The sequence below is a fragment of the Triplophysa dalaica genome, chromosome 19, assembly GCF_015846415.1.
Source record: "Triplophysa dalaica isolate WHDGS20190420 chromosome 19, ASM1584641v1, whole genome shotgun sequence".
NCBI classification, from domain to species: Eukaryota; Metazoa; Chordata; class Actinopteri; order Cypriniformes; family Nemacheilidae; genus Triplophysa; species Triplophysa dalaica.
The window spans coordinates 4,635,579-4,707,667 of record NC_079560.1 but is presented as its reverse complement, the minus strand read 5'-3'; the positions used below and the strand labels follow the sequence as shown (position 1 = coordinate 4,707,667).

Here is a 72,089-nt window from a genome sequence, read left to right as displayed (position 1 = left end):
TCCCTCCTGAAGTCTGAAGTCCCATTGAGAGCTTCTTACTTTAATGCTGACTTTCCTTAAGGTGATAGCGGCATTAAATCTGCGGTGGCTTGTTAGCTGTGAGGGAAAATGCAGACCCTTTCCACCACCGCTGTGTTTCAAAGAGCCCTCTAAACCTGGGCTTTTCTCAAAACGATTCTCCTCCCGGGGCAGCTTTTTGAAGCCCTGATACACATCGCCTTGGCATCCTATAAACCTTTTTTTACGCAGCAAGTCATGTTACAAGGTCACCTCCAGAGGGGGTCGGAAAGGATGTGTGGCCTGTCCTCGCCTGGGGCCACCTGTGGGCCGCACTCGGCAAGCAGGAAGCTGCGGCTCCTCCCAGGCCCCCGCTACCCATCAAGGTCTTTGAGCTAAATTTCAAACCTGGCAGGTGGCACGCTGCTTTTCCGTTAAGGTACCCAGTATTGCTTAGAGCGTTTGGAGAAAGTGCCCAGAGCGAAAATATAATTCATGAAATTTCCGACTTTGTTCTCACACCCCGGGGCAAGGGATGCTGGTTTGGCGAATGAGTAAAGAGTGTAAACAGCGAATTATGGCTCGCAAACAATTGGTGAACTAAACACACATCCTTATCGCCCAAAAAACGACTTATTTGGAAGCTGTGTATGTACCGTGTCCTTAGTCTGAGATCACTAATGCACAAATTTGCATTGCACATTTTCATTCCAAATTGTGTTATTAGTATAAAAGTTTGTGGTGTTGGTGTTGTGGGCAAGGGCTTCCGTTGAACCTGGAGGTCTGATCTTAAACCATGATGTAAGATTATAATTTGTGGGCTTTAAGGAAACCTGTCATTTTGTACTAAAAAGTTTTTGAGGTCTGGATGAAAAAAATGACCGTAAAAAAGTCTGAAATCAGACATTTATCACAAGCCGGTTTCTTATGGATGTGTTTTAAAATGACAAAATACTAAGCATTTTGTGAAATAGTCTAATGGAACTTTGAGCTCAGAGACTTCATTTCACTTTTGAAAAGCCTGCCTTTCTGAAAGCTGCCATTTTTTTTCTTACCACATTTGTTGACCTCGCTCCCAGCTTCAGAACTCCAGTCTTGAAACCCGTGCTGCATCTAAATTAATTCACACAAATTTAGTCCATTTCTTTCCCTGGCATCAGTAAAAGTGAGCCAGAAGGCACAGATTAGAGCATTAGGCCCAGGCTTGGCCCGGGAGCTGTGGATGGTTTTATAAGTTTAGATAAACTGAGGGCTGGATCTACCGGTTTCAGAAGGAGGAGATCAGCCAGATGCACAAGAGTGTCTGTCCATCAAAGTGCAGACCTTTCCCGCACAGCGACAGGCTCTAGTGAACCAGACAATTGCAATGTAGCCATGTGAGAACAGGGCAAGATGGAGTCACGTTCAGCCACTGAAGTTGTTCCAAAAAAGCATCGGGGCAGATGCCTCGGCTTGGAGTGTGGAAGATCTCTAACAGCCAGCCAGTCAGAAAGAAACAACTTTACATTACAGCATAAACCCACTCAAGGTCAGAAAGGGATGGGAGTCAGGGTTAAAATAACCATCTTATGGTGGATAAGGCTGTGCACATCAAAGTGCAAATGATTATTGTAGAGCTGCTGTAAGAATACGCCAGCTCAGATCCTCCCCATCATATCCATATACAGTCTGCAAATGTATGTAGATTTATGTGTTTTTTAATCTTGTTCTTTTATTTCAATGTTATGGACAAACTTGTTTTTATATCATGTAATATATAATATATCAACAGAAAGTTACACAAAAATACAAATTCTGTCATCATTTATTCACCCTAATGTTGTTGAAAACATGCATTTTTTTTCTTCTGTGGAATTTTCAGAAATGTCTCAGTGGTTTTGCAATGGAAATCAATGGTGACAATGTTGTTAAGTGACCAACATTCTTCAAAATAACTTTTTGTTTTCCGCAAAAGAAAAATATTCATACAGTTTCAGAAATACATGAGGATGAGTAAGTAATAAAATCTTTTCCATTATGGACCACTGCACACTGGCACCAGTTGACTCACTGCAGGCCGCTCTGGTGTTTTACTCCTGTTTCTCCCAGATTACAAAAGTGCTCAAGAAGCGTTTTTTAATTCCCCTGTCATCTTGTCTTCACGTATAGATAAGGTTACTTATCTCCTGAGCTCTTTGGTCTGTCAGCATCTTTAAGTTCGTGTACTGTAATCTGGGCCACTGTGTAGTGGTTCAACCCTTCAGCTGTGTTATTAAACCCGAGTCCTTCAGGCTAGAGAGAATGAAGTGCACCGCCGGTTTGATCGAGAGCTGAAGAGTCAGACCACCCACCATTTCAGATAGCGCTAGATGTTCGAGGGCCAAAAGGTTAGCTGACACAGACCTGTGCGCGAGATGCATCTCCCGGAGCCCTTGCTGGGTCAGCACATCGCTAAAACTGCCAAGACGACTAGCGGCAGAATTGCACTGCTTGGTAGCTACGGCACACAAACCATCGAGCTTCAGAACGTCTAGCCTGTTCTGCTAATAGCGACAGACACCATCAACCAACAGATTGTGCTGTCTGTAATAACCAACCAAAACTATCATTCAGTCCAGGGACTAAACTGTCTCGCTGAAATATTTAACCCCCTTCCTACCTTGAAGCTTGTGTTGAGTTTCAGGTTTGTCTTGTAGGCATCACACGGGGTGTATTATGAAAGATTAACATGGTGAACTGGACCAGAGTTTTAAAGAATTCTGAATGTTATTTCAGTGCAGCTGTGCAAGTTGCGAGTGTTGTGGTGTGGTGATTTAAACTCAGTGCTGACAACCGGAAGTTAATGATGTAGTACATGTACACAATAGTTAATAAATAATTATGTGAATCCGCCTTATTGTTTTTCATTGCATTTATGGAATAAACTGTAGGACTCACTCTAAAAAATATAGAACTGTCTTGCTTTAAATGCCATGTTTAGATTGGCTTTGTATGTAAAGTGACTATGTGCTTAAGATATGTGCACTATAAATAAAAAATATTATATATGTTTTATACATGTATAATAATAATCTATATTATCATCATCTGTAATTTATTATTATAATTATTAATATATTGTGGCTTTGTTGGTTGTCAGGTACAGTAAAGCAATAAGCCTCAAGAAGCAGTGGGTTACCGGTGTATTTTATAATGGCTTAGAACTTGGCTCAGCCAATCAGAATTGACCCAAAATATAACATTTATATAATCCGCCTTATTGAATCCGCCTTATTGTTTTTCAGTGCATTTATGGAATAAACTGTAGGACTCACTCTAAAAAAGATAGAACTGTCTTGCTTTAAATGCCATGTTTAGATTGGCTTTGTATGTAAAGTGACTATGTGCTTAAGATATGTGCACTATAAATAAAAAATATTATATATGTTTTATACATATATAATAATAATCTATATTATCATCATCTGTAATTTATTATTATAATTATTAATATATTGTGGCTTTGTTGGTTGTCAGGTACAGTAAAGCAATAAGCCTCAAGAAGCAGTGGGTTACCGGTGTATTTTATAATGGCTTAGAACTTGGCTCAGCCAATCAGAATTGACCCAAAATATAACATTATATACGTTTTTTTTCAGCTGAACACGAATGAGATCTGAAGTTCCTTGCCATGATGCCATGTTTGAATTTAACGCTCATATGTGTTTGTTTTGGTTTCAGTTTCAATAATTTGTATAGGTTAATGTAATGTGAGTCGCTTTGGATAACTGCCAAATGCATAAATGTAAATGTAAGTTAAACATAATGTATTTTGTAATGTATTTTCACACACTGTCATTGCACTTCAATAGTGCTTTATGATAAATGTCATTTTTTTAGCTTCAACGTTTTGAATTTCATATAAGAAGATTTATTCCATTATATTTAGCTGAAAAAAGAAGGCAATCATTGGGATTGCACGAGGGTGGGTAAACTGTCTATTTTTTATATCAGTTGGAGGAACTTTTCCTTTAAAATTGATGCGGTGTAGAGACTGATATTTTTTGGCTGTGAATTTGGTTATGTAATGTGGTCGTCACAGTTATAAATGGCTGAACTCACAGAACAGGATTAGGCTCTGGAAAGAGCGACGAGCGTATTTATCCGCATGATGTTCGGTTGTATTTGACAGCCTCTGTGATTGAGCGTAACCTTACCTGGACTTTTCTCCTCGCAGTAAGGTCACCAAACTCTTTTACCTGCAAAGACCGCTGGGACACGGCAAACTCATAGTTTCGCAGCGAGGTGATGCATCATGGTACATTTGATGACTGAGTTCACTAGCTCTGACAAGCCTGAAACAGAGAAAAGGCTTCTCTCCATAGCAGGCCAAGCCCTGCCCTTTAAAGGTCTTGATCGGTTTTTAAAATTTATAAGAGCACTGGGGCATGTGCCTCAGTTTCAGATTTTTGACTGCGACACCGTGCCTTCTCAATGTTCCCCTCTTTCGCTTGGTAAAGCTTATTAGTGACTCTGGTTTAATGCCCACTGGTTCAACCCCTGCGTACCCGAGTATAAATCCCTTGAGGTCTAACACTATCTCTACTGCAAACAATCCCTCACAGATGAGTTCAGAACCATAAATTGGAAATGACAGATAAAATAGTTTTAGCCACAACTGTAGTGAGAGCGAGAGATGCTGAGAGAGTAATATTTATTATTCCATATTCATTTTGTTACATACCCTTTTTTCCAGAATTAGTGGAGAACTTGAAACAAAATTGACAATTACTCTGGTAAATTATCCAAAGATACGAAGTATGGTGGTTCACATATTACTAATATAGAACTAATATAGAAAATATAGTCTACACTTTAAAAGCAAAAATTAGTGCTATATATGGTCCTTGGGTCATAATCATAGGGGAAACACTTTATTGCCATATAAAACACTTTAATTGCCATGTTTTTTTGGGAGGACTGATGTTCTACGGTATAAAGAACCACTGAAGAACCATATGGGGGCTTAACAGGTTCTTTATAAGGAAATAGCACCTTGGTCACCCCTAAGAACCTCCGAAGAACCACTGAAGCACCAAGATATGGTTTTATATATCACTAAAAGTGGTTCCCCTATGATTACGAGCAAAGAACCACTCTTAGTGCTATATAGCACAAAATTGTCTTGCAGTGTAAGTTTGTTGTGGAAGGTTTGAAAATTAGGTATGTCGAACATTTTTTAAGAGTTTTGCAGGAGCTTGAAATAATCCCAGTTGTGAAACTTGTGTTGTGTTTGATCATGAGTTGGCCTATGCTGCAATCACAGTACATTATACACGTAAGACACTCTGTTTGTACGATGCACATATGAGTCGTTGCCTATGTAGAGCATTCCAAATCGATCACCTATGCTCTTCCATTTCATTTAGTATGCTCCCTTAGAAAACAGCTGCTTGTGTACAGAGCCACATTTTAACCAAAAACCTGACTTTACAAATAACAAACAAACTGATTGGCCGTCCTATCGGTCTAATGTTTGCAAATCAGACGGTGTTGGAATCATTAGCTGTTTTGAATTCGCCAGCACCTCTACTTCAGCGCTCGGCCTAATATTTTCACGCTTTTGTGACTTTTTTCACTGAATGCTCTTCTTCCTCTGCCTCCGTATCTCTCTCCATTTCCCCCCTCCAGCAGATAAACGTACTCCTCAGGCTTGCTCCTGCCACAAAGCATTCTGTAATAGTCTAATTGTAGCTAATGGTTTGTGCAGCTAATTAAAGTGTATGAATTACAGTAATCAGTCAGACACGTTGAAGCTCGCATCTCACTGCTCCTCCAGGCGTGGAGGGGCAGAGAATAGAGAGAGAGAGAGAGAGAGAGAGGGAGAGAGATGACCAGGCAGAGGAAAGAAGGAAAGCTTTGTTGGAACATAATTAAGAAGTTCTTCCACATTAAATCAGTGCAACAGGAACAATATTTACCTTTTGGTTTGCCGCTCTGTGGCCTGGCGAACGGATCAGTGGTCTGGCGCCATTTACGCCGGCAGCGTTCAAAGCAAACGGACACAAGTTAAACAAACTCGCATGTCACAAATATAAACAGCTAATAGGCATAAAAGAATTGAATAATGTACAATGATGGGAAGGCAAAATGCATGATATAGACCACTTCATAAAATGTTGTTATTTTTTAATCTTAGATATATAGTTAAATCTTAAAAAATAATAAAAATCGGTAATAATATTCTAGTTGAATGTTGTTCAAATGTTTGTGTTGTGTTAAAAACAACGAAATGGGAAGTTTAAGCAATGGACCGGAGTAGTCTACATGCCTAAAAATCTTTTGGATAGTAATTTTTTTTTTATATTTGAATATTAATATTTTGCCTTTTTTATTAATAGCAGAGTTTTTATTTTAAACAAATAGTTATGCTGCTATTTCACTGCTGTTAATTCGATTTTTTCTTGCAGATTTGCAACAAGGTTTAGCAATGTACAACATTTGGCATGAGCCAGTCCCCATCTTTTGGTGAAATTGCACTTGTCACAAAATCGTAAAGAGGTAAGTTATGAGACGATGCTCTTCATGTTCATATTTCAATCCCCATTACATGATTAGATAAATAGGGTTATGTTGCAGTTTTTTAAACCAAAGGTGTACGTTGACGTCACTCTTTATTTTGGGGGAACTGTTGATTTTGAACCCTGGTTTTCCTAATATGCCGCTCAAAACACTTTCAATGAAACGCCATACTGCTTTCTAAAATATCTCTGGAAAGTTCAAATGATGGAAAGGTCATCAGAGATGAAACACATTGAAATGTAAGGGGTTCAAATCTCATTAAAACAGGAGCGAAACGTGAGGAAATGAGTTGATTGATGTGATTACATTGCCATTATGTCGCTCCTTTTGCCTAAAAGGCCACGTAGGATCTGTTTCTGTGAGACAAGACGCTGAGACACTGATTAATTAGATATGTTAAGCTTTTCACCATTACAAATGCTAAGCCCGTCGTGCAGAGGACATAGACTAAGTCTGTGTCTTAAGCGCTCATTTACAGGGCTATCATAGAGACGTTATTGGCATGTCATCTCCCGATAACACTATTAAATATCTCTGTAAATCCTCATATAGCTAATAGCATGTAAAGGTGATGGGGGAAGGTACAAGCATATGTATGCTATAATTTCCTAACATACGAATGATCTCTGAATAAATTATTTGTAAGACTCGTCTCATTTTCTTTTCTTTTTTCAGATCGGATGAATTTATACTGATCTAATATGGAACGGGATCGTCAACCCATCACACGCTTCATGGAAGAAGTCATGGGTAAATGACAATGTGCAGTTTAGAGGACAATGAGGAAAGGGAGTCTGTCCTGTGCGAATGCCTGCATAATTATTTGTCACAATAATTATGAATAATTGCAGGCGAAGCAGAATGCCGCTTATATACACACCTGCGCACAGTTTTCTAAAAACAGAGCTATGGGTGTAAAGCGCCACCTTCGGGGACGTTCTGAACCTTCTGAGAAGAACTCGGGGAAGTGCACGTCTATATTAGTCAAACATGTGAATCACCATACCATGTAATTGGCAAGTGGAGGTAACTGACATTAGTCGTGCTAGACATTGTTCGGGTAGATATGCAATGACAAGAACATCATCGCTCTAACTGCGTAATGCAGTGGCATGTGACAACGTAATGACCACTTCGTGGTTGATGGTGTGGCACCTCCTCTCCAGAGATTCGATTCAGCAGTTCCAAGAAAGAAGAAGCAATAACCGAATATAGAAATACGTGCAATTTTAACATTTAGCCGTTGAATAGCTTTCCGGACACACCCGCAGTCCATCTATCAACTGTTGTGGAAGTCTGAATTGTTTTTCCTTACCAATCGTAAGATTGTTTTAGTTTTCGCTAGTAAAAGGGGGTTGGTGGCTAGCCCATACATCAACAGACAAACTTGAAGCTTTTACGCTAACATTAAGACCACTGTGCCGAACGCCATCCTACCCTCGCTGAAAGGCATGTTATGGGGATAGTAAAGTTTTACTAGTCCATGATGGAGATCATTACCGCGTTGGAGGCCCGTCCTGTCAAGTTCAACAGCACAGTTAACAAATCAGCGAAGACGTGTGACATGTAAATACAAACGGGGCATGCTAATGCATCGCATGAAGTACAGGCTAATACCCTTCCTGTAAAATGCACAGCACCGTTTATTATTGAAGTGAATTATGATCACATTGTTTTGAGGGATCCCAGTCACAGAAGAATAAAAAAATCACTATAAATTTCACTATCTACAATCCGGCACATGATGTGCCATCACGCCTGCGATGTCACTCAAAACGACGCTCTGAACATTGCACTCGTGTTCAGACATTCTCTTTGGCTCTGAAGCTCTCCTGGCTATCAAATTATATAACCTAAGAAAAAAGAGACGGAGCGAATGAAAGAGACGCACGCCCACGACTCGTTTCGTCAAGTCGAATCGCAGCGAGAGCTCGGCCTGCCCATTCACAAAAGAGAAGAGAGAAGGGCTCATAAATCAACGTGGAAAAGCAGCACTTTCTGTCTAACAGATTGGCTCACCCACTCCAATGCATTACTCCCCATTCTTTAAATGGCCGAATGAATTAGTAACAAGCACATTTCTAGCCTTTTAATTTGGCTAGCATACAAAAGACTGCTGCCAATAAACGAGCTATGAAGTTTGTTGGTGACAGTGATATCCATTATGTGTTTAATTATCTTCAAAGTTAAAATGAAGGACTCACCCCCCCCCCAAAACTCTCGCTAATGGGAAGATGAGACGGAGCGCTTTTCAAACATGAATAGAAAGCTGACGAGTTAGCCGACGCGCATTTCACTTTCAGCGATGCAAATTGGAGCAATCAGAAAAAGCGAGTAAGAAATATCACTCCTGTTGTTATTTATTTCTTTGCCTTTCATTTCCAAGTCAAATTCCACTGGGCTAATTTGATATCTTCCATGAAATGGCAGTCCAAACAAGTCAAGATGATTTGCGCATTCAGGGTAAAAACTGGCGGCGAAAAGGTTGGGCTTGTCTCAAATGTCATCAGAAGGAAGGCTGATTGCATTGTGCCCAATTGTGGTGCTGTGATTTGGAGGCGGGAATAATCACCCATTAATATGCCGTGAAGATGCTGCGACAGACCCTCTCTCGTCCCTTACAAGATAAGGTTTTTACTTTGATTCTCACGGTTCAATTCAATTTTATTTTTATTGCGATTTTCACCATTTTCATTGTTGCAAGACAGCTTCACTGTACAAACATTATAATTAAAAACGGTATGTGGTATTAAGATACATGGTATTATCGCACGTTTTTCTACATGCAAAGCCAGTGATTAGCATGCTTTGTGGTTGTTGATAATCCAATCGACTGTGTTTGACCGTTGTGTCTCTGTTTACGAAGTTTTGTTCTGCTCGAATTGTTGAGTATCATTTAGTTGTAGGCCTAAATGCCATTTCTCAATTTTTTTATAGTTTTTTTTTCCAGTGGAACATCTTAGTTCTCAAAGCTGGCTCTTTTATAAAAATGATATTTGATAGAGCTCTCAGCTATGTGTCATTTAAAGGGATAGTTTACCCCAAAACGAAAATAATGTCATCATTAACTCACCATATTGTTATATCAAACCATTATGACCTTTCTTTCTTCCTGCAGCACATAAGAAGATATTTTGTTAACCAAACAACAATCCATTCACTTCGATTGCATGGACACAAGCCATTGCAAGTAGAAGGGCACCGCCGTTGTTCGGTTGCTAACATTCTCTTAAACAAATGTTTACAGAAGAAAGAAAGCCATACTGGTTTGAAGTGACAAGAGGGTGAGTAAATGATAACAGAATTTCATTTTTGGGTGAACTATCTCTTTAAGCATTAACTTTGTGTTGCATCATGTCAATCAAAAAGATTGTTCGTTGCTTGATGGAAATGGTCACAATCAACTGATTGTTTATACAAATTTTCAAGAACTTTTTATATATTGCATACAATTGCATCTTGCCATAAACATCTATTCTTAAGTAATATCGAGAAATATATTTTTTGGACAGTGATAATAGCTATCAAGTGCTCTTCTATGTTACTGGAGATCCAGCATAGTGTTTATCACAACGACTGCACTTGTTAGATTTTGATTAATGAATTTAAGATTATTATTTCAGAAGAGCATTTTCATGTTTAATGTTCTTTTGCTGAGGCACTGTAGAAATGAAAATGTGCTGTTGTTCAATAAAGGAGTTATTTCGGTCCCTTCTGATTTGGTTGATTTTATTAAAATCTTTTTTGACATGCATAGAGACAGTTTATTTAGATGTGGCTTTATGAAGCATATAGTAACCTTATTCAAACAGTCTTTGCAAAAGCTACAAGTTAAGCATACTAAAGGCAAGTAATTGGATGTTTATCCTACACTGTTAATCCCTTTTATTCTTATATAACCTAAAATTCAGTGTTTCTTATGACCATTCTTTTATCCCCACCCTCATATTTTTCACACCTTTGATACCTTTTTATAAAATAAGTGAGATGTTATTTTTATGCATCCACACGTAGGGCTATCTCTCTTTTCTTTCTCTCTATCTAACTCCCCCTTGCTCCTTCCCACCACACCAGCATTAAATAATTTTGCTGTTGGCTTTTTCTATTTGCCTGGAATTACCAGCGAACAGTGTGGTTCTCTCCTGGAGGTCCATCAGCGCGCTGCTGTAATAGCTTCTCTCTCTAATAGGTGTGTGAGTGAGCGGCTATATGGACTTTAAAATATAACACAAATCTTTATCTAAAGCCACTCAGGCACCTGTCTCGTGCCGCCTGCCCGGCTAGCCGCTAACCTCTCCCGCTCCATCATGCTAACACTCGTCTCTATATCCAGTAATCTCTTTTCTTCATCTCGGGGTATGAAGGGGGTGTGGTTAGTCAGGCACCCGGCATCCATCTTTTATTGACTCGGAGGCCACTCTGAATCAATTTCTCTCTCTCAGCTCGATCTGGCTTAATCACCTGGAAGAGCCGAGGCCCGTGTAAATATGAGAGAGGGGCCGCTCCGTACGATACGAACGACCGCTACGCGCAATTCCCAGCACAATAACCATGCAAACTACATTATTAAAGGATAATGCGCCCCAGGTCACATCTGGTTCTCTTGTGTAAAAATATTGTTCAAAATTCTGATGGAACCAGCGCAGACGTGGCGTGTTGGGAAATGCAGTGTGACCTCCGTAAGATCTACTGCCGTGTCCTTCTCCACACGATTCCAAATTTACAGACGTGTTGGGGAAGTGAGATGCGCGATGTGTAAATTACTATGTAAATCTGTCAAAGGCTGCAAGGCTACGCTGGTCTCGAGAGTGAAGCTAAGCTGACTAAGGTGTAGATCAACCTCAGCGTCAGATCCGCGGGCCTGAATAGTTACATTGTTAACAAAACTTCAGTTTCCTATAGAGATGAGAGGTATCCAAAACACTTACTCCTTCCTTTCTCTCTATCAATAACTCTCTTTTATTCAACTGCTTGGGTTAAGCAAATTCACGGTCATTTTTAACCAGCTCCTTTCCAGTTTGGCAAATAGACTCAATAGGAGTTTTTTTTAAAGGGACAGTTCACCCAAAAATGAACGGCGGCACCCATTGACTTGCATTGGTTTAGTGTCTATTAAATAGAAGTGAATGGGCACCGCCATTGTTTGGTTACCAATATTCTTAACAATAATCTATCAATATTTATCTAACAATAAAATATCTTCTTTTGTGATCTGCAGAAGAAAGAAAGTCAATCAAGTTTGAAATGACGAGAGGGTAAGTATATAATGACAGAATTTCCATTTTGGGTGAACTATCATTCTAAACTTGGCATCCAGACCACACCAACCTCTTTGGCACGGTCAGCATTTGTTTGGTTTTCAAGTATTCCTAGTTATATTGTGAAAGCCGACCCTTTCAGCACGCCCGCAATTCCGTGTGGGCCGTATTGTGGTGTCACATATGCGCTCCATGCATGTCTGCTTTGTTTATGTCATTGATTTATTTATCCTGTCCATTGAACGTGTAGCCAGCAGCAAACGCGTGCTTCTCTTACTCTAAAATCACCACCTCCTAATTATCTGTCACAATTTCTGCCGTCCCCTGCCGAACATACAGAATGACCAATAATTACCCTCCAGCTCGCATCTTTCAGTGCGCTGCCATTGATTTCCCAACACCCCTACCACTTCAGCCTCTCTCTCTACCTTACTCTCTCTCCTTCGTTTCCTCTTAATCTTTCTTCTCGATCACCCTGGAGACAGTGAGAATATCCCTCGCCACCTAACTCCTGCCGTTAAATGTGAAGACAATGCCACGGTTGATCGTCAACTCACTAATAAAAATTAGACACTATTATTCCTGTGTTGTCAGTCACCGTGTGTTTGTTTGTTTGTGTGTGTGCATGCACCATGCTGCTATGTCTCCGCTCATGCTGTGACATGCATGACGTGCACGTCCGCGCCTGTGCGCGCGTAACAATTGAAAGGGATGAGCAGCTGTCAGTGGTGTAAATGAAGATAAATCAAACATCGTTGAGAGTGTGTGTTGTTTACTCAGCGCCGTTCCCAAAAGACGCTGGAGGGACTGAGGAAAAGTGATCACAAATGTCAAGCATTGATCACTCACAATTTGAAAGACAGTGATTAATCTGTGCTAACCTTAACATCTGTGCAAATATACTTTTGTGCACAGAAATGTGACATATACAAAATATGATAACAGAAAGTGTTTTAGGTGTTAAATCCCACCCTTTGCTTTATAGCAGGGGTCCTTCAACTTGTTTTCATTAATGTGTTTGATTCCTAAAGGAAACGCACAGATATAGCTTTGAATGAACAAAATTGCTTTGGATAAAGCGTCAACCAAATGCATAGAATGTAGATTGATCTGGTTTTATATGACTTCAACATTTTAAAAAAGTTTTTGGCCTCCTGACACCACAAAGAAAACGCGAGCTACATCAAACCAATTACTACAGTTTTTAACAGTATACAAACTATGCTTAATACTTTCCTATTATCAATTCATTTAACCTGTTTTGTTTTTTATTTGTTTGATTGAAAATAACTAGACTGCTATTATTATCTAATGAAGCTAAAAGAGCTGAACGTTCCCTAGCTAAGAAGTTGAACCGAACAATTACACACTCGTATATCCGTGAGCTTTGCTGTTAAATTGAGATATCAGAAAAACTTCATGACAAATTGTTACGACAATTAATTCATTGTTATCCGCTGATTAATTAGTATATTTGTTCAGCGTTGTTGCTTTTCGTCAATTATCATATCTGTTTTTCTTCAATCAAATCGCAGGCGGGATCCTTCCACACTCCAAGAAGTAGCGCTTCAGACGCAGTTCGGTCACGTGGCAAACATCTCTGCCGCCCCTCCTCCAGATGCCCCTTCAACCTGATGGATGTCATCAATAATGGACCCCCGTTGTTCACTTCCACCCCGGGACAAAGAGACGGCAGCCCGGGCCCAGCAGAGGTGTGATAATTCACATCCACATTTATACTTTTAAATTTCATCAAGTAGTTTACCTTGCCAAACACGCCACAGGCTGAGAGGCGAGAGCTGACAAAGAAATGTGGCTTTGATAGAAGCTGGCGAAATCCGGCATGACTGTCTTCGCTCAAGGTAAAAGCCGGCGAATGAGGTAAATGCATCAGTGGCGGGACTTGTCTCAACGCGGAGGGGCAGAAGTGGAAAATGCTGGATTTAGGCGCTACGACGTAATAAAGCACAACGGTTAGGGCGAGTATTAAGGACTGTCACTTGTATTGGCAGTCCCCCTCCCTTCTCGGCACCCCCTACTACACAGTAAAGCAAGTTAGGTGAGGACTGATGTGTAGTTGGACAGAGAGATTACCAAAGATGTTACCTTGGTTTACACACTCAGTGTCTGTAATGTACATCTAAATAAATAAGATGAAAGGAGAGAAAGAGAAGAGACCAGGCTACCATGGTATTACCTTCTTGTTGCCATGGCGAGTAATACCACACGGTATTTTGTCACAGACATTTTCTGATTTAGGGGACGTTTACATTTCACACCTTTTTGCCACTCTACCGTCCCTTTATTCGTTGCCCTTAAGAATAATACCAAGATGATCTTCAGAATAACATTATGTTGGAGACCACCATGTGGCGATCACAGATGATTTCGTCCCCGCCGCTCACCGCAGGGATGTTTCTAATACTTTGAAAACATCTGCATTTCTTAAGCAGTTGTCGTCGTCTCATTATAATGAAAGATGATCTTACCATGAATTGTGTGGCTTGTGATTATTTGTCGAGTGATCAATGTGATTGTCATTAGTGGTGGCGAGAGACAGCTGACCTACAAATTCATTTCAGCTCTCGAAGCGGTCAGCAATGGTGGAGGAGTGAGGAAAAGAGGGTGAAATGAAGATGGAAAGGGAGGCAGTCAAGAAAAGAGAGAAACATGAGTTGAGAGGCATCGGTTGGGCCAGTATGACTGAGATAAGGTAATGACAGGGTGCCGGAGTGGACTAATGCTGTCATTGGACCCGGTCTGTGCCAGTTGAGCCGGTCATCACAGACCCGCCATCTGGAAAAGTCGCTTTACACAGAGCTCCTCGCCACCCCCGCATCCGACCGCACCACGCCAGCGGACTGGCATTGCTCAGCCCTCCATTAAATCCAGCCTTGCCGTGGAGACACAACTGCAGAACAACAGATCACCCAGAGCACAAGAGCTCATGTAAAAGGTGATGTGAAGGTGGGTGGTAAACAAATCTGAATCAGACTGAATTGTGACAGATTACAATGAATGTACAACTATTTCTTTGTTCGGATGAAAACAGAGAAAGATATTTAGAAAAATGCTTGTAACCAATCTGTTTGTGGCCAACATTGATTACAATAGTAGGAAAAATAGCATTATAAATCTCTTGTGTTGAACACAAAAGAAGATATTTTGAAGAATGTAGGAAAGCAAACAGTTCTCGGGCACGTTTGACTTCCATTGTATTTGTTCCTACTATGGTTTGGTACTGTTTGGTCCAAGCATTCTTCCAAATATCTTTCCTTGTGTTCATCAGAACCAAGAAACATTTGAAACAACTCGCGAGTGAGTAAATGATGAAAGAATTTTTATTTTTAAAGTAATATCACAACAACTGCGTTATTGACTTGTACCCTGCACTATGGCAAAATTCTAAACTAATCCAAGAACTAGACCAAAATATATTCTTGAACACAAAGTTATTCAACACCGAACCGCAAAAGAAGCACACACACAGGTTGACACATATTTTCAGGTTTAGTCGCTGAACCACTATATCGCCCGCCTCTATTGATATATATGCAAACAAACCTGCCGTGAAAAGGGTGGTGTTCGAAAATTCTTTATGTTGTGGACACTGTGGACGTTAAGCAGAGCAATTTCCCCCCTGTGGAAATAGGCAAAGAAATTAAATTGATTTAGCAAAGCTGACAGATTAGAGAACTCGGCAGCGCCGGGCTGAAATTGAACGTTTGTTCCCAGAAGAATTCGCCCTGTATTATTAAACCTCTCTCCAAAAACTGACCCTCAGATATATGCTTTATTCCTTCTTCTCAAGCTGTTTCAGGATGTTAAGTGTTCTTAAAATTCTATTAAATGTCCTTTCTTTTGTTATTTTGCACAGATAAATGATTGACACCTGCCGACGGAGCGGCGATGCGTTTCCACGCTTTGTTGCCTCATTCTGACTGCCATCGATATCTAAATCTATAGAGGAAAGCTGGATAACTCGTTATCATCTTTCTCTTATCATGTGGAAGACGAACACATCACAATTATTGTCTCAACATTATAGATTCTGTCTTTTCAGTCTAGCACATCTTTTGTTCTACGGTAAGAATTGATCATTATATTACAGTAATTACATTACGGCAGCGCTAGCAGAGAGGGGTCGTTGGAAGAAAAAGACATTGATATCGTCCAAAGAACCTCCCATTCCATGTTGTTTCTTTTTCGGAAATCCAATTTCTGGCCTAACCAAGTTGAGTTTTCTGCTTCAGTGGAGTGTTCAGGTGTAGTCAGTCACCTACAGTGTAATTAAACCCAAACAAACTCCATCAATCAAATGACATTAGTCCTGGAAACACGCACGTACACAAACACACACACATACGGAGACTTGAAATCAAGTTTCGCAGGCGGCAAGCGTGATGATTACAGCGGTCGAGTGAGTCACGGGTAAGCCCTCGGGGAAAAGAGACGTTAGTGGAACAGAAGACTGACCAAACGCTCACGCACATACACACACGCACCGAGTAGGGTCGCATGCAAACAAGCATGTCAAAATATTACACACGGTGCCATTAAATCTCAGCAAACGGGAGAACAGATTCAATTCTGTTAAATATTATTGCTCCAACATCATTGACAAAACACTTATATATAATGAAATATTTACGTTGGATATATGTTTGCCGGGGAAAGTATTGATCAGAGGAAATGGTAACAGCAAGATTTTTTAAATCTCCAGATGATTTAAAGATTGTTTCTAGGGTGCAGACAAATACACGTCTTCATCTTTGTTGTTTTCTAGATTTGCAGCTTAGTATAGCATCTGTGTGTTTCTTGCCTTCCTCTCTACACATGGTAAACAGGTTAGCGTAGTGTGTATCTTTTCTCAGGCTATGACAGCTTGTTTGTGGGTGGGTGTGCGTATGTGAGCTTCTCTTTGAAGTGTCACAGCTTTTCAGACTCGGTCGCCATCTCACTGTGCTCTGTGTGTGTCTCCGCCCCCAGGTCAGCCCTCCGCGTTTGAAGCGACAAATCGGCCGTCAGCACGCATGTCACAAACCAGGCACCATAGTGTTCTCGCTCACTCTTTCTCTCTCTCTGGCTGCAGATGTTCTCTCAAACTATTCTGCAGGTACTGTATATCTTCATCTGCACACATACACACAAGGTTGCAAATTTAATTCTCAGTTTAATTGGTGAATTTGGATTTGCTAAATTGTCATTTGAATTAGGGAACAGGAGATATTGTTTTTGAATATGATTTAGCCTCAAACCTATAGACTGTTTCTGGAGGATCACATACACAAACACAAACGTTATGTGGTCCAAACTAAGAATCTATAAGATTTAAGTCAATTCAATACAGTCAATATACGATAAAATATTAATATAAATTAAATATAAAGAAAACTGGCCCAGGTGCGTGTCCTATAGACACACAAATGTGTATTTTCAGAAATGGTTATAGATGTTGAAAACTGTTTAAAAAGTATTACAACTTTTTTATTAAATCAGCTAACTTTTTGGTAACCAACACACACAAAATACACAAAAATAGACAAAACTCTCAAATTTAGATGTCAGTGTATATTTATCTTATTGTGAGTGATTTATTGTGAAATAAAAAAGATACATTTATTGATAGCGTTTTGTCAGTATTGAAATATGTGTAATCTGTTGACAAAAACTATTTAAAATATCATGTAAAATTAATGATGTTATGTTTGGTTAATAAATGAGTGAACTATTCCTTTAAACCTTTGTTGGACTAATGAAATGTGACTCTTATATAAACACAAGCTGATGGTCCTTCTCGTTCAATTGAAATTCATTTAAAACCAATTTCAAGTTCAACTTCCTGTGGGCGTGGCTAGTCCAATTTCAATGAATTGAATGGGAACAGCTTCTTAAATTCAAAATCTTGCACAGTCGTGTGCTTGGGCAGCACTGAAAAGAATTTGTGTTTGTGTAGCAAAGACCCCACACGACACAAACTCTACATCTACTGCTTTTCTACTCCTCTGCACAGGACGCTCAGATCAGCCTAACCTAAGTCTCAATGTATACATTATCTATCTGTTTTGATCTGGGTAGGTGAAGCAAAACTTGCAACAGTTTGCCTGTTTCATGGCAGGTCTGTGTTGGTACTCAGTTTGTTTCCATTACAAGTAGATGAGGTGAAGGTGTCTAACAAGTGCTGTTCTCTCTCCTTCTCTACGCAGAGACAGGGTGACAGTGGGCTTTGACAGCTTTCCCTAATGACCCGTGAGTGCCCGATTCTGTCTGCTGACATTTTGGGTAGCAGCACAGATGCCAGGCATGAGAAGGGGGCGTTACTGCCGCTGGCAGATCTCGCTCCAAATAAATTACTGTCAGAGGTGTTGCTCTCCCCCGTCTCTCTTTTTCTCGCTCATGTACACAAAACGCACCGTGTCCTAAGCAGGCGTGATACGACATGTTTTCAGTGACACTGAATGTGAAACTGCTGCACGACCTGACACAATCGCAGCCAATCAGAAGATATTAAATGTACAGTTACGTGGAGCAGATTTTAGTGTGCGTGGGGCAACACAACATTTACAAAAACAGCAATTCTCTCAGAGGTATCTGCATTTGTCCTTATTTTTTCTTGCTCTCTTAGTGGCACAGATTCTAATTAAGGATCCAATTTTATGGATGCACACATACGAGAATTACGATTAACGCTTGTAAACAGCGCCTGTATTGATCGGGCACGGCTTGCATAATTCAGTTGTTTCTCATTGGAAAAACACGGATTTAACATGGGGTTTTACATGGTAGTTCATCTCATTTCTACTGATTTGTAGGCGCCGATACCCTCAGGTTAGTGGCGAGGGATGTGCCGATGCCTAGCCGCCATCCCTTCCGCGCTTCCATTCACGTTTATTTAAACAAATGAAGAAGATGATCAATGAAGCTAAAGATTCTACAGTGAGGGAATTAATGGCCATTGCCTGGCGTATGCAATTAGTCTGTGGTATTATTGAGTTGTCTTTTTCAATGGCTAATTTGTTATTTCACAGAACATCTCTCCCCAGGGCCACTACTGATGGTGTCGCTTTTGCAAACGGAAACCCAATTTACCATCCAGTGGCTAACTTGCGTGAAAATGCGTCTTTTTTTTAGCAATGTGGCTTTATCACAAATGACAGTGTAAGAAGCAGCGGTTACAAAGAGACCCGTGATTAATAAAAACAGATTACTGGTCGCAAAGAAGGCGGTCTGGTTTGACAAGCAGAAACAGAGCTGCATTCAACATGCTGTGATCGCGCCGTCACGTCTCGGGGTACTTTACGAGAGCAGGTAGCCTCCCAGATGTCCTGTTTATTTTTTGTCTCACCAGGAATTAATTAAAGCCTTTGTGTTTTGTTTTATTACGGAATGAAAAAGTTTCGCCGTAAGCTTGAACGGGTTCATTGAAGCTACCTGGCTGGAACGTTCTGTAATGTTAGACATTTCCACGTCTGACTTCACTTTGGTTAGACTTTTTGTTTTCTAAGCACCCCGAAAGATGTTTGGGAGCGAACGGCAGTGATTTCCCCCTGGTGTGACAGTTTGTTAATCTCCTTAAATGAAACTTTAAAATGATTGTAAAAATTACAAGCACATTCTCAGCAAATGCTATTTGATATCAATAGGGATGGATTTTTTATTTTCATAGACCCCCTTAGAAAGCATGTACTAATAAGTACTCCAGTTTTTCCAGAGGGCTCTTAAAGTATTAATGGACTTCATCTATATCGTGTGAGATTGTAGTTATGACTGAGGTAAAAAACTGCCCATGAAGCAAAAAAGCCAAGGTCGTGTAGTTCTACGTGCCAAACAAGCTATTGCCATTGAGATTACACCGAATGCTAACGCTAGCACTCTTCGAAAGCTCAAACAAACACAGCGATATTTTGATAGCGCGACCGCATTGTTTATATTTAACTAAGTTGTCTCTCCATATTAATCTCCAACTATGTTTTTGTTTTACGCGTATGTGACTAAATAATGAGCTTCCCAGAGCTCCGTGTCCCAATATTGTCAGTCAGTCTCACAAATAGAGTTTGCCAAAGCAAATATGAAGAGCATTTACAATCCCCCGATCCTTCAGCTAAGTGCGCGGATGACCCGGTGGTCACATCATCAACAGCCATTTCGAGGGGCTTTATTACACGCGCGCACACGACAGCAACTGAATAAACACTCCTGATTTGTTGCCTCCGTCTCTTGATGCCCTCAGCCTCCCTCCTCTCGGCCCCGCACATCTCTATTGATTACAGAGAGAGGAGCAGTAAACGCTGTGTGAGAGCTAAAGTGCTGTTCCTGGTGTTGTCATCAGCCTGTAATGGGTGTAACGCGCTACTAAACAGGGAGCCACGCTAAAGTATTCACTCTTTGTTAAATGCACCAGCGGCTGGACAGTCGGAAAGAAACACATTTTACAAGATGGCTGTGAACCCTTAAAATTGCTTCATTTGGCAGTTGCACTACTCAGTCTTTTGTGCTCGGTTGTAGTTTTTGCCTTTAAGTCACGCTTGGTCAATAACATCAAATGGGAATGTTTCTCTGTGTGTTTTGTAACTCATTGTGATGTAGGGTGGTTGGTTATACACATGCACAAATGAGATTTTAGAGCCGTGGGAGAGGGGAAGGTTTTTTTTGTGAGGTTTGTGTCTTGCGTTGAACTAGTGTGTGCCTTAAGATAGCTTTAGAATATAGTAGGGAAGTTATAATGTTATCGTGGTATCGCAAAAGCAAAATTATCTCAATGTTATCATGGTCACATGACTGTATGAATTGATAGGTTTTCCGGGCCTAACATAGAGAATGTTCTAAAAAATTAAGATGTTACCTTTGACAAGGTCCGTAAACAGTTATGATAAGAGGATAAAGAAAAGAGGATGCTTATGGTATAATTTGTCATTTATTGCAATAAACGTCGTACTGTGAACGTCATACGGAGGTATTATCGTACAGAGAGATTTTAATATTGTTACATCCCCGGAATACAGAAGCGCTACTTTAATAGTGGTTGGGCAATTTCATGCAAATGTCAATCTTAAGATTAAAAAGTCAAGATTTAGCCAAAAGTGTTTACCATATTGATAGGTCAGATGTTTTGCCTCTTTCAAATGTTTTTGTATTCTTAAGAGCCATCCCTTTTCCATTTGTTGGGTATTATTGCTTCAGGTTGGTACATTTTAGTTATTCAAAGTATGTTGACTCTCGCGTGTCATTTTTGTCACATCTATAGCGCATACATTTTTTCTCTTTTAAAATAGAAAACTTGTGCTTAGACTTTTATGATGTCCGGACTCGGGTGTTTAGTAAAACATAAACAGATGTTTTAATATATTTGTTGCAAATACATTCTCTGAGAATTTATGTTTGGGCAATTCCATTGTTATGGATGTGACATTTTACATTATGGATGTGACATATAAATGCTCAGAGAATGTATTTGTAACCAATATACTGAACCACATGCTGTTTATTTTGTACTAAACCTTTGTTGATAGAGTCTGAACATCAGACAAATATCAGTCTATGCATTTTATAATATAAAAAGGGGAAATAAACAAGTGTTGTGCATGTGACAAAAAAGGACACGGTTTTTGGAGAGACGACATGTGTCCATATAATTTTCATGTGCCCATCCACTGGTACTTACCTGTCTATGGAAACCATTCACTAAAAAAGGCTTTAAAAACTTTGAGACTTCACATGATAATAACCACCAAATGTTGACATCTGTGCTAAAAACCTTACATAAAACCGTTCATGGTAGGGTTGACATTTGCATGAAATTGCCCATTTCACTGAAAATGTCATAACACTGGAATAGATTTGTTTACCGCAATTTTTTTTAGCTTGACACCGTCTGTATGTCACTGCAAGTTTTTGTATATAAAACACAACTGTAAACAAATTCTGCTTTTGTGTTTTACAGACGTCACATGGATATGGAACAACACATTGGTGAGGAAATACTTAAAAAATCCTCTTAATCTTTATTCAGGTTCTGAATATGGGTTAGAAAAGGCCACAAATTTTATAAGAGTCTGTAATCATCGATTTGATTCACGAATAGCACTGACAGTAATCCCTCAGTTTTGACTACTCTCCCATCACTACATGGGTCTTCAGAAAAGCAAACGAAAGACGATGCCACCGCGGTGCATGCAACAGTTGGCCCAGGTGTTTCGGGGTAAAGCTCAGCCCAGCAGGCTCTACAGGAAGCCAACATCCCCCACCAAGACGAATCAAGTGTTTTATCTTCAGACAGTCTCCAGAATGAATAATAAACAGCAGATAAAGAATCAGGAATTGGTGATGCTGTTTGAATATCTGCACTTCGTTCCTGTTTTCCCCGCACTTAAATTCCACCGTGCGATTACTCTATGAACCGCACGCAACAGAGTGCGCGCAATGTCAATTAAAATTATGCAGATTTTTTTTCTTCATTCAGGGCATTTATGATGCATTTACATACGCATAGAAAGTCATGAATATGCATTAGCGGGGAAAGGGAAAGAAAATCACCACTAACATTAAAAAGGTATGTAAAATGAATAGGAACCAGCCTGAAACGTTTGTCATGGTTAACGCGCATTAGTATATTTCTTTACCCGGTTTAATAGCGGCGAGATCATTTAGCTCGCAGGCTATTGTTTTCAAGGCTGAAAACAGCTTTAATTCTGATGGTGGTAAGTAATTTTCATTAAATGTCAATTTGGTATTAATTCAGAGCAAAGCTTAAATAAAATTGTGTTCATTAATCACTCCACCGTCCAGTAGGCTGCTAATTAAAACGTTGTGGGGCTCGCTCGTTAGTCACCCGCAGACCTGATTGTTAATGTCGACTCTGTCCTCTTTTTCACGGCTATCATTTATTTTCTTTGCTGTTCTTGTATACGCTTGTTAATTATTAAATGTCGTCTTTTTTTGTCCTCCGTGACACTTCGCGGATAACCATCAGAGGGGTTTCACGGGCGAGGACGTGGAGCGGTGGTCCTCAGGGCTGTGAATACCAAGCAGTGCATTGATCTCTATATTGCACTGAACACGACTGAAATTAAAGCCGAGGAGCGAGCAAAGATGTAAATGACGTCCATTAATCCGTTCTGTCAATCATATTGACGTTGTTTTGATATTTAAACGTCTTTCAATTTTCAATGGAGGAGATTAATAAAAAATAAATTCATTAATTAAATGGGAAACGCGGAGCTTGTGTAAAAACAGTAAAGCTTTAGATTAAGGTATTGTGTTCAAAGTCGGATAGAATTCTAAAGAAAAGTTTCTTTAAAGTTTAAGTAAGGTCTGTAGTCAAGCTATAGCTTGAGAGGTTGCTTTGTTGTTTCTATGAGTCTGTCTCTATGACAGGTGGTTGGAGAAGTAGTCAGGGCCTTAGCTGGAGAATTCTGGGCCCCTAGAAAAAATATTTATGTGAGCCCCCACAACCTTCCAACTAATAGAGGGACATTTTATGTCAAGTTTTATATCATATCATTTTTTACATAGTATTTACATCTAACAGATATTGTTCTTGTAAACCCTATTTTAAAAGTTAAATGTTAAAAAATGGAATGAGTGAGTGTGTGTGCCCTGCGATGGGTTGGCACTCCATCCAGGGTGTATCCTGCCTTGATGCCCGATGACTCCTGAGATAGGCGCAGGCTCCCCGTGACCCGAGGTAGTTCGGATAAGCGGTAGAAAATCGAATGGAATGGAATGGAATGTTAAAAAATGTTATAGGAACTTTTGAAACATTGTGTAAAATAAATGCACTATTAAAATAATAATAATAGACAATACATTATTAAATAATAGTAAATAAAACAGATGTAACAATGACCAGCATACTGTATAATAGTCTTTTCAATCAGTCTGTTATCAAATAAAAGAAGTTAACATTAAAAAAATTAGAAGAATACAGTCATGGAAATAAATAAATAGACCACTTAAATGTTACAAAAGTCTTAATGTTTTATGAAAATATGGTCATTATAAAGCCAATAAATGTATCTATACAAAAGCCCCACAAAATAGATTGTGCAGAGCCCTGCAATAAATTAATTTTAATTTTTCTAAAAGTCTATTTTTTTCTATTTTAATTCTTCTAGATGTTTTCTAGAATACGATTGTACATATTTGTTCTTATACAATACTATACCCTCACTATGACATACTACAATATACCAAAAGTAATTATACAGATTATGCTACAAGTGTACTATTGTGTTTTTTTATGTGTGGGTCATAATTTGTTCAAATTAACCAGACTTTTATTTTAGCAGGCCGCTGCAAAGACCTTTGAGTTTCAGTGCGAGTAGCTTTTCTCAACGGGAACTGTGAAATGCGTGTGAAATAAACCATGAGAGCAGCTCGGAGATGTTCATATGTTCACGTCTTTATAGTTAGAATGTGGATTTCAATAAAATCTCATGTTTGCAATTCATGTATTAAAATTATATACAAAACACTACTTTATAGTTAAACTGTTGGATTTTTTGAGGCCCCTGGGCAGTGAGGTCCCCTAGAACTGTCACCACCTTTCACCGCACTAGTGATGGCCCTTGTCGGGGTTGCCAGATTTTTGTAACAAAACCTGCCCAATGGACAGAAAAACATGGCCCAATGGCCAATCATACTGTTTCCGAGCTTGACATAAACTGGAAAGTGTTTTTCCATAATATAAACGGATACATAATCAGAAATATCTTGCTTTTTAGTTTTTCAATTTTTTTCACTAATCACTAGTCATCTTGAGCCCCCATTGGAAGTCAGGTGGTGACCCCCATGAACAACCACTGTTAAAAACCACTGACCTTTAGTCCTCTGTACAATACAGTATACCTTATATCTCTTCTTATTTCTTTCTTCATTTCAGCCAGACCACAACCAGCAAAGGGGATAACGAAAAGTCTTGCTATCGGTCACGTATATCTGGTTTGTTTTTCACAACCCCACTCCGATATTACAGCACTCCCCTTTTCAACAGCATGACATGCTGAGAAATAAAGTTTTCTTGGATCAAACCCCAAAATCGACACGTTACAATCAATGGGAATGTTTGTGCATTCAGCTTCCGGACGCGGTTGCTGGCGATGACATCAGCCACTTGTTTTAGCGTGAGTTTCACAGTGAGGAGCCGGCCGGACTGTGATCTAGCCGGTTATCTCAGCGAGCTCACGTGGCTGTTGGGAGGCAGAAGTTTCTAAGGAAAGCTCTGGAATTACCGAGCGTGAGGAGGCAGTTTTGAGTCGCAGCGTTTTCCTTCTGTTGCATCAGCCAGCAGTCTGGATTTGTTTTAATGCGTATTAGATAAACAATTATATTTGTGTGGTGGGGTTTTACTCTCTCAATCTGTTAGTTTTAAGTGAGGTGGAGATTTGCATTCAGAATTTTTTTTTTTTAATGTGAAGGTTAGATCTTAAAATGTGGGTTGTTATATGTATTTAGATATTTTTGTATTCCTGCTTCAAAGGCAATTTTCAAGCACATTTAGGGCACATATAATATATACATGTATGTAAAACAATACTTTTTACTAAAAAAAAAATTAGTTTAGGTCGAAATGTGGCAGAACTTTCAAGGACTTTGCATTTTGAACTGCCTGCCTTGAATTATATTCCTTCTATAACTCTGTCTATAGCACTGAAGAAGTGCACCTTTTCATCAAATATAAGACAGCTTAGATCTGTTTCACATTTTTGGTCATTATATATCCCCCAAACTGTCCTGCTACAGACTCCAGGGGTCTTTTGAATCTCTTTCCTCACCTCTGTACTTCTGTTGAATGGAACCATCTCAGCATCCTAATTTGATAACAACTGATCTTCAAAATGCATTCTCCTTTTAGGTCCTTTAGGACAAAGAATGGCGACAAAACCTTAAGTACGCTAAAAATTGAAGGCGGGGTTTGGTCTGTGATGCCACAGGCCGAGAGCTGCTTCTGCCTCCCATTTTTGAGGTTCTCAATTATGTACGGTGGCCAAACGCCGCCATATGTCACTGTCAATTCCATTTGCCAGCGTCGTGCGCCGGTGTGCCGGTTTCGTGTGTGTTAAATAATGCAGCGCAGAAAGGTCAGAGGAGATGCGGAGAGGGTGGATGCTCGGCTAGATTGTGAAGGTTCGCGCCGGGCTTGCAATACCAGCGTTAATTCACAGATCAGTTCCAATAATAAAATGCATATTGTAAATGTCAAACAGAGGCAAGCCAGGAGTAATCTACCTCTACTGGGAAATAATGGATAGTCTCCAGGCTTATTTCAGTGTATTCCACTGGAGAATGAGACAAAAGCCAACTTTATATTGCTTCGGCAGTAATGTTAGATCAATCTTAGAGTCAGAGATTACACTATAAATCTTCCTTAGCATTTGCATACTTCCTTCCGGTGCACCTCTCTCTCGAGCGAGCAGGAACGTCTACCGAAGAGCTGTCCGACGAGATAGATGAAGTGTCATCTTCACACGGGCATAAAACACAGTGAATGGGAATGTCACAGGGCGCGTGGGTAACTAAAAGGGCACGGATAGGTGCTCGCAAGACAATAAAGATCGTTTTCCCTTAGCTGTTAAAAGTTATTGAAATTATCGAGAGCAAGGTGACGCCGAGTGTACGTCACCTCCCGTCGTCCATGTCTGAGACACTGAAGGTTAACAGGAGTCGTTCGCTGCGTTATCGGGGGTTGTTTGGTTTGAAAGACGCATCCTCCTGTAATCCGCAGGGCCTCTTCATCACGGCGCGTGGCGGGGGAGGCAACGGAGAGGGACTGGGATATGACGAACAGCCTATTGTGTAATTAATGAGGACCGTGTTGATTTCCGCAGATAATTTAGCACGCTTGTGAGCGTTTGACTCCTGATCTTCATTTACCCTCCTTCACGGGCGTGGAATTGCAGGAGCGAGCGTTAACCTTGGCTGAGTGTTCTTGCAGATGCTCACTTCTTGACACTGGTTTTGGCAAAGGGCCGAATTCGTTTGAATTGTAATGATAGGATTTCACCTCAATATAGATCAATGGATGAGTTAGCGTGCCGGGAAGTAAAGTGTTTTGCTAGGAGATAGTTCACCCCAAAAATGAAAACCTTTTTATTCACTTTCACATTCTAAACTTTTCTTTCTTCTGCAGAACACAAAAGAAGATATTTTGAAGAATGTCGGCGACCAAACAACTATGGTCCCCATTGACTTTCATTGTATGAACACAAAACCACTGAACTCTTTCTCAAAATATCTTCCTTTGTGATCAACAGAAATGAGAGTCATATACAGTTTTTCAGTGACAAAATGATAAATAAATGATGACAGAAATTTTCCTTTTGAGTGGAAAACCCAAAATGGATCATCTAGTAAAAGTGAATGTATTAAAAAAGTGTATATTCTGTTTGGTACCTCAATTTAGATTCAGCAATTGAATTGGAATTAAAAAACATTTCTCGTTTTGTTCTTTGCACACTGTTATGGCACGGTCAGACTGCAGGGCTGTTGGATATATCGTCTTTGTCAAAAGCCTTTGCGCTCTTCATTTGATATGAGTGTTGAAGGTACCTTACAAAATACAAATATTGCGTGATGAAGTTAATATTTATGTTACATCATAACATTTTCAGCGTGTACAGATAGACTTAAACACATACTGTCTCTTAGCTGAGAACAATTGTTCTTTCTTAATTTCTACTAGTCCTTATTTGTGAAGCTAATGCATTGACTTAAGACAGTGTAGGGATGAAAAACAAGTCTTCCCGCTTCTTCAAGGCTGAGCATCGCGGATGTTTGCCAATTACCGTGAGAATAAATATTTAAACATTTGTTGCTGCTTTTACATTTATTCATATAGTTATCTCCAACCATCGGTTGCTCTTTTGCTTCTAATGACAGAATGCTCTGCTTTGAATGAAGTGACTATTCATTGGCAATTATTAAGACACCTAACAAATGGATAACTTGCATTTAGATATTTAAATATTTAGCTCGGCCCCAATTAACTTGATGATACTTGATGGGATCTGCAGGAATATATTTGGAGGTTTAGGATAGAACATTGACTGGTGAAGGTAGTAGTTGAGTGCCACTGGCTGTACACAACTTGACGCCTAAAAAGCAGCCCAATTTTAATATTCCATTTATGCATCTGTAATACAAATGCATTGACACACTTGTTAAAATGGGTCAAACAGGAATATCTCACCTTTTTACACTTTCATACTTCAATGACTGTAAGTTAAAAGAATGCTTTGCTTTTGAAGTTTTCGACAGAAATGCGACTGTGCTGCACTGTGACTTGAAAATGCAATAATGTAAACAGACAGCGATGTTCCAGACGCATATTTGGGCTGACAGGAGAAGTTTTAAGATTGGCTTCAGCAACTGTGTTTGAGTTTTGAATGTTTTTGTTTCAGTTGAAAATGTTTTTTGATTAGATTGCAAAACTTCTTAATGTAACTCCATTTTTGCATTTAAGATGCTGTTTTTCTAAAGATCAACAAAAGGGCAAGTCAAGAATATTACCATGAATTGGTGAAAGTCAAAATATTGTGTTATGTGAATATCGCCCACCGTTCTTAAGATTGAGCTCAGAGATCTTTCAGAATGCTCAATGCTGGACGTATGTATGAAGGTGTTTTAGATTCGATCAGAGGTGCTACATGTCCTGAAAAGTTTGAGAACTCCTGTACTATTGCATTTACATCAAAACGCCCATATGCTGTACACTATCCTCACTCAAGCTTGTCTGGGATGCCACGCACGCCCTGAGCCAGCGGTATTTCTCTGTTGTCAGCTGTGCCCCGAATATGTGTGTAGCATTTGAGTACCTCGCCCCTGTAAGCCTGCCCGTTCTAGTAGCCGTCTAAGGGTGACTGGCTCCGTTTAATTAAAACCAACACATACACAGCGAAGCACGTCCATGCAACAGCCCGCATAAATAATTCACAGACAGAGGTATGGTTTTGGGCTTTCTATAATGAGCTGAAAGTTAGCCGCGGGGATCTAAACAAACTCGCCCGAGCGCTTCATCAAAGAGGACCAGCCTTGGCACGGATGGTCCAGGATTGCAAATGTTTGTCCCATCGTGTAAGCCATACGAAAGTCGTTTACCTGCAGCGCATCTGTCGATAAAGCCCTAATTCTTATGTAAAAATCTGACTCGGTTCAACGGCGGCAAAGGTCCGACAACTGCGTTTCCAACCTCACCACCAGGAGCTCATTAAAGACCCTGCCGTACAATATCCCTTATGGTGGCAATTTGGTCTGGTCTGAAATCCTAGCCAGAGGTGAAACGGCTCTTTAATGAATGAAACATTTTACCCGGCGTTAACACTTTTACTCGCTAGCCTTCTGTTGCCAAGTTGTCAGGCTTCAATACCATGCCAACATGTTTCTACATCGCCGACCGTACTGGTAATGACCGTTTGATCGGTGTTAAACCACAAAACCATTCTCAGCGCATATTATTGGGCAACGAAACATCTAACAAGATGTGTTGAATTTTCCAAGTGCAAGATCGATGCGCATTTCGCCCGCTATCCGAAACTGACTCTTTATCAAAACGACAATTATCCATCATAATGCCATTATAAAATTTCTAGATTTAAAGGGAAGCGAAAGGGAAGAAAAGAAGACGGATCATCGTAAAAAAAGAAGAAAAATCTGTCAGGGGTATTATGGAATCGGCTCAAAATGGGAGTCGTACATCAAAGCGGCAGACAGCCATTTGTTAGAAAGGAATAATAGGTGTGATACATGTCAGCCCCTGTGACCCGGGGAAACAATAAAGCAGATTCTGAGCTGCCTAAGAGCAGTGACCTTACGCTGTTGAATCCAGCCCAAAAAGAAAAAAAGAGTGATGGAAGGTGGAGAAACAATTACAATCTATATAAAGTCTGATCCTGTCCTCTACTGCTCGTCGGGGACGAAGAAGATTACTGTCTGGTCCTCTTTAGAAATCCTCTTTTCCTGTAAGCGTGGAGGTGGTAATGTCAGACGTGTAACCTCAGAACCGTCACCGCCTAAAATTGGGTTAGGAATAACGGCGAGTCAACTGGAATTAAAGCCGTGTTATGTTTGAGTTCAACGCTGGGATTGGAAGACCGAATTTCAAGAGGCAGAATCGCTTCAGAAGGCCGGAGATGTAGATCCTAATGTACCCTGTCACGTAAGCGTTTGTGTGTAGAACAGAAAGCAAGTAGTAAAACAGCCCCATGGACATAGTAAGATTGCTTGTGAATTTTAAGTGCCGCTCACCGAAGATCAGGGAATGGACCGTGTTACTATACGTCTGTCTCTGCATTATAAGAGCTTTCATATGGAAATGCAGACGGTAATGTGGAGATAAAAGTCTGGGATTAGAATCCTTTTGGAAGGAGTTTGGCAGGAGATCCCAGTTTTTTTTTAGTGGAGCGGTTCACCCTAAAATTAAACTTCTGTCACCTTTTTCTTTTCACGAAACACAACAGGAAATGCAGAGTGTTCATAGTGTTTCTTCCACACACAATAAAGACAAACCGTGACCGTACAGGAGCTTGAAAAATAAATAAAAGCTTAAAAAATACACCATAAAGCTCACGTGATTTGAAGTCTGTATTCCATCTTCTAAAGCCATATTATAGCTTTGTTTAAATAAATATGAGAACGCATTATATTCTGTTTGTTTTGTCCCTATGTGCTTTCAAAGAGCTCTGGGTATTTTTCAAAAAAGATTTTGGTTTGTTCTACTGACGAAAGAGCCTCATGTTTGGATAAACTAATCCAAAAAAATGTCCTTTATAAAAAATTCAAGCACTGTAAAAAAATCGGACCTCAAAGCTCTTACTGAAGTCAAGTAATGCAACAAGTGATAATATTCAATATAATACATTCAAATCCAAAATACATGTCTGATGTAATTGAGAAGCAACAAATTTTAGTTTTGAAGTCCAACCCCTTTTCAGTGCATTGCATGTGGTTGGTCTTTGGAATTTTTTCTCTGGAAGTCTCTATGAATGCTGTGTTTTTCATTTACAGTTCGGCCTTTAGGACATTTGAGCTCCGGGGACCTTTGATTGTAGGTGTTGTGAGGGCGCTGGACACTGCAACTGGTGCAGAAAAGCCATCTCTTATGCCAGAGATTGTAAGGGCGAATCAAAAAGAGCCATTCACTCCACTCACAGGCGGAGGACAAAAGACGCCCACGCCGTGGACTTTGTGCCATCCAGATAAAGGTCTGTGGAAATGGCAGAGCCCGACTGGCATTCACACGGTGACAAGAGGGTGAAAGGTGTGTAAGAAGCCATTGAGAAGCATCTCCCGCAGCTGAATGGAGGGATAAGGGTCTTCAGCCAGAGTGATAGTACGGGGCTCCGACGTGTCATTGGAAAGGAAGAAAACAACAACCGCTTTCTCTGTGGCCCGATCTATGTGTGTGTGAGTGTCATCGCTTCGTGTAAAATCACAATGCTGTGCAATTCATCTGCAACAACACAAAGCTGTGGAGCTCATCTTTTGAAGTTACGGCAGAGCCGAAGGTAGATTTATTTGTTTAGATGCTCCAGTGAGCATCGAGATAGACTTTACTTAATGGTCCGACGCTTGTCGAAAAGTCATGACCCCGTACAAACCGACCGACTCAGTTTATTGTTCTCTCCCTCAAAGCCCGGCTCCAGTTTTTAATAGCATGCTATGCTCATTTTATTAAATCATAGAAGCAAGCTTAGTGATTAAATGACTTAATTACAAGATAATCAAGCCTACAGCCACTTTTCTTGGGCCAATTTTGGCACGCTGCGGACTCCTCAGGGGATTCTGGGAAGTCTTGGAGATTAAACACATGTAAGAAAATGTACCGCTGCTGTTACAAGAAAGGCACGTCCTCGTGAACTTACTGAAGGTGAAAACTATTACCGCGGCCAGCATGGCAATAAATATCTATTGATTCTTCATAGAAGAACTTCTCTCAGATAAGCCCAGAGCAAGTAAGATAATGATTTTTGCATGTGTGAGTCCATTCTCAGGACACGGTAGGAATTAAAAACATCTCAGACGGACTAAGCAGTGTGCAAAGGGAGCTGTGGAAAGTGAGACAGAGTTTGTGTGGTTGTCCGGTGCTTGACACGAGAGATGGTCTTTTAATCATTAATGAAGCAACAGCAATGGGGTAAAAGGAGTAAAACAAAATCAATCGTTCGGAATAGAAACCACATCTGAAAACCTAAGAAACAACATATCTACTATTTTAAATACGTACTTTATTATTTCAGATATACTATAAAAGTTAGAGTTAACGTTGTGGAAATGTTAAGGTTCTGAAGTGGAAACAGCACTTATTTCTTTCCAGAAATCACAGCTCAAAGCTGTGGTTTAAGTACAGAGATAATCCTATTTGTTAATGCTTTGTTGCCATGTTTTAATATCCTAAAAACACAAAATCATAATGGACTCTACTTACTTTCTTTAAGAGACTGTTTACCCAAAAATGAAAAATTCTTTCTTCATTTACTCACCCTCGAGTGCAAATCAGTGTTAATTTCCACCATTGACATCCGTAGCAGGATAATAAACAATTGTAGTCAAAAGTGCCCCAGAACCATTTGCTTTCCTACATTCTTCAAACTATCTTTTTTTGTGTTCAACAGAACAAAGAAATGTACAAAGATTGTTTCCTATGCTGGTCAGTGGTGGACAAGAACTGTTTGGTTACAATCATTCTTATAAATATCTTTCTCTGTGTTCATTACAACAAAGTAATGTATAAAGATTTGGAACAACGTGAGGGTGAGTAAATGAAGACAGAATTTTGGGTGAACTGTTCCTTTAAAGTCCCCATAAAATCAAAATTGACTCTATTTGCTTATACCGCACAATGCTAGTTTTGTAATAAGTAGTTCATCTGTGCACATCTGTTTACAAAAAAGTGTGATATTTTAACTTTAACACCTCCAATTCAACTGTCAGTCCTAGTTTTCTAGAACAATTTGCAGCTTAAAAGAACAAGCCCCTACCCTTATTTCTCATTCAGTGCTTTGTTATACTCTTCAAAATACACAAGTATCTTAATTGAAGTTGATCTTGATTTTACACATTTCTGACCAACTGTGAATGATTTAGGTTTTCTTTTGTGTACCATTTTTTTTGCCATTACTGCTTATTTCACCAAGCCAGCGTTCTTTTGTATGTCTCAGTGGGCATGGCCCAGATGCATGCTGGGATAGTGTTATTAGTGTAGCTGCTGGGTATATGATGACGTTTTGGGTATTAGACATTGTGCCCAGAGTAGGGAGGTGTGGCGTCTGCCTTCATGAGAATGCCGTGACTGAATTTAATGGAGACATTTACTGGGGGACAATATGAAAGCCTGTCACAGATTGTATACAAGGACATGTTTAAATGAAGTGGTGTCTGTTTGTCGGAGTCTATTTGGGCTTGTCTCTGATTTTATGATGCAGGTCTGACCTTTGGCCTGATCTGATCTTTTGTCCCCTTAAACTAGCAGACAGAATCACTGTAAAGATCAAATGTTTGCGATGCCCGGAGACTGAGATGTCAGAAAAATTACGTATGAGTGATATTGCTATATTTTATTTTTATTTTGATCACTCGAATGGTGTCTTGATGTAATCGACCAATGGCCATAATACCACTTATTACAGCTTACAACTGTAACTTATAACCACTTATAACTTTTTTCTGCTTTACAATAGAATGTGAAAAAATACTAGGGTACAGTTTTTTATGCTTTTATTTTTATTTAATATTGAGTTATCAAAGATCTATAATTTCTAGTAGACTCCAGTTGTCCTTGCGTGTTCTTTTTTCTGTTCTAAAGTTTGTCAAATATTTACTGAGGTCTCTAAGTGCATCAGGATCTTCCACATCAATCTCTACGATCTCAAAATGAGTTTTTTTATTTTGTGTTTACTAGACTTTGGCACAGAGAAGAGGAGAGGCAGAACGGGTCGGTACCCCGCGCTGGATATTCCTCCTTGGATTATGAGATGAAACACCTTGATATAGAGAGCAAAATAAGCGCACCATCTGGTGGGTGGTGTCCTTTGCTGGATGGTTGGGGCTTTGCTGTCGGGCTCGTTGACTAATATTTCTAGGAAGAAAAATATAGAGCAGAGGCGTAGAGATGTGAAGGACATGTAGAAGGTGGAGGGGAAGAGGAGGGGTTGGGCAAAGGAGGTATCCAAAATGCACGTGCGGCAAATAAATTCATCACCCAGTGAGGATGTCTTGTTCTGACACTAATTTTAGGTCCAGAGCGGCAGGTAATGAACATATTCTGTGACAAATGGAGAACGCTCGCACCCGGCACATTCGTCGGGTCTATTTGCATTCTCTGGATTGTCTCGACAACACCTGGTGTCTGGGGTTCGAGCGTGCGGCGCAGTGCACGTCTGCGAGTATAATGGTGTTGGGATGTTTGGTTGACAGTGGAATTGTTTGGTTGCTTTAGTTTTGACTGAGTGCTTTGTTTTAATGTGAGATCCGAAAGACAAGGGCAAATGGTGTGTGGCTTTGTATGAAATCTGTAGAAAACTCAAGAACCGTAAACGTATTGCTTTTATGCTGCATGTCCTTGAGGGTTGCTATAATTGTTGTGCAGTACCTTATAAACTTTGAAAACTTTTTAAAATAACGTTTGGGAAGTAAGGAGGTGTTTGTTTAAATGAGTATTCCAGACGTTAAGAAATATGTTGTGGTTAAGCTCAGGTATTCAAACTTTATTAATATAAGCTTGAGAGTGACAAGAAAATTAACAAGATGTGTAACAGAATGGAACTCAATAGGATGGAAATGGAAAGCTTAAGTTTAATGAAGCTTAGTGAAATATTGAAGTTGATATATACGAGGATGAAAACGTAATATTTTAATATCATCATTTTTGGATAAAAACATGAAATAATTAGGTAGAACTGTGTAGATTGTGTACATTATACCAGTCAAAAAATTGACTCTTAAAAAAGATGTATATTTCCAAATTAAAATGACTTTTGTTGACAAAAAGGATGCCAAACAAATTCATTTCTCTCATTAGAAAACTAAAATTAGTTTTTTTAATGATTCCAGCCAAAAAGAGTCATAAATAGAAAATTCCTTCTAAACGGTTTAAAAAGCTTTCTAGGTTAAAGGTCCAGTGTATGTGATATAGCGGCATCCAGCTGTCAGGTCGCGAATTGCAGCCAACGGCTCACCCCATCCCTACCCCCTCCCTTTTCAAAACACTACAGTGGCTGACACTGGACTAAGATTTCGTCAGGTTTTGCTTCTTTGGCGAAGGAGATAACATATTTACGTGGTAAACGTGGTCTGTTGAGCGGTTTGTATGTTTAGGGCACCAGCGGTGTATGTAGATAGAAATAGCTCAATCTAAGGTGTTAAAAACATCTCTGAAAGCATAGTGTATTATATAGTATTTCTCTCATCCCCCCAAAATTACACACAGCACCTTTAAGATCTCAAGAAGGTGAAAGTGTAGGATTTGGTAAATTCTAGGCAACTTTAAAAATCTTAAAGTATAGCATTGTGTTTGTTTATATTGGATGCTTTTAGTCACAACATAATTCCCAAAGTTACAATTGTATTATTTCATAGTTTTTATGAGTTTACTGCTATTCTAAAATGTAAAAAAAGGCCAAATAAAGGAGAATAAACAGTAAGTGTTTCCAAAAAAATTGCATCAGCGGTATTATTATTATTCTTTACCCAATCAATATTCTTCTCCTTCAGGGTGAGCCGAACAGAAACTTTTGAAAATCGGAGCGGTTCGGTCCCAAATAAAAGAAGTTTTTCTCCCAGGCAGGTGTTTCGATCGCATGTTGGCGTTTTATCACGGGTGCCATCTTGACAGTCTCCCACGGCAACACTCTGATAATGGTTATTAACACAAAAACACACAAAAAATCCATATTCGGCAACTTGCTGTTTGTCAGTTTGACAGCTCTCCACATTAACGATGGCGTCAGCCCCCAGGATGTAAAGCAATTACTTTGAGATTCTCAATTAATGAGCTCCCCAAAACTGTTGTCATTGTTATTATAGAACCTTATCAAACATTGCCAGGGCTCTTATTCTGTACTCTGAAACAGAAACTGTGTGCGGAGCATTATCGTTATTTTCAGCCTGTCCAGAGAAAATGGTTTCGGCACTTTGTGTCTGAGATCCAGGTGAGCCTAGCAAAATTTTCAGGTTTGTAGACACGGTCCAACAATCTCGCAATACTTTCTTTCTGACATTACCACGTTTATTGGATTGTGGAAAACATTTTCTGGGCAGTGAAACAGTGGTTCTTAACTGCAGGGCTGTTACAGTGAAATGTAGTTGTTCTGATAAGTCTGCGGACAGCAGGGAATAAACGTTGCTAAATGCAAATAATACAAAAGTGTTTTCATGCATAGTAAGAATTGCAGATAGGCTTGTCAGTTTATAAATGCATTGAGAAAATGCTTTTTTATCTTTTGTTGCTGACTCACAGGTTGTGTGGCCTGTCTTCATTCGCGGAGACTATTAACAATGCTCTGTGAGAAAAATTCAGATATGACCCTGTTTACATTAGTTATGGTTTTTTAGGTAAATCACGCTTCACATTTAGGATTACCATTATGTGGTGTTAGTAGTGATACTCTCTGAAGTTTAATATATATTTAGGTTTGCATATTAACTTTTATTTTTGTCGTTGAGTCCTACAGCAAAACTAGTTAATTAAACTTCACCAACTGTTAACACAACTACAGATGCATTGATTTGTTTCCTCATCAAAAGCCATGCCATCAATTTTGTGTTTAGCAAAGTTTGCTGCTTCTGTATTTGTAGATATTTTTGTATTCGTATGTTTTTAGTTTCAATGGTATACTGGATATCTTAAATTAGCATATCATACGTTTTAAAGGCATTTATTGGCAAAAACATAATGTCAATATTTACAGTGTTAGGCCTTGTTTTTCACAACCTCTGCAATTCGCTTTGACATGCTGGATATTAGCTTCTGGGTCAAATCCTAACTGATGGTGATCCGCTTGTCCACTCACTTTTTGAGGATTGACCAAAGGTTCTCTATTTGGGATTGACATCTGGGGAGTTGCATTTTTTTGCAATTGTTTTAAATGCATCTGATCCCTCTGCATAAAAATGTTTAAAAAATGTAAATGGCCACAACAGAAACTTTGCAAAACACAGTAGGTCTATTTATGTCACTCCCAATACTTTTGGCCACGACTGTAATGTTTTACAATCTGTAGCAATGTGACATTTTTTTTATATACCAGCGGTTTCTTACCCTTTTCTACAGTACTCAGGATTTGTAGACGGGGTTTTGAGATTTTTTTGTTCTTATATAACCCTCCAAGGCTTTAAAGACAAATATTTTCGCAGAGAGACATGCCTCTCCTCACTCACTTTACCTTCTTATGTTTTCAATGGTAGATTTGAATAAAATGCATGTTTTTCAAAACATATATTAAAGTAAGTTTTATGTCTCTTTAAGAATTCTATATTCTAATGTGTAAGATAGAGCATTGGTCATTAACAAGGGCAGGGTTGTGTCTATGTTTCAGTGAATCTTTTATTCCACTAGAGATCTGCAAGATACCCACATTAATATACTCAAAATCTATATGTTTAGAAGTGTGAACACTGTTATTCTGTGGATGATTGCTGTGTTTGTTTGGGATCCAAACACAGATATATTTGCTCAACAAATGGCGTGAGTTTTAGGCGGGACTACTTATTTTTATTACAAAAAATTCCCTTTGGTGTCACTATTGGTGCTGATTTGACAGACTACATTCAGGGGCACGTGCCCAGGGCAATAGACCCTTGCAAATGTAAAATGTGTATATTTTAAATTTATTTTATTTTATAAATAAAATAGCGCTGAATAGTGTGGAATAAAGGCATTATTTTGCGGTTGTGAAGTATTAACCGTAGCGGATAAATCAAATAACGTTCCTAATGCCTTGCCGCGCTGTTGAGAGGGACATCTAGAGGCAAGTAAAAAAACTCTGTGTAATATAAGCATGCGGAAGTCACGTGTAGAAGACAGTAAGTAGAAGGCAAAATAACAAAATGAGTTTAAAACCACAGAAATGTGTCAAAGACATATCAATTCGCTGTCTTTAATGGCCATTGAATACAGTCTTGTGAGACAGCTGGATTTGGATTATGTTGTGGAGGAGTTTTCTCTTGGGAAATCACGGAAGATACCTCTCAGCTAAGTTAAAACCAACTTTTTTATTAAGCTTACGTTAAATGCTTTTGGTGATTGATATTGCTTAAGTTGTAATGCATGGAGTGTTCATTTCTCATCTTCTTAATGCAGAAATGTAAATTATCTAAGGAATAGGTTAGGCCTATTCTAACGTATGTGAGCTGGAGAGGTCAGAAGCTTTTCTCAGGTGTCGAGTATACTGGGAAATATAAATAAACCAATTTGTGCTGTTTTCTGTGCATTTTGTACATTTTACACAGAAGACATGTTTCTATTGAACTATTCAAGTTGATTTTTTTTATTTTTAAAACACAGCCCAGCTCATCAATGCCAGTTGAACAGCAGTGGACCAATCAGAAGAACCCGAAGGCGGGACAAGTGTCGACAGCTGTTATATACAATACAAGATGACATATGCCAATTTCTATGATCAAAAGAGTGCCATGAGACCATCGCGGGTGCGCTGGGCTTTTTCAAACCATTCCTGAGTGCTGTGACATGCGATTTTAGATACAAAGATGCGTTCTGTGTTCAAACCGCTCCTGTGTATTTGGGCAGGTGCAACACTGCAACACTGCTCCTTTGAAACGTCTGTGCCCAGGCCACATTAAAGTCATAATCCGTCCGTGACTATACATTATTTAAAATAAGCAACAAGTGCGCTCTTTTATTAGCTTCCTGACTTAATGTGACAAAGCAACGGGTTAAATGTAACTCAATATATAGATATAATTTAAGGTGTACAGTAATGCCGTTTCTTTTTGTGTGTACCAGGACCGGAGATAAAACTGCTATCATCTGATTCATGTGTTGTGTAAAGCGATGCTATTTGTACTAAAGCTTTCCTCTCACTCTTAACTCGCCCTGTCAGAGCGTTTGTGGGATGTTCTTCCAGCCCCCAGTTAAGGGTCTTATTTTTTGACAGTCATCGCCTTCGGTCATAAGCCTGCACAATCTGTCTTTTATTTTTTTCCAGTTCAGCCCTTTTTCTTTCTCTTTTATCTTGTTGCCTGGCATCACATCACGCTTTCTTTAATTCATCAACTGATCACTTCTCACCCCTTTTCTTAAAATGGTTTTCGACCTCTTGAGATTTTTCCCTCAAGCATTTTGTTGGTGGTAGAGGTGCACCTAGATTGTCTTGATGGCACCGATGCAGTATTAATATTAATATGCAGTATTAATGTGCTCATAATGTCTTTCAGAGGCTAAATGAAGAGGTTACATGAGCGTTGGGTCGCCTGCTCATACTTTTTGGTAACACATCCTGCTTGGTGTGGCTCTGCATTACTCTGTGCTATGTTGTAGTATAGGACGTTTCAGTGTAAACTTACTACGGATGTGTCGTTTGGACACCATTTGAAGTAACCATGTGGACCAATTTAAGTTTTAGCTTGTTTTATTCTTTGTAGCGTTTCCAAAGTGGATGAAGAGGAGAAACAACATATCCCATGCATCATTACTTTGAACCCTGAATTCTGTATAGGAATGTTAGTGCTTTAATTTAACCTACAGAACATGGAAAGGATAGCATGTAGTACAAGTACACACTATATAGTACATCACATCATACAAAGTTAATGACTCCACACATCAAAGGAACTGATCAGTTCTGCCCTACACACCACCACCTACCTGCTAATAATATACCATCTGAGCGCAAACTTACTTAGTGAGTCCCGAGAGCCACCGCACAGCTTCCTGTAATTCTGTCCACCCCGTGACCCGTTTCAGCACAGGTAATTCATATTCAAATCAGGTCAGGGAACTCGGATGCAATATCACACACATTAGCGGGTCGTGTGTCTGTCAGTCAGCGAGTGTACACACTTTGACTGAATACCTTATTAGTAGAGTTGTCCTGTGGTTCATGCACTGAAAAATCAGAACGGTTTAATGGACCAAGATCTCCCGGGGCCCTACACAATCAGGCAGGCTAAATGAGGCACCCTGCGCGAGAAAAGGGGAAAAAATGCCTTAACTCAAACGTGCTGACATAGTCAAAATCACAAAGCTTTCTTTTCCCACCAAATTAGCAGAATTATGCCGATCGCTGATGCCCGTCTAATTGCGACTAAATTTGACGGAACCTAATGTGTCCTGGTGGAAAATTAAATTTCATGAATTACAGATATAGGATTTGGAAATAAAGGCCAGTTAATTGAGCCAGCTGATGCCTCGATGGGTTTGGCTTTATTGAAAGCGTGAAAAATGGTGGCTGCATAAAATAGTTCAACAGAAATTACGTGACAAGAACTTTATGTCGAGTTTATCCAATCTTGAGGTCATGATGGGCATTTGTGATAGTGGTGCAATAGTTCTGTTTTTAACCGCTGTTGGTCCAGGTTGTTTTGTTTTTACACTGGAGGTTTTGGTGCCGATGAATCTTGTTTGATGATAGATTTTATTCTGTTTACACAAAGGCAAGTGAACTTGATAAAACAAGCGTCTGGGGTTGACTTTATTATACATTATAATTCACAATCCATATAAAAACAACGGCAGGCAATTTGTACATTCAAACAGTCATTTATTTGTACATTTAAAAATCATTTTTACGATTTTTTCTAGTGCAGTCTTTCATAAAAAATCACAAAGAAGTAATTTATCGTACATTACTGTTTTGATGATTTGTCAGATGAGTAGTATTTTATTTTCCATTTTAGCACCTAAATGTCCAGTAGTTTTATGTGTTGACACGTTACTCTAGTTTATTGGGCGTACTGTAATCTTCAAACAGGCCGTTTTTCTTTATCGGTGGAATTACAGATATCTTTTGGGGCCTGGCAACACTTTTTGACCATTCGAGTAAACAATTGGAGTGATAGCATTTTCGTTTGTTTCAGCCTTAATCTTAACTGTGTTTTTGGACTCGTGACATTCCGTACATGAGATAAAGTGCTCTCTTAGCTTTTCATTTCAGCCCACTCACCAGCAGTGGGAAGTTCCCACGAGTCTTCTTGTTTGGGCAGAGCCAGAAGCAATCCGATTTCTCTCTCGCCTTTTCTACCTAAAATTCTGCTCTGTGCTGATAACCCGGGATCCGCTTCAGCACATACGTAATCTCGTGTAAATAAAATGTCACGTACGTAGTGTACCAGGTACTTTATTTCAAGTAGGATTCTGTCCCTTATGGCGTGCTGGCTGTTCTGAAGAAGCATATTAGACTGCTAAATGCTTTACGGTTTATCTTACTTTGTGTGGACATACAGTAGGTAATCCTGTGTTATATCTAATCAAACCGTTCTCTCCGTTTAAATCCCCTTTAAATATGAGCAGCACATTTGACGTATTCAGACATGGCAGTCTGTCACGAGAGTTATTATGATGGTGAAAAGACAGCTGGATTTGAAGGTTGCACGTTCCATTGGAGGTATGGGAATAGGATATTATATATAGGTAAGAGAGATCTTATTAGCCAGATAAAATTCTGTCATTATGGTGTTACTAACTTGGTTTCTTCCAGTTTTTCAATGAACACACCAAAATTTCAGTCATATTCAGAAAATCTTGACATCTGCCTTTTGAAACATTCGTTGGAGTTCATATGAAATGTAGTGATGTTTCATTCATTAATAAATAATATTTTGGAACTAATTCTTTATGTGAATTTTTGAATGCAGTCCCAATAATGGTCTGGATATTTTGTGCTGGGATTCATTGGACATTTCCTCTTCTTTTGGGTAACGTGCAATGGAGAGATTGGGTGGTTGTCAACATTCTCTGTAAATTCAGACTTCAGATGTTGACATATTGTCTAATACTGTGCAAATTAACAGTGAGTTCATTCTGATTCCTCCTTTTGTGTTGAATATTTCAAAGAAAGGCTCCAAACTAGCGTTTTTGACAAAAAAACTGTACTTTATAAATAATTATTATTTCTGTCATAGTTTACCAGCACTTTTTAATACTTTTTTGGTTAGATAATTGCAAAACCCAGTGACAAACATAAAGGGTGACTAATAATAATAATTTATACCAAAACAAGACGTAATATGGAAATTCAAGTACAGCAGTAATATGTGTAACGCGAGAGAGGAAATCACCATTTTTTTTTTTAACTATTACTTTAAGAGAGTCAGCTTGCTAATATAAATATTTTTTTATTGATCCTCACAAATCTGTATGTGTGATTTGATTAGCCTTTGGAACACCTGTCCATTTCCACCCATTTTCAAGAACCTCAGATAAAAATAGAGCACATGAAGCTAATTGATAAAAAAATCCACAACCCTACCGATTTTCAACATAAATTCGCAGAGGGTCATTGATTACATGTCACAACATGCTGACAACCGACGCTGAAATCAATGAAAATCAAACAAGTTTTTACCCAGTAGGCTTTAAGAGCGAAGACGTCCCATCTAATTCCCTCCAAAAACTCATTCAGTCGCACAGAGCTGCTAGGATTTGATTTAAGGCTAAGAATGACCGCGCCGACTCCGACTGTGAATCCAGTGGGACAATAAAATAAAGTCAGAGATTAGTTTTTCTCGGCTGCTGAAAAATCAGCCTTGACATCCTCATTTCCTGTCGAGTTGACATCAAGACCCTCATTATATATTGATAAAATTAATCTACCTTAAAAGAAATCGGCACTTGCCTATGAAACGTTCAAAATAATGAGTTTTTGAAATCAGAGCCTCTCGGAGGATTATGGGTAATGATAGTAGAATATACCCTCCTTTTCATGCTCGTTTTTGCTTACGGCGTGGATAGCTCACTCGTATTTACTGGATGTATTTGCTTAGAAAGGAGGCAGGATCTTTGAGGTTCACCTGGGTTGATTTCTGGTTCCCGTACAACAAAGCAGCGCTGTCGCTTTTGAAACGCTTTGCCATATTCTTCTTTACGAAAGTCTTAAACACCAGCCTTCATTTCCATTCGTACAAGTTTTCCAGGCTGTTTATACAACAATTTTATCAAGCACGTGCAGTGACAAGCTGTGTCAGATATCAATTTGTAGGTCGACAGTTTAAAGCAGTTCATTTTCCACAAGATCTTAGATTTGCACACTGCCAGCATCAATAGAATTCTGTCTTTTCATTTCCCGAACCTTTTATGTACGTTTTCATCACCATTGAGATTAAAGCACTGTACTCTACATTAGGTAATTAACTGTGACCTCGATGTTAAAATGACCTTCTGTTGCATCATAAAACTGCTTGCAAAAATCATTTTTTGCAGGAAAGCTTTGCATCAACCAACTAAGCAGTTAGCTAATACCGCCAAGATTTCCTGAGTCAAGAATCGGAGGGATTTACACCAGGAACATGTGAAGACCCCATTAAGCTGATGTGCCATTTCTTTATCATGTGTTGACATTTGTTGACATATCTTTCGATCCATTAGCGTAACAGGAAATGTAAGGCATTTCTCCTTTTTTGTTTACATTTAGATGATAAACTATTAACATGATTTGCGCTTGTTATTGCTCCAAAGTAGAAGGGACATTCTCAATCTGGAAAGGATTTCAGTGACCAAAATGAATGAGTTCAAGATGGGTCATCAATATTGCTATCGGTTTCACTGATAATGACACGCAGGATTTTTGTTATGTTTATCTGCTCAAAAATTATGTCTCCAAAGCTAAAAGTCAGAAGCTAAAATGTCGTTTTCGTTTGATAGTTTTTTTAATGAGAATTGGAGATCTACTATGGAAACATCACTTTCAATTTCACTCTCAGATGTCACAATGACACGTCTTTGAGCCCCTGATGTGTTCCATAGATTGAATAGAGTGGGTGTCACCGTGTAACATCGGGATTTGATATCTGCATAAAAAACGTATGAAAGATAAAAGGGAATTGTGGGAGAAAAATTTGATGCGTACAATGCCGAAAACCATGTGGCTTTTGTTTGAGTTTTTCTATAGATTAACCTCTCTCTCTCAAGGCTCAATTAAATTATATGGAGCTCAAAGTGATTTTGCTTAGATGTTCCATCCATTCAAAGGAAAATTATGCAAGAACGGAGGAGGAAGAGCCTGCGTGTTATATCATCTTCTGTTGTAATGATGATGATATCCCGAGGATAGACATGTCAACGGCAATACAGTTGTCATTTGATGTATTTCTGTGTGTGTATAATTTTTTTTATATTTAACACTTGTTTTGAACCGGCGTGACACTGTCACCACTCACTTTCATTGTATGAAAAAGAGCATTGTCAACATACTGTATCTCTCAATTTCTCTTGTGTTCCATAGAAGGAGGAAAGTGGTACAATTGGATTATTTTTGACTGAACTATCCCTTTAAATTTACTTTAACATTCATGTTTCTGGCAGATGTGTTCTCACTAAAGTGACTTTCAGAAAACTGTTTTCATTCCATATCTTCATTTTACAAATGGCCCCGGGCTGGGATGCACGGATGGAAGCAGGTAGAGTCTGACAAATGAGTCTGACGATACCTTTTCATCTCTCCTGTGGACTTCTTTTATCACTTTATTTGTTTCCGAAGCACTCTGATCTCATTTATTTATTTTTTTCTCTTTAAATCCATTCCACGGCACAGTTCTGTTGTTCCTCCTCCTGCCCCTCAGGATTACTGTGGATCTAATGACACTTCTAGGTCCTCAATCACTGGCACCATTGAATGGTTTAAACCCTTTCTGGTTTTAGGCCGAGCGTCTGGAGAGCTGAATGTGGCTTACAGTGCCGACCCAATTCCTGTCGGGGTGATTGCATCAGTCACCGCTTTCTGAAGGGCCGGGTCCAATGTTCTCAGGACAGATTTCTTTTGAAAGGTTGCCTCTGCCTGTCAGATTCTCTTTCTCTATTTCATCCAGTGTTTCATTGGTCTAGTTCTGTCGTTTTCCTTTTTAGCTTCATCCTAAAGGATGAATCTGCGAGCTGGGGGTGAATCTGTCCAGGTCACATTTTGCCACAAAGAATTAGGAATGATATGGGTTTAGAGGAAATGACAGCTATTTCTAGGACTATTACAATATATGTGGTGTATCGTGGGATTGTGACGCATCAAATGTTCCTTCCCATGTAGTGAAAGAAAGAAATAAAATGTTTTATAATTCTAAATAATTTTTTCATTGTGAATATAAAAAGAAATCATTCCCAATGTCTTTGTGCAAAATTAATTTAAAAAAATTTGGGGATTTAATGGCAAAAATTTGAGCTGAACAGCTAAAAATTCTATATTAAATCTGAATAATTCTGAATCTGAATAATGCATTTTAGAGATTCAGTAAGTGAAAGCACATCCGTCTTGTTTTATTGATAGTTTCTCAGATATGTTTACACACTCTTATGAGAATTATCCCTCAAGAAAAATTAGCAAGTAGCCTACGTTATTGTCAAATTTACGGAGTGATCTGAAAAAATGTACTGGTGTAGTACCTCTGTATTATAAATCTGTTTTTCACTGTGTAGCCGAAATCACCCTCAATTACAGACATTGGTGCCATTTTGCTTTTACAGACAGATTTATTACCACCCTGAGCATTTCTTTCCAAAAAATTCTCATGAATTTGATACAGTAAAAGGGAAAATGCGCTAACCATGCAAACATTGTGTGTGTGTGCGTGCGTACAAAGCCGCTTTCCATCCTTTTTACAAAGGTGCGCAGATATTCAGTGTGATCTTTTTTTCTACAAATCTCTCCCTACACTCTGTAATGCCATAAATCATGAAGTCTTCGTCACCATACCCATTCTTGTAATGTGGCCCTGCCAAAAAACGGTCTGTCATTTCTCTGGTTAAATTCAATCCTGTCCACTTGAACATGCATCGACAGGGACCCAATGGGACGGGGACGTCATTCATCACCGCAGAGTTGCAGCGGCGGCCTATACGTGCGCTTATGCATTTCTCTCAGACGCAGAGGGGAAGATGATGGGAGAGGGACGTGAGCGGCAAAGCAATCGAGCGTTTAAGCCCCCCGTCAGACGGCATGAGATTAGGATTTTTTTCTCTTTCTTTCTCACGAAGGGAAAAAGAACACAAGCGTTTGCTTTCTCTCTTTGCCAAGCCCGTTTCTCCGCTAAAGCCTCCGTCCTTCCCGCCGAGCTACGATGCCGACGATTTCAGGGTCGCAGTGGGGCAGGACGATGGATAAAGCAAAGAGGAGGTCATGTCATACACTTGTAAATCCACCTCTGCCTGTTTGTCTTCCCTTTCCTCATCGTTTAAGACACACAACAAGAGCTGAGATTTAGAGAGGATGGGAGATAAGGCGGTCGCTGTCGTGAGAGATTTACAGTATCGTTTCATCTCTCTTAAAGTGAATTTAGGACGGGCTACTGATCAAATTTTTCCACGGAAAAGATTGTTGCGCTTGTGTTTCTTTTTATCTGTGCGTAGTGTTAAAAGCAAAGTTTGACCGGATTGGTGAGATAGCGACTCTGTTCTAATGCGTAGCGAGATGTCTTGGTGCCTGACCTTAAGGCATCATCCTAACCTTATCTTTTTTGTATACAGAAAATTATATTCATCGATTCTGTTCGGTCAATCTCATTGAAAACATTTAACCCCATTTTGTTTCAATTTCGCAACATGCTGAAAAATTAAGACTGTAGATTCAAAAATGCATTTTTTGCGTCATCAAAAAAGTATGTCAACACGAGTGTAATTTATTCAGCTCATTCAGAGGAGAACATTGGATACATTTACATTTAGTCATTTAGCAGACGTTTTTATCCAAAGCGACTTACAGAGAGTTCATAGAGCAATAAAGCGATATGTCATACAGGAGCAATAATATAGAAGGGGCTAATACCAAGTTACTACAAAAGCCAGAACAATACCATTTGAGAAGAAGAGTCAGAGGGTTAGTTTTTTTCATTTGCCTGTCAAGTATTCACAGAAGAGAAAGGTTAAAGTCGTTTTTTGAATGTTGTGAGAGATGTGTTTGACCGGATTGAGTTGGGAAGAATATTCCACCAGGAAGGAGTTGTGAAGGAGAATGAGCGGATGAGGATTTGTTGTACCCCAACCCTGTTTCGCCAATGTCTGTTTAGACATTTTTAGTTCATTGTGATCCTCTAATCAATCATCATTCTCCTAATATCCATTTCCCCCCTTTATCAGCAGGAAACTGAAGCTGTAATGGCCTCAGATATTAGGATTTATCATTGTGCTGTGGATGGTTACTGTATTTTCAGGTCTCTGGCTGACCATCTGTATTTCTCATGCAGGTTGCGTGACGATTCGTCTGAGAAGATAAAATGTGAGGTGCTTGACCCCACCCAGGCTTTGACCCCACCTTGACCCTCATCTCAATGAAACATTGCTATGAATTTGATTTGATCCCAGGATGGTAAAAGGTAGAGGTAACATGTTTTAGGGTGTGGCAAAATGATCACATTTAAATTTAGTTTGAAGACATATTTAAAGGAACGTTTTTTCCGAGATGGGAAATTTATAAAAACAATGGTTTTAAGCCATGGTTGGATTAGAATCAGACGGAACTAACTGCTTGTTTAAATTGACCCATAAAATGTCCATGTATGACCCAACCATTGGTCAAAACAACCAAGACTAGGCTATTTTAAGCCAGCACTTGGGTGGGTATTTTACAAATACCATCATCTGTAGTTGGTTCTTGTTCCAAGATTTCAGAGCTGCTATTATTTGTCAGTTGGCTTTAAAGACTAAAATGAGTATGAAGTACTTTATCGGTCATTTGTGGTGTTACAGATGTGGTCACTGTAACACCCTGTCTACACCAGACGTGACACGACAATGGACAACATAACGCATTAGAACCCATTTTAATTTTACATTTTGTCCACACTGGCTGTGGTGCAATTCGACAATCCCATTAGAACGTGCAGGTCACGCCTGGTGTAGACACAGAGTAACATGTCATTACAATAAAAAAGAAGCAAATATTATTTTAATAAACTATACTCGGTAGAAACAAACTGCACATGGCTTTGGAACATTTCTTTTTAGCTAAACTATTTAAAAAAGCTACTGAAGTACACTGGTTATTCTGCATATCAATGAGTTTCACACACTTTTTCTTAATAAGAACTGTAGGTTTGGGGCTCCACCCAGTCACAGTTTTTCCAAATTCAAACTTTTCCCTGGGTTTATTATTCGCTTTAGCCTCTCGATGACCTTAAGAAATGGCGAGGATAATGTATAACCACCGGTGCTAATGATTATCAAGGCAAATCCTTAACTTATGAGGCGTATGAAATGTTAATATTGAACAAGACAAATCCATTTCGTCTATAACAGGAGAAAATAAACAGATCGTGATTTCAAAGGTCAATTACATTGTTGATTTTCTCGGTTTCAATTTCGCGTTTAGATTGAGTCAATAGAGTCTATATCAATAACAAAACTAAGGCCGTCCCTCAATCTGCAAACACAAAGCTGAAAATGCCTCCCTGCATGGAAGGGTAATATGTGATATCGGCGTGATAGGTGAGGTATTCCCCCACTGGCAGAAGAGGGGTCTCGGCAGGGCCACACAAAACAGTTATACCTCTTTATTAGAATTATATATCTGTTTTTATGCACCTATCTCTGAAATATTTACATTAGCCCGGCCACAGGGGGTTCATGGGCACCGCAAAGTGCCCAGAATTCAAAACAATAAAAAGCAGAGCAGATTCTCTCTTTATGGCTGCCATTTGACGTAGTGACTCCAGGCAAAAGACGATTTTATAGACTGAGCAGAGGGCACCATTCTTACCTCTGTCACCAAAGCCTTTTAGGGCTGTTTTTATGGATTGTTCTTTAACAGCCTCATGGTAAATGCTGTCTTTTTCAGCCGCGAGTGTCACATGGTTTGATGAATCTTCACGAAACGGGGAATTCTTCTGATGGAACCTAGAGAACATCTATCTGATTTTGGGTTATCTTCTGACAAAAGCAAAGCTCTCCTAATCGTTCATTTGCTCCTCATTCTTGCGCAATTATATTTAATGAGTAGTTTAATTTCAGACTAATAACTTCGGTCATAATTTTTTCAGTTTTTAGTGATTAGCTGTCACATAATTACACAAATTGCTATTGATGTCTTCATTATAAAGCGACTTGGCACTTTAATATAGAATGTGAGATGACTTGTTCGTTTATTTGCTATTTTTTAACGTGGCACATCTTTAACATTTATCATATGAATCAGATATGGGTCTTGTCTATTTAATATCAATCCCGCAATTTTATTATTATGAATTAAGTGCAACGCTCAGTTTGGGCACTCTTGCAACATAAGTCCCACCCTCCAATTTAAAGAGCCAATCATCGCTAAAGACTGACAATTCGGTGGGGGGGGGGGCTCTTAAAATAGCTGAAGCAAATTGGGTTTTTCTTTGCTTTTGCACAATTTGAGGTTTAAAAAATGTTTCGCAGTTGTTGTCAGGTTTACATTTTGCAGGACTTGGTTTATCATGTCCATAGCCAGCGAGGAGATATCTATCTTCCCTCATTCAAATAGATAGGACTTGGTCCCATATGGCCGTAATAGTTGCCTGGAGATATTGCAAATATGACTGCCTATTGGGATGACTTCCCCAAAATAACACGAATGTACAGAAAGAAGTAATAATTGTAATTCAGTGTTAATGGATTACTAATTCACCCTTGATGTTGTATTCTACCACTTCGAGTTTTATATATTCATGTGAGAAAACGGTCACATTACAAGCCAAACACAAGTAAAAACAGACCATCTCCTTTCTCCGAAAAAAGCCACTTTGAAGATTTTTAACGGCTTTCTTCCTTCCACGCAACAATTAAATGATAAACATCTCTGCAGTTGGCTGTCTTTTCCTAATAAAGATAACTGATGTTTGCAACCCAACGAGCTCAAACCATTATGCCCGCTCCTCTCCGTGGGACCTCTCAGATAACAATACCTTCAGTGCTAGCGGAGCATTAGATCACGAGTGAGTCTAAGCACTCTAACTATTTGGGTACGATTTCTCTATAGAGAGATGCCTGGCAGGCATTCTCTAATGCCTCTCCTAATGACAGCGTTATAACGAGAGGCTAAGCACTTTACAATGAACTCGCAAAGCACCAGAGAGATAGAGACAATGCAGTCTGTTCTGGAGCTGGGGGTGCAATGCTAGTTGTCGTGGTGACGTGGACCACCCTCTCGGCATCAAGATCTAAGTGTCTCCATAACAACCTTATAATGTCTGTGATATTTATGGACTACCTCTAAAATCTTTTTTTTCTCTTTCATTTTTTCTAGGCACATTTACTTTGATTCACATCGATTCACATATATGGAGGCTTTGCTTCCTCTGCAGAATATCCGCATCTACACTAAAGAAAGGTGCCGTTTTTTGTTGCTTGTTCTGGAAATTAAACTGTCCTAATGCAATATAATTCTTGAACATTTATACTTGTATGCTGTCAGTACAATTTATAAATCACGAGTTGTACAACTTGTTTATATTACTTGTCATTTCAAAACTGTAAGACCTATTTTCTTCTGCACAACATAAAAGGAGATATTTTGAAGAATGTTGGCAACCGAACAGCACTGGTTCCCATTTACTTCTATTGTGTGGACACAAAACCAATGCAAGTCAATGGGCGTCATTAACAACATTCTTCAAAATATCTTCTTTTGTGTTCTGCAGAAGAAAGAAAGTCATACAGATTTAAAATGACAAATGGGTGCGTACATTTTCAGAATTTTCATTTTTGGGGGAGCTATCAAACGTCTTAGGTTAAATCCCCAGAGAACACACATAGTGATAAAATATATACCCTGTAATGCACTGCAAGTCGCTTTGGATAAAAATGTAAAGCAGACTGTGATTATTGCATTCAACGAAAAGACTTTTCACCTGGACGTTCCGCTTAGTAAATGGTAATATTTCCACTTTGCACAGGCAAGTACTCGACTCTAAATGCAAAAGCCTGATTTTTTTCATACGTCAAGAGTAATCTGCACTTTCAGTGTACCCTAAGAACAACATCATTACAGTTGACGCCATCCGCAGCTCAATAACGCAGATTCTCTGGAGGGTTTTTATTTTGCCTTCTGCATAGTCTGAATGTTTTGTGATAAGGAGGTTCTGTGTTGATTGAGTTTTTACCTCTGCGGGATTTCAGACCTTTACGCCTGACTCAGGGTTTAAATGAGTTCACTCGGTTCAGACGCACACACACACACTTCTACAGCGAGTATTTTTAAGACGTTGATGAACGACTGCAGGGTTTAAATTAATTTACACACCTCTACTCCACACAGTTTTATACATATGGGTGATTGATTCTCACAAAACCATCAAGAACATATTGGGAATATATTTCAACCTTAATTCAACAGAAAGAAATAAGAATTTATTTTACGCATTTCAAAAACGATTAAGCTAACAACTAATAATTAAGCTAATAATTAATAAGAGGGGTTTGCAATTAAGCTCATTCTCAATGCATATAAAAAATTGAGCTTTTGTTTTTTCCACATTAAAGGGCCAGTGTATTTAGCGACGCCTAGAAATGAGCTTGTGAATTGCAATCATGTCTCATACACCCTCCCCGCCCCTTTCGAAGCAATAAGACGGCTGACAGAGGAGTATGTCATCACATTTTGGGTGATTGCTTATTTACAAAACACACTCTGTACAGCAGTTTGTCCGTTTAGGGCCACTGTAGAAACAACATGGTGAACTCCATATGTAAGGGGACCCGCGGTGTATATAGATAGAAATAGCTCATTCTAGGAGGAAAACATAACACTTTATTTCGTAAGGTCTTTATACACCTTATATTAATTACTACACCCTATTGCATTTCTATCAATAGATCCTTCTAAATATTAAACACAGCACCTTCAAGCAATGTTTCATTGTGATTGTATTAGTAAGCTATTACTTGATTTTAGGAAACTAATCTTTCCCAAAAAAGTAAACTTTGTTAAATTAACGTTTAGTTTACTAAGCATGACAGATGGGGGAGTAAAAGAGAACACATTTTTTATTACGAGTCATTGTATTATAGTATTCCTTACTAGATTATTGCATTACATTAATGAGAGTTGGGGGTGTTGCCTTTGGTTATGATGAAAAAATGGCACAATCTTAAAATATAAATGTGATCTTTTCTGTTTATTTGTTTTCTTCAATTTCAGGGTGAAATTTGGCCTGTAAATCAACAATGCACATACATGTTCGTGCATGACCCCTACGCCCACACATCCACAGACACACACCTCCCCTGAGCAGCATCACATGGGTTTACTGGATCGAGCTCCAGACACAGGAACATCTGCTCCACTTCTCTTCCGACTGGGGCCAAATCTCAGACCCGACCAGACTGCACACAGCAGGTCGCTATGAGTAATGCACACACAGGAGGTCAGCAATTGCATAACACGCACAGCCATCCAGACATTGATATGAATAAACGTGCACATATAAGGCGACACAGATATTCATAACCCTGAAATGATCTTTTAAGCTTCAAAAATAATGCCACACGTGACACTTGTATATGGACACACATAAACAGTTGAATAAATACGTACTATAAGTAAAACAATTATAAATTAGTTAATGTACTCAGTTCGGTTCGTTTAGCAAGTAACATAGCACACAACAGACTACCACACAAATGGCACATTGGGATGACACATGATTCCATGTGCGCACACGTCATTTGCAAGAATATTATAACCAGAGAAAAGCAATTTCTGCTTCAATTCTTTCCCCACGTTTATCGTCCCTTCTTGTCCCATCTCTTCATAACCCTTACGCTCGTCCCCCCTCTTTTCTCTTTGTCTGACAGGGTGCAATGTCATTATCTGAAGGATAGAGGAATGTTCCGTATGCTGTCAATTGCCTCTCTTTCCCATCATCAAGGTCCTGTCTCTCACATTCTGGATCTCCATCTTGCTGTCTTTGACCCTCACCGGCCTTCTAATATTAATATTTCAGAAAAGAGAATGGACAATTTGGCAACGTGTTTTGCTTGGGAGCATAGCGGGTTAACTTGTTGTAGACAATTTAGAAGAACCTCTTTTTCTTTTCTTGTTAATGTCATTTTCAGACGGATTTTCAGCCTGTTTTTGTTCAAACCATCATAGGGTTTAATTTTTTATCATTTTTAATTTGTAGATTTAAAAATATTTTTGCAACAACAAAAACGAAATAGCAAAAAAAATATTCCAGGTCAGAAACAAGTTAAGCGTAGCACTGTGACATCATGTTGATAACCAACAAAAACAATTTCAACTTATATTGTACCTCGGTTTATAAAAAAAAAAAAAAACATGTTTACAGTAATGCACTCATTACATGTAAACTAAAACGATAAAATTCTTCATGGAACAAACCTTATACTTGTTTTATGTGTCACAATGCCCCTAGGAAACAGCTTTGCTTAAATGTTACCTAACATGAATAACTCAAAACGGTTTGCATTTATATAAATCTGTTTTTAAAAGCAGATCTTGTTATCCTGTCCGATCTAAGCACGGATTGTTGAGATTTTATAGAGAATTCATGTGAGATTACCGTTCTTTTCATAGTTGAAATCTCTGAGAGGCAGGAAAAGTTTCATTTGCTTTCCAAACTTCTGGTGTGAGAAACAACTGGGATATTAAAGAGACCTTGTAACTTTTCTTTCTTTGAGTGGCTCCATTTGCATATCATGCAAATGTTACAGGTTTCACTGGCTTTATCTGGTCATGACTGAATAACAGAAGTTGAAGAATTGAATATGACTTTGCACAGACAAGGTTGGTGATTTCTTTCACAGTCCCATATAGACATTATATTCCCACTAGATTTAGTGCATTACTCTAAACACATGCTTTTCGTTTTTCATACCGAGGGTTCAGCCCAAATCATTTTCTTAATTTTCTTGTATTAAACCCCGGATTTCCTCTTAAAATTATTTCAATTCTCTTTTTATTTCAGAGAACAAATGCAATGAACAGGATTTCTTTGTCTGTTGTTGATGTATCAGATCTCCGGGGAATGACTATATTTAGCCTGCCCAGACTTTGGTTCCTCGTACTTTTAATTTATGAAGAACTTCCGTGACCCAATCCAGTCACACGGATCAAAGAGAAGGTGGGTGATACGTCTGAATCGCGATCTTGAGCTAGTTCTCGTGTGAATTCACCAGTTGAGTTGTAATGCCAAACACATCCAACAATTTCTCTCCCGTATTTAACATCTTCGTTTCCAGCTGCTCCTGAAGAGAACCCACCACAAAAATGCATTTGGTTATTTGTATTGGGGTGTTTGGTTTGCATAAAACAAAATCTGTAATGCGACGCCCCCAGCCCCATTCTGCAACACTGGCATTTCCATTTGTTTTTTTACTGTTTGCGAGAAATGCAAATGGCGTATTAATATGCTGCATGAAAGAGGAGCATTAGTCATGGATTATATAATTCAAATGAAAATGTTTTGTATTAGGTAACATAGTACAATGGACAAGAGGAGAGAGAGAGAGAGAGAGAGAGGAGGAAAAAACTCCAGCACAGCAGTTTTGAGATGGGAGCGAACGCTGCAAATCACATCCATGATGACACCATACAGAAGTCACTGAATAAAACACACCAATGTCTGAGTACCGTCATTTCAACCCATGTCGCGGAGCATAGATCAGGACCTGACCGACCAGAGCGGGGCTGATGACACGGTAAAAAGTGATTGGTAATTAAGCCAGACAGGCCGAGGTTTAAGCTTCCATTATGAGGCCTGAGAATACATGTCCATTAAGGGCTACTTTACGCCACACTTGGGAGAGGCGGCGCCTCTTAATGATGAAGTGAGCTATAATTTAGACTTGTGTATCATGCTTGCCCTTTCTTCCCAAATGCTTGCAGTAATGATTGTATTGATTGGATCGATAGACTGAATGCCTATCCAGGGTGAGCATCTAAAATGTAAATCCTATACGATACATAAAGCACCAAACCCATTCTCTTCTATTGTAACCAATGGGTACCACCATTGTTCAGTTACCAACATTCTTCAAAATATCTTCTTTTGTGTTCATACAGGTTTGAAATGACAGTAAATGGCCTTTTTGGGGAACTTTCCCTTTCACCTCTGTGTCAAATGTTGCAGACTGTTCCGGTCACGTCCGTGACCTACTGAGAGAGAACAACTGTTGTATGATGATGTACTTGGCCAGAGGTTGACGACTCGGCCTTTTCCCTGCTGAATGTGTATATGAGCGCATGTTGAGGAGAGTGAGGTTGTGACAGAGAGACAATAAGTCATAACATGGTAAAGTACAGCTAGGGTTGGAACTCAGCCCAGTGTACTTACGAATACTTACTCCTTGGGGGTCAGAAATTGGATGGGAAGAATGACACGATGATGTCATTCTTTAGAGAGATATATGACCTACACAAGCGCATGCGCACACACATTCGCTTGCAGCGTGCTGTACCACATCACAATCCTTTGGCTGGGATGTCTTGTCACTTATCTTGAGCAGTGCAGAGATCTGTCAGGAGATGATAAACCCGGGCCGGCTCGGAATCGCTGACTGCTCGAGTTCAGGAATGATCGGCAGGGAAAAGAAAATCTAGAATCACCGCATGAGCGCTTTTAAAGGTTGGAAAAAAATGGTTTGCGGCGCTTCGTGCCAAATTCTTGATTAACTGCGTCAACTTAAAACTCTTAATTTGTGAATTTGGAGAGCTTGACAGAAAAATTACATTCCAAGTGTATTGCTTGGAGCCTCGACTAATTAAGTTTAATTATTTATTACTTTCAATTTTTTACTTTAGATTCTTCTGAACTTTCTCACTTCAGAATATTAATTTTCAATTTTCATAGTGAATGAACATGTACAAAGTGCACAAGGTTTTTGTAAATGAATTCGGGATTATAGCGTGGTCTCGACTCCCTTCCGATGAGATTTAGGGAGCAGGCGCAATCTCTTGATAATGTTGATGAGAGCATTATAGGTAATGACTTCAACAATAGCAACAGTCATACTCATTTTCATTTTCCTGATTGCGTTCAGTCTAACGTAAAGCCCTCCTCTCCTCTGCGTTGTCGACAGAGAGCTTCCCTAAGGGAACGGCTTCTGTTCTCTTCCACAGTGGATCATTCTGTCAACGGGGCCGCCTTGATGCGCTGTCGTTTGCGCTGCGACTACACGTCCTCCTTTTTCCGCTTGCCCTCAAATACTCGTCTTTAAAAGCATATGCGTTTCTGTTTGAACCTACTTTGCTGTTTTTCTACCCCAGCACAACCCCCCCGACAACTGTTTGTCAGCCCCCATTTACGAAGAGGGAACATCTATTTTAAGCTCCTTGCCATAGACCAGCCACCCACACGCTGCTCGTGAGGAAGAGAAAGAAGATAAAAGTGAAAGAGAGACAGGGACTAGCACATGTTATCCTGGGGAACTGAAACACTGGGAGGGGAGAGAAACAGAGCTTGGGAGTTGGGGGAAAGAGGGAGACTGTATGTGTGTCAACAGTTCATCAAAAGCAACAATGCTGTTGGCACAGCAACAGTTTATCTAGCACCAGATACACACACGCACTCAGGCTGATGTGTTACACATAGATCATTGTTAGATATGTGAGTCAGTGTCTGTATCATCAAACACAAATGTTCTGAGAATGAAAAAAAGACAGGAAGTACCCAGAAATGTTTACATTTACATCCTTTCTAAAACCTGGCTGAGCTATTTCATGCTTCAAAGGGAACAGAAAGTATAGTAGTATGTAGTTTTAGATTCTAAATCTAATGTATAAGGGACTATTGTGCTGTGTTTGTCACAACACTAGAAATATCGTGCATAAAACATGTTGTCACCCTCTTGCCGTTTCAAACCTGTATTTCTGCAAAACACAAAATAAGATATTTTGAAGAATGTTGGTATCCCAACAACAGCGGTACCCATTTACTTCTATTGTATGGACACAAAACCAATGCAAGTAATTGGGTACTGTCGTTGTTCGGTTACCAACATTCTTCAAAATGTCTTCTTTTGTGTTCTGTAGAAGGAAGAAAGTCATAAAGGGTTTGAAATGACAAGATGGGAAGGACATGATGACAGAATTTTCATCTTTCGGTGAACTATCCCTACAACACTTTTCTCTAAGGCAGCACATATACAGTGGGGGTTTCTGCACCAGAAAACATACCCTGTGTGTGTGCGCTTGTTCTTGTCTTTATATCAGTCTGTAACCATCAGGAAAATGACATGCTGGACGCTGCAGCTGCAGAGCAGGCTTTTTTCCCCTCTGGCTGTGCTATTCAGCACCTTGGACATCGGCGCATACCAGAGCACGCTCAGTACTGACCATGATTACAGCCCTCACAGAGCCTCATTTTTCCTCAAGTGCTTTTAGATTGCCTTCAACCACTGTCTGTGAATCTTCCTCACTGTCTGTCTATCTGTCTCACTCTTCTGTCCCTGTGTACTGCAGTGTGGAGAAAGAAAGATTATTTACTCTCCTCACTGCTGTATGAATAAACGTTTGATTGAGGGATGTAGAGGCAGAATGTATAGAAAATACATTAATGAAATTATATGAATTGCCAATTGGATTCATTCACACCATTTTACATGATGCAAGCAATACATGTCCAAGAGCACTTGCTGTTTTAGTTTTTAAATTTCACAAATATAAATAAATAAATAGTTCAAATGCAAAAAAAATTCATGATAAACACTCACCCTTGTGTCATTTCAGACCTATATCTCTTTCTTCTGCAGAACACAAAAGACAATATTTTGAAGAAATGTTGGTAGCAGAAAAACGTTGGTCCCCATTGACTTGCATTGGTTTTGTGTCCATACAATAGAAGTCAGTATCAAGAAAGAAAATCACAAAACAAGGTGAGTAAATGATGACATCATTTTCATTTTAAAGGTGAACTGTTCCCTTAAGTCTTTAAGATTTCACTTCATTTCGTTGATGCAAGTCGAAATGTTCTCTTGGTTAAATCTTGTTTTAACGTTTCTGTTTGCTAAAACACTAAAACAGGAAGAACTTCTGGACCTGTTTTGTATACAGAAGCACTTCCTTTCCATATAATTAAGTCTTAAAGATGTATATTTAATATTTCACTTCTGAATGTTCTGTTGGTTTTATTTTGTCCTCAAACAATAAATAAAAAAGAAAAGGAAGTGCATCTGGACCAGTATTGTGTATTTCTTGCAAAATTGCCTTTAATGGAAAAGCTCTGACAATAGCAGCAACACATGTTTTATTTATATGTTTATTGTATTGTCTGCTAAACAGGCCACTGCCCCATATCTTCATGTGCTGCCAACTTGTATGTGGTGTTCTTCATGCCGGCAGTGAAGGCATTTTTTATAGTCTTATGAGACTATACAGTATCTGACATATTGAAAAGTTTGCAGCTCTGAATTTTTCGATAAGTGACAAACTTTAGACTATGACAAACATTGTCCCAGAAGCCCACCTCAAGCGTCGCCGTCCACTGTCTGTCGTATGGTGGATGGAGAATAATTGAATGCGGCTCCACAATTCAGTATGTAAAATAATTCATTTCCATTTGTTTTGATGTCTATTCATGTCAAGCTGCCAGTATTATTTGCATGCCGTATCATATGCCCAATGTACTGAAAACATATAGCATCAAATATTCATACGGCTGTGTAAATGTTCGAGTGTGCGTGCACGCCACAAATTTATGTACTAATCGTTTGTGTGCTAGCTCTGCATTTTTATGGCGTGTGTGACCTGAGGTTCTGGGTGATTGGGAAGCTACTTTAAAGCCATAATTTGCCACCATACGCTATTTGTAAATTTAAGGAAGTTAAATGGTAGTAAAGCTGTTCATTTAAAAAATGTTAGGAGACGATATTGTTTAGATAACAAACAGATGGAAAGCCATGTAGCAATCCTCCATGCACTCCTGCTAGGCATAAGTGTGGTGTCAAACTGAAGATTCACCTCTGTCTTTTCAAGGCCATCTTTAACTAGAGCTCCCATGATGCCTCGCCGTGAGACAGAACCCTGTTTGTGGGCGGTCGTAGTGGCGTAGATGGAATTCTCTATTGAAGATTGGTTTTGGAATTTGAATGGAAGTGTGGGACCGGCGGCGTGAATTGGCGAGATTGAAGTGAGATGGGTTTTAGAGGATGAGGTGAGGACGAAGTTGACCTTGACCTTTTTATCCATCCCATCTTAACGGCACTTCCTTTTGTCCCACCACCGCAAATGTACTTTTAACATTGAGCCTGAGAGTTAGTCTTTTTAAATCTATATCTCTTTTCATTCTCCATCTCACTTGGCTTTCTCTCTTTCTCACTAGATGTGTATGTGTGTGTTGACGCATAAAGGACCCTGTGTGCCCCTGGACTGATGCTGCCCGTGTAGAAGTCGACTATTCAGAGTGAGTCAGCGTTCCTTATTCAGAGCCAGGAGCATGTTGCTTTGAAGCACGATTCCACATGACAGAGTGTGTTTGTTCGAGAGCGAGTGTGCATGTGTTATAGTGCATTCGAGTTCATGCGTTGCCATACTTCTATTTTGTTGTTATTTTCTTCAACACGGGCGAAACACAGACATTATAAAATGTCACTCTATTAATGTTTGTGCACCATGCTAACTTCACTCAGGTCACATTTTTGCCCCTTTTTAGGATTGTGAAGAACTGTTTTTGCGTATTAAATGTCAACAAATATGTTTTTTAAATCAAATATTGAAAATAATATTGTGATCTGGCCAGGCGCTACTTGCGACATTAAAGTGTGACCAGAACAAAATTTGGTGGTGCACAGATAAATGTCTTTACAGTTTTGTTTTCCTTGTACACCGGGTAGTCTTGTCATTCTAGGTAAGCTGGCTTATTTTCATCAGTTCCTATTGTGTTGGTTAAAGTTCTACAAAAATTAGTTAGTAGCCTGTTAACTGTCACGGGTTCCGTATACGGGAGTTTGCGTCAATATTGTGCATGCAATTTCTAATCGAATCATGACAAACTATATATCATTGAAAAGGTCTAAGACTTTAGAAAACAGACTTCTTTGGTGTTTTTAAAAATAATTTATGTAGGGTGAGTAATTGATTCTTTTTTATAAAGACTGTGCTTAGATTTTTGTTATCCTTTTGCGACCCGTGTTTTTTTAATGTATTTTTTAATAAAAGAAAAACATAAACTTTTTTTATGAATTTTTTACAATAAACCTAACAACATACCTCATTTTTTTGTGTGTGTGTGTGTGATTTTTTTAGCAATAATCAGCTACTTTTCTTTTTTCAAACGAGACCAACCATAAGTCTGTATTCCAAAGAATTCATGAGTTACCGCCATTTTAGTTCCGACATGCGTTTTCATGTGTAGGCTCAAAAAGGGCTCCGACAGTTAACAGGTTTTAAGCAAGTACATTAATATCTTTGTTGAGAAATTGTTTAATGTCATTTTAATTTCGACCCGTGCGAATGTAAAGCTACATTAAATTTATGTTTCAGACATAGATGGTGATAGAGAGGTGAACGTTACAGTTTGCTGTTTTAAATGGGTCATATCGCGCCAATATCTGTTTTTCTGTCTCTTCGGTGTGTTGCCCATACATGTATTAGACACGTAAAATTGCAAAAATGAAAGTGCCGGAACAAAAGAAGCATTCTATCTAAAACGCCTCGTGTAACCACACCCCCACAAATCTACGTCAGTTCGTGGTATCTGTACCTGTCAGTATAATTGCTTTGGAACCTGATGTTCCAAATATGGTAAGAGACTTTACATTTCCGTCACACGGAAGGTGAAATGACACATTTATATTTGTTTTGCAGAAAAAAAGAAAAATTTCTAAAGATGCCACAACTAAAAACTCTATGCATGAACACCCAGAGAGCTCTTTTTGTTTCCTGCATACATAAGCACAGGAGGTCCACTCATCAAACTGGCAGAATTGTTCACTGAGACGGAGCCCAGTTGTGCCAAGGTACATCAGTATACTGCACCTGTCAGGAGGCTGCAGGCGGAAGACTCGCTGTTTGACCTGCAGCTCACTCTATTGTCACATCCAGCATTGCCCTTTGGGTGAAGAGTCTGATTGGCCGGTGTGGATATAGCCGGGCTGTCACATGCTCCTGTGTAGAAAGTGTGAACGGGCCTGGGGCAAGAAGAGGGGGTGCAAGCAAACAGGTAGAACATACAACTCTGACCCGGGGGGAGGTCATGTACCCACGCGCTCGTGCACGTCAGTATGCATGCACACATACAAATCTGAGTGTTTAAAAATTTACGTTTTGTTTTACATGGAAGAGAGAAAAATGTAACAAAGCGAGATGTAATTAAATTATGCATGGGTCAATTTGTCTTTTAAATGTCACTGCAAATAATTACATGAACATTTCCAACATTTGATTGTTTAGTAACCCGCCAATTCAAGGTGAACTCGAGCGACGCACAGGCTAACATAAATGACATTTATACACATTTATCACACCACAAACAGAACAATTTACGATAACAAAAAGATTGTTTCTTTTGTAGTGGTTTTGTTATCTTTGCCATTCTGCTTAAATTTAATAAGCCCTGAGGACAGCCGAGAGAAAAAGAAAATGTGGCCCTGGTTAGTTGGAAAAGCTTTTGTTTTTCTTTATCATATCTCTCTCTCTCTCTCTCTCTCTCTCTCTCTCTCTCTTATCAGGATGACAAGTGCCATACCATCCTGTGAGATGTGCCAAGACAGAATGAGCATCTGTCAAAACACGTCGGTCCCAGAGGACGCTTCTCTGATGGACGCAGACATGCAGGAGAGAGAGAGCGTGAGACAGCAATGTATTGTGGGACGGGTGGGGTCTCCTACCTACCTGATGCTCCAAGTTTTATCCTCACAAACGTGGGTCTACTGCCTCGATTCGTTCTCTTGACTGTGATGGCGTGTAGCTACTGGCATACTAATGAATTTCACAATAGAGTGGGAACGAGAAGCGAAATGGAAATGAATGCTCTTGCTGAAATTACAATTAAGTAAAAACAACACATTTGGTTCCTCTTTGCTGCCCTATGCATCTCCACAAGATCTGTGGCATTTGAATTGCAAAGGACTGTTTAATATTGCCTGTGCAAATACAACCATAGTGTGAATGAACTCGGTGCCCCTGAGTAGCTTTTGACCTCTTCTGCTAGACCAGGATCCATTTTAGCACATCCAATCGTTGTAATTTTGCTTTACTGTGATTGAAAATGTACTTGGTAGTGTTAACGCTGTTAAAAAATTATGGTGATGAAGAACATTTCTAGGTTTTTCTTCAAGCAATGCTGAAATGACATTTATCAGGGCCGTGTTGGGTACGGTATACGCAGTTTTATGTGACTACAGCGGTATTTAATAATAAGTTTTGTTGTACAGTACTTAGATTGTGTTTCCTTTGCACGAGTGCTGACTCTGTTCCTCTTGGCCACAGGCAACTCGGGCTGCGCGCACAGTGGGAGATCTTCTAAAAAGACAATGTTACATTACCATTGCAAACACAGTAAAGCACACCATGCTAGAAGCGTTAATTACGCCCCCAGACATTTAGCAGCGCCGCGCGGCCTCGCTGATGTTAGTAAGGATAGGACAGATTTATGTATCTCTTCATTTCTTTTTCAGTTTATCATTAAATAGTGCTTTATTTATTTTATTATTTTTAATATATATATTAACGAATAAACAATGGGGTCCAAATGGTGAAACCACTTATTAAAAGGCTTCTGCTTTTATTTTATGTATTCACTTGATCGGTAACACTTTTGGAATTATTTGTTAACTTTAGTTCATGCATGAACATGAACTGATAACGAACAATATATATTCACAGCATTTATGAATCTTTGTTAATATTAGTTAATCCCCTTGTTATTTCATTCTGCATTCACTGATGTTGACACGTACAACTTAAAAAAAATGTAATGATCAATTCCTAAGATTAATAAATGCGGTAGTTCATGTTAACTAATATAGTTAAGTAAAGTGAACAAATCAAACATTATTGTAAAGTGCTACTACTTTCTCAGCCTATCAGCTTGACTAACAAGTTAAAAATGTGTTCAACATAAACTCAAGCTGGCATAAACTGGATGAGCTGTGTTAGACAGCATGGTTTGAAAATCTTCAAGAATTCATCTTTTATGCTTTTTAATAAGAGTGTTTGCGTTTACATTCATACATTTGGCAAACGCTTTTATCCAAAGCGACTTACATTGCATTATCCTATAGAAACATTTTTTTGTTTCTAAGTATGTGGAATCCCCTGGGATCAAACCCACGACATTGGTATTGTTAGAGTCACGCTCTTACCACTGAGCTACATGGTCAATCACATATTGGACCTAAAAATAGTTGACGACAGTAAATGATTTATTTTCTGTTCACATCACAACCCTTTTGTGTTTTTCAGATCTTAATCCTAACATTTTTCAGTTTTGAATTACAGATATTCAGTTTTACACTTTTGAATCCTGCTGTACTCTACTGTACTGTATGTGCCACCGTTCATAACATGCTAAGTTTCTTCCCCTGTTCTCCCAAGCAACATGCATCCCCTGACGCCGTAGCCGTGACAAGTTCATAGTAAGAAAATTCCATAATCTAACGTCGAACAAGGCTTTTGCGACCTGCTGTTTACATTACTGTTGATTGAGCCGATTGGAATCGTCCCTGAGGCGGTGAGACTTATCATTCACCGCAGAGGAATGAAAAACTGACAGAAGTCTTTGCTTTTTTTCCCCAAGCAAATTACAGCCAGGTACACTAAATGTTCCCATTATCTCACACCTGCAATACAAAGACAAACAGGAGACTCTTTCCCCCTCTCTCTCTCTCTCTCTCTCTCTCTCTCTCTATCTCTCTCTCTGTCTCACGGCAGGTCTGCTAGATGTTGCTTCATTAGACTTGCAGCTGTTGAGTAGAAAGGCAGTAGGATGAGAGAGAGAACCCAGGAGAGGCTAGCAGACGTGACAGATGAAGAGAGAGAGAGAGAGAGAGAGAGAGGGAGGGGGGAGGGGAGAGGGAGGGAGGAAAACTAACAATGGCCTGTCATTCTGAACGCCTGCCAAGCGATGCCCATAATTGATTGCTTGTCCCATTTTCAAAAGCTTTTTGGAAACAGACACACACTGTTTGAACATAGACTATAGTGATATTGGAAGAATCTGTGCAAATGAGGGAATCACAAACCGTGAATTTGTGTAAAAGAATATTTGTGTTTATTACGGATGGTTGTGGCCCTGTATTATGATAGGACCAGGGGCAATTGGAGCCGGTGTGAAATGCTGATAAATGCACACCTGGGACCGTACATGTTATACTAATGCACCGAGTTGCAGGGTTGCCTGGCAACCATAAACAGTTTTCTGAAAATCACTTTTCAGACAATTGAAAATGTGCTTTGGGGTGTTAGTACACCTCAAGTGATTTTTTTTAACTATAGACCACTTCAAAAGACGGTCCAGACGTATTTCCCGGTTGATTTTTCATACATTTTATTCATATTGTAAATCTCAATTGTTGGTTATATTCTAGACCAGCATTGGTTGCATCTTCTGAAGTGGTCTACAACCATATATAAATATTCAATCTTGACAAAACGGTCCACATTGCAACGAAAAAAATTGTACTCTGTGCTGTTTTCTATTAAAAAAAAAGTATATGCAAAACCTTATGAAAGACCTTTGATTTTAGATTTCATTTTTTTGTATTAAGATCAGGTCTAACACAATTTAATGAGTTTAATAACAGTCTAATCTCAGTATTCCAATTAGATAAGTAAAAATAACTTAATAAACACATGCAGTAAACGTTCAATCATGCAAGCTCCAGTATAGATTTCATGGTCTAGTACGTGACATCTTTTGGAAATGAAGAAGCTTATTTGCTTAATTATGAAACAACCAACAGATTACATAAAATACTGAAGCTTGAATATGTATGTAATAAAAGAGATACACATGTTCGTTGAAAATATTAGACGATGAAGATGTTTTCGTATTTGTGTTTGGTTGTGATGGGTCAGTGCCTGTTTGTTATTGTAGAAGTCAGTTTGTGCTCTGTTGGTTGACCTAGCCTGCAGCTCTCTAAAGAGACGTCGAAATCTACCAACCATATACCTGCTTTAATACTATATGACATGCTCAGCCTCCAAGAACCAGCCTGCAGCTTAGGTGAGTTTCTGTTATCTAACCGTACAAACACACATGCAGAAGACGCTCGGTATGATCGGCTATTATCACATACACGCTTAATAGTTTCTGAATACTTGTAAGATGTATTTCAAGCTAAATATTTTAAACATTTGTTTTCCATATTATAAACGTTAGATGTGACAATGCTCAGGCTGAAATTTGTCTCATTTTTCTCAGATCATTCTGGTCCATTATTTCTCTTATAAGTAAACCAGAAAATAAGAGAGAATTATATTGATAAAACTTCCAGTACACAGCACTTTGTACAGTATTTTGACTCTCAAGAATCTGTACTTTCAAGTGTTTCACTACATTATAAAGCATATATCATACTTTTTACTCCACTATATTTCAATAATATGTGTAAATTTTCACCTTTTTTTACTCAAAAACAAAAAAATATATAGCTACTTTTACAAATATTTTCTCAAACATTTTCCCTGTTTTGAAAATTACCTGAGTATAAGTAAACACTCTGATAAAGTATAGACTTGAAAAATGTGAAAAGTAAAAATGCCCTCCACTTCTTCATTTCATTGTGGGATACAGTATTTCATGCAGCACTTATATACACCGCTCATTTTTGGCAAGGATGTCATTACTGTATTCCAGAATCTGGTAAAATTGCATAGCATGCATACTGTACATGGTAATAGTCAGAGTAGTATGATAAAATCCTATTCTAACATTGCCATTATTTCCTCTCTCTCTCTCTGTCTTCTGACTCTCTCTCTATCTCACTCCCCTGGCTTTCCCTGTAGCTCTCTGGCAGTTTTGCGTCAGTGCTGGAACCGCAGGGACGGTTGACATTTCAGTCTGGCTGTGTTTCCAGTCGCTGTGATCAGAAGCATGCTGCCTCCACCAACTTAAAGGTCACAGTTGTTGTTTGTCAAAATTTCGAGGAAAAAAATAAAAAGGTAAATTGTGTGTGTGTGTGGCACACACTGCATCATATTCTTTACTGTTAGCTGATTCTAATGCATGATGTGATTGCCAAAATAATTATGCCTCAATACACATAAACATCCAAGCAGAGCTTCCCATATTGTAATGAGATTGAAACTCTCATAGTTGCTCTCAGCTTAAAAGAAAAAATTCCCAGTATGATCCTGTACCTATTGGGTAAATTATTTAACTTTGTAGCATGTGGTTTATGGTCTTTTAATCGGCTTTGAAACGTTTTACTTACAGTGACAGAAAAAATCTTAATACTTAATTGAGGAGATTTATCCAAAATACTTTAATAATTCATTCACCCTATGTTATTCCAAATGTTTATAACTTTCTTAGCAAAATGAAGTTTTTGCAATCTTTCTTTCTTTCTTTCTTACTAAACATTTTTGTCTTGTTTAATGAAAAATGTTTATGTTTAAAACAAGCGAAACATATCTTAAACATATCATAACACACTTAAATATTCAAGATCTGCTGAAGATTTGCTTGTTTTAAACATAAACTAACTTAATTATTTATATTTTCTTACAAAAAACAATACAAAATATCTTAGTTCACTTCCCTTATCAGTTACTGTACGATCTAAAAATCGTTGGTAATGTTTGTTTTATGCTTTGATTAACTATCACTATAATTGCTTTCTATTACGGAAGAAATTGTGAATCTTTTGGTTGTATATAATTTGCCAGAAATAAATAAAAACTACATTTCTATCACAAAACTTTCCATTATTCTATTATTAAAACCTTTGATATAAAATTGAAACCTGGACATTTTATCCGTCTTGCATGTCACTTTTAGCAGCCAGACTTAATAGAACAATAGATTACGATTATTGAAACATGTTCATGAAAATTTTTAAATCCACTGTATATCTTCCAAAGCAAAAGACATCACCCAGTATGCCGAGAGAGGAGATGTACTCCATCTGATGGAGGAATAGCGCAGAGCACTGGACTAAAACGCAGTAATGTACCTCCTTAAACCTCCTGGGACCAGTATTACACATTCAGCCCGTCAAACAGATGTTCCATGTGACTTTCTTTCTCAAAGGACCATTCGAGTATCAGCAACAAATATCAAACCCTTGAGTCCTAAATGTTTGAAAGAGGGGGCTGGCGTATATTGCAATAGCGTCCCTGCTTGTTTTCAAGCACATGCACAGATTATCCCATCCCGTTCAGGGCCACTATCAATGAGCGAGGGAGGAGAAATCGAGCTGGATGATATACGACATGTCATGTGTTTAAGCGGAGGAGAAGGACGGAGGGGACCTCCAGGGAACACTTGATGATCTCGCCCTAAAGACTCTGGACCATTCTATCGCTTAGTCTGCTTGTCTCGCCACTGCCAGTTCCGTGCATCTGCTCGCTCCCAGAATAATGAACGCGGTTAAGGGGGGAAAAGATATACAGAGCTACTGTTAAGAATCTGTGTGTGTGTTCCTCCACCAAACGGATGTGCATAAACAACCTCAAAGTGAAATGTCTTCCATCTCATCTCCTCACAAAGACTCTCGCCGTCTGCACGTTTGAAGAGAGCATCGGTTCATCCCCAAGCTTTCCAGTGGGACCTACTGGGGTGGGTTGGAGGCAACAGAGGAGGCTTTGAAACCGTTCCAGAAAAAACATCCCAGGCCTGCAGCGGGGCTTAGGAGTAACACGCACAGAAATGTCGGGGAGCTTTGTGGATGATTAGCGGTTTATATTCCGTTTTGCCTGAAAATGTATGTTGGAGGTGTGAGTTTAAACAGTGTTTGAGTAATGCCTCTGTAAATGTAGATAGAGGAATTTGGTGTCATCATGCTCATATATGTTTAAGGAGGTTGTGAACATCCCTCAAGGGTTTTGTGACCGTCAGCGTCAGAAGAATACTGAAGAATGCGTATGAATTATAGATGAAGTTACTTTAGACCCTGTCCAACACCAAACCACAAGACCCCTAGTCTCAGCCACAAATGGCATGTCGGACCACCATCAGACTGTACACAGATTAACTGTCAAATCGACCTCAAAAATAGCAAGAGCTCTCGTGGTTTGGGTAAATGACGAGCAACAATATGATGCAAAGTAAAAGAAACTCCTGTATTATTTGAATAAGCTCGAGAATGTTTATAGTGTATAAAACAATAAACTGCAAAGTAGACCAGACTTCACGCCATTGGTCCATCTTAACAACACTAACAAGACTTATATTAAGACAAAACGCATATAAATAAGACTTTTAAGCGAGAGGAACCTCACATCAATATTGTGGACCGAATAATGAAAGCAAAAAAGCTTTTCTCTTATGCTACGTCTACCCACCTCCCAATACAAACCCAAATGCTCGAGTTGCTGCGCAAGTCATTATTGCATAAAGAATGGCTGTCATTATTTCTGGGGCATGAGTCTTAAATCTATTTGCACGTTTATTAATGAATGTGTTTCTTGCAACATCATCCAGTGAATAATGCACTGTAAGCGAACCACAATCCCATATGGTACAATAAAGTTAAATATTACATTTCGCCCTCTGTGAGAGGCGTTCAGTAGCATTCTGTGAAGTAGAAAGAGAAACGAGATACTAATATTTGCTTCTATGACTCAAAAATAGATGTAATCTGATTGAAATTGATCAGAATTGATGTTTTCTTATCTTTTGTTGTTTCTCTGAATGATAACACAGTAGATCAAGACAAAATGTTTTTAACTGTAAGTGTTTCCTAATAAACACATCGAATTAGCAAAAACAGTCAAATCTATATGACACAAAAATGCTTAGCTCAGCGATTTTTAATAGTATTTTACAAACATTACAACATAAAACATTTTACTTTGTTTAGTGCAATCTTTCTGATTTAGAGAAATGCATTGTGTGCTTGTACAACATAATTATTACATTTATTGATAATGACTAATTTCATTCCAATTCAGGTTCCTGTGGGATGTAATACAAAGTTCAGTTTATGAATCCATGGTTTCGGTCACCTTCATGAGTTTTTTTTGTTATTATTATAAACTAAATTTTGCATATTTTCCTTTTGTATTTTATTGCACTGGTGTGTGTTCAATTAGTCAAGGTCATTTTTAAGGGGTCAATGTTTGTCTGGTTAGCTTCAGCTAGCCCATGTTGCTAATGCAGTTACTATCAAGTAGCTGTTGCAATTAAATATGTATATTTTTTTGAAAATATGTATATTTTTACAAGATATCTTTGCATGAAAAAAACTTTCCATCAACCAATCCAGAACATTGTTTCGCTGGTCACATCCTTTGCGTGTGCTGGCCATGCAGCCACCATTGAGATGAATGACAATGCTAGCAGTTAGCTTCCTTCAGGTATTCCTGACCTCCTCACTGAGGTGCACCACTGCTCTGGGTTTATAAGATAGCTTGTTATCTATTGGCTCAGAGTGGTTTGTTTCCCAGCAGTATTCTTTCACTGGGGTGTATGCTTTGGTTCGTGTGTGGTATGACACCTGACGGCACATGTGTGTGCATCTTTATTTGCAGTGCAACAGATGAGCTCTGATCAGGAGATGGACCATAGAATCGAGTCGATGTGGGAGGTGTGTGTGTCTTATTGGGAATTTGAAGTGTGATTGACAGGGGAGAAGTCTATTAGCCGAGATTGTTAACTCCGGGGCACAGTAAAGGCTGTTATCGGCTGCACACAGCCGTGAAAGGGATTGGCTGATTCACAGGAAAGCCATTGTGCATTTCAAAGGTGTTGTCTGAGTGATTCTGGTCTTGGCTGACCAGAATGTGCTGGAATCCAAATGATCAATGGACTTTTAGACATCCTTGAACACCTCCCTACACACACACATGCACGGTCACCATCTTTCTGAAGAACTAGCGTGACAGTCATGGATAGAAGGCTGAGGTGAGAGGAGAGCTACATGTTTAAAGTTAAACTGGATTGATTGAGGCGATTTGTCAGGCTGCCCTTTCGTGTTACCGTGTGGGCCATGATTGCCGTTACATTGGACTTTTCCCATCTGTGGGTCAGACAGTGACACCAGACTGCGTTAGATGTTAAATAAATGTGGCGTGGGGCACTTGACTGTAGCATGTGATGGCTCATAGGAAAAAACTTTCTTTAAATTGCAATCTGTAACTATTTGGTTGGTTAAAAATAAACACAAACCAATTATTGCTCAACAAGTGTTCCTGTAGCTCAACTGGTAATGCATTGCATTAGCATTTCGTAGCATGAAAGGTTGTGGGTTTGATACCCAGAGAACATACTGTCCTTTAGAAACCTTGTGTGTCAAAATACGCTGTTTTTCATGAAAAGGGAGAAAACACTGTATTTTTTAAGCCAAAAACTCCAATTTGCCGTTTATTTACTCACCCCCAGGCCATCCGACTTTTTTCTTGAGTAGAACCATAAAGAAGAGTGTTTGGTAAATCCACAGCCCTCTTTGCTTCATTTAATGGGAGTATATGGGGTCCACCTGTCTAAGAGTTCCTAAAGCACATAATTCCAAAAAGTGGCTCCTGGCGACATGTTGACGTTTCGTGAAGTGACTCGCTCGATATTTTCATAAATTTATTTATTTAGATGTATTATGTGCTTTAGGAACTCTTAGACAGGTGGACCCCATATAGTCCCATTATATGAAGCAGAAAGGGCTGCGGATTTACCAAACACTCTTCTTTATGGTTGTTCTCAAGAATATATGTCACCTACACATCCCGGGTGAGTAAAGAAATGCCAAATTGGAGTTTTGGGCTGAAATATCCTTTTAAGTGTACTATAAACCAAATGCATAAATGTACATTAAAAATCTGTGTTCAAAACAGTCTTCTCATAACAGTAAGCTTATAATAATGAAGTAATCTGTCATGTTTTATTTCACGATAAATATCAGTTTAACATCAATTGACTTAAAGAACATCTGACCCAGAAATTAATATTCTGTCTTCATTTATTCCAAATTTGTATCTATTTCTTTGTTGTGATGAAATCAAAGATATTTAGAAGAATGCTCGTAACCATACAGTTCTTGGCCATCATTGACTCCCATAAAACAAAATTCCTTTAGACATTTCTTTGTTTTGTTGAACACAAAAGAAGATGTTTTCTTAGCAAACAGATCTGGGGCACTTTTGACTACCATTGGAATTTGTCCTAGCAATGGCGGCCAAGAACTGTCTGGCTATAAGCATTTTTCCAAATATCTTTCTCTGTGTTGATCAGAACAAAGACATTTAAACAGATTTGGAAGAACTAGAGGGTGTGTAAATGAAGACACAATATTATATTTGGGTGAACTATCCCTTTAACCCATGAAAGAACCCAAAGCAACCTTCAAACAAATATGGAGGCAAAGTAAACTTTCACATTCCAATCCCACTTATACTGCAAATTGAAAACTCTCATTATATCTCGTCCAACACTTCTACTGTAGAATCTTTCTTTGTGTCTTTATTTAGCCTTTGTAGGCTCCTCTTTGAGTTTCTTTTATTTCTGCCCTGTTATGCTTTTATCTTCTATCTCTGTTCTTGTATTTGATCTTTTTATGGCATTTTCCTGAACTTCTCTCTCGCAGATTTTTTCTCTCTAAAACTGGAGTTTCGTCGCGTTGTGTCACGTCGTTTTAGTTCAACTCAACTCAACTCAACTTTATTTATATAGCGCTTTTTACAATTTTCATTGTTACAAAGCAGCTGTACATGAGACACATTTAATACAAGTATGAATTCTAAAGCAGCCCCCCCGGCCAGGCAGATAGTGCAAAACAATATGCAAACGGTGGTGAGGAACCCAAAACTCCCATCGAGAAAAAAAACCTCAGGGGAACCCAGGCCCAACCAGGGGATTCCAGTTCCCCTCTGGCAAAAGCTGCTGCCTCTGCACAAGCTCATCAGTGCTTGCACAACAAGGCTTAATAAAAATATAAAAATTAAAGATTATCATTAACAATCTAATAGCATTTGAAATGTTGTAGGAAAAACAAAGTTGTCGCGTCCTTTATCCAGCTCTATCCTCTTAGCACTTGTCAGGTCACCGCTTCCCATTCTCAGCTCTGCCATCAGGTCTGGGCATGAACTGCATCCTGCGGTAACCTTGGAACAAAGAGACAAGACTGGCTGAGAGTAG

General features: G+C 39.1%; 2 long non-coding RNA genes across 3 annotated transcripts; both read left to right on the top strand.

Annotated features, from left to right (window-relative positions):
* Nucleotides 1-31,025: 31,025 nt before the first annotated feature.
* LOC130408080 (uncharacterized) lies at nucleotides 31,026-55,437 on the top strand. The gene is made up of 6 exons (XR_008904724.1): nucleotides 31,026-31,193; nucleotides 50,147-50,230; nucleotides 52,040-52,265; nucleotides 52,696-53,647; nucleotides 53,829-53,984; nucleotides 54,336-55,437. It is a non-coding gene; the product is annotated as an uncharacterized LOC130408080 (long non-coding RNA).
* Nucleotides 55,438-57,217: 1,780 nt separating this feature from the next.
* Nucleotides 57,218-62,544, top strand: LOC130408079 (uncharacterized). 2 transcript variants are annotated; one of them, XR_008904723.1, is made up of 6 exons: nucleotides 57,218-57,735; nucleotides 58,835-59,012; nucleotides 59,181-59,261; nucleotides 60,665-60,816; nucleotides 60,902-61,019; nucleotides 61,528-62,544. It is a non-coding gene; the product is annotated as an uncharacterized LOC130408079 (long non-coding RNA). The 2 variants fall into 2 exon arrangements; XR_008904722.1 differs by having other exon boundaries at nucleotides 60,665-61,019.
* Nucleotides 62,545-72,089: the final 9,545 nt, after the last annotated feature.